Consider the following 72089-nt stretch of genomic DNA (forward strand, 5'->3'; position numbering starts at 1 on the left):
ATAAATTTGTGACTATTTTTGCATTTTTCTCAAAAACTAATAAAACACTGGTAACAAAAGTTATTTTATAAGGGCAAGGAATCCATTTACTACACTGAAATTTCAAGACAAGTAGTTATTGATTTATTGATCAAATATTGGTTTTCCCTAATTTTGACTGTAACTCTACAAGTGTTGTCTGTGCAGAAATAAAATTTTCAGTGCAGTAGTTGTAGTCCTTGCCCCTATAATATACATATCTTGTCACCAATGCGCTATAATTTTTGAGAAAAATGCAAAAATAGGTACAGAATTGGCCAGTGTAGTACCTACCACCTTAAGGGCTTGCCTAAATCTTAAACAGACAATCAGAGTTTTTGTAAACCAGAACACCTAAAAGTCTAAGCATGCAAAGGATATATACCAGGCACAAAAAGAAACTCGTCAGCTATAGTTATCCTTGCTGTTCAACAACCTGATAATTAATAGATTGTTCTGAAATATACATTTTGTTAACTGGGCTTTCTCATTTGACACCCTGTTCATGAAAATCGATAAAGAACTGACCAAGATATGTGCCTCCAAAGCCTAAAACCCCAAAAGCAAAAGTCGCAATTTTAACGATTCAACTGTGCCTGTTACATGAGGCTCACGAAATGCCATATTATGTTGACTTAAAGTGTGAAGTGAAGACTGGTACTTTCGTGTCCAACATTTTCCGGTCGCGCTCTACATACATCAATGAACATCAAAAGATGAGTTAATCTGTTCTCCGTCTCAAATAATGATACGGAATTTCTGCCGCACATGTGTATAAATAATTTCGCAATGTCCAGAAAATACAGCCATTTATTAAATTTGATGCAGAAACAAGTTGCATTTTTACATAGGGATTTCAAGTACTCACATCTATGCATTATTTTCTCTTAAATAACTTTAATTGTGATTTTACATTATTCGCGGAAATTAAATGAGACGCAGTGCGGCACGTCTCGGATTGGATATTGGCTTATTCCTCTAAGGAAACTTTACAGAGGACTTATTGTGAAATTTTGTTCATAACTACATCAAATGTTGCTAGTAATATTTTGGAGGGAATTAGAGCTTCATTGTTGATATCTTGACGCCCACATTTAACAAGATAGAAAACCTGTTAAAAATTTCGTGGCAGCTTTCTAACAATCTAAACTCCTCAACAAAAGTTTGGAAAGTTTTTTCAAGTATATATATCTTAGATTAGTTGTGACATGTTCATATCGTTTTGCATATCAATGGACAGCTAATTTATTCCCCTTTACAATGACACCACTCTTGAAACAATCAACCTTTTCAAGGCTGACAAATATTATTGACCATTATCCCATATCTTCGCAATCTGGGTCCTAATGCAATCCTACAAGCTGACAAGCTGTATGTGCCAAAAGAAGCTGATGCAACCACATTCAATGACCTGCAACGAATCTTGGTTGAAGAATGAAATGCCATTCCACAGCAACGTGTGACCAAGCTGGTGAGCAGCATATGGAGGAGGTGCCGGGTTGTTGTGGCTGCGTATTGTTTTTTCCATCCTCTATTGAGGTCAGTGACGAGTGTTGTTTGAGCACAGAATAATGGCCAATTTGGCACATTCTGTTTGAGACCCCGCTACACCAACAAGATGTGTACTCAGCCATTTCCCTGATCTTTCGAAGTTCAAAAGTTATCCTGAAACGTCAAGGCACTGCCGGAAAAGCTAACCAACCTCTTCAACGCATATGTCACAAACCGGTCAATACCATTAGGTCATTCCCATCAGTCCATAAATCTCGGACCAAAACAGATGTGGTGTAATAATACAAATTCAGCTGCCCTGAATGCACGAACACACCAGATCACAATAACATCGTTTGGACAATGTGGAAGTTATCGACAGGGAAAGTCACTTCTGGAAACGGTTGATCGGGGAAGACACCTGTACTGTACTTAACAGGAATGCCAGATACGACATGTCCGCTATCTATGACGATCTACAATAACTGGACAACCCATCGGATGGTAATGTGACCGGAGGAATGTAAGCACACAGTACGCTAAATGGTGACACCGTGATGGTGTCGCAAGCTGCGTCGTACTCTGGAAAGGTAACTTGACCACCTAATCTAGACCTGACTCGATCATACATCATCATCGTGAACATCGTAGGCCTATACTAATGTTAGCAGATGACTATACATCCCTTTGGGTCACACGCCCTGGTTAAAAACAAGTACAAAAAAAGTACTGTACTTTTTATGTACTTTTAAAAAATGTACTTTTTTGGAACGCGAAATAAGTACATTTAAAGTATAAAAAAAGTATAAGAAAAGAAAAGTACACTAAAAGTATAAACAGACCAAAAGTACATAAAAAGTATACTTTTTAGACATAGGAAAAGTATACTTTATTTGGCAGTGTGAAAAGTATACTTTTTAATACTTTAAATGTACTTATTTCGCGTTCCAAAAAGTACATTTTTAAAAGTACATAAAAAGTACAGTATACTTTTTTGGTCTTGTGAAAAGTATACTTTTCACATGGCCAAATAAAGTATACTTTTCACATGGCCAAATAAAGTATACTTTTCAAATGGCCAAATAAAGTATACTTTTCACATGGCCAAATAAAGTATACCATGCTCTACATATATGGCTTAATAAATTATACTTAACATATGATTAAATTTGAAAATTTTCTTGTTGTAAGAAATTAGAAAAAGAATTTTTTTTAACTACCATGGTTGCTTTCTTGTCCAGGTAACACCACACATGTCAAGTTCAAATGCCTTGTCCCTCCCTCCGGGGCACATTATTGCAACACATCAACAACAAATGTACAATAATACAAACAATATTATAATATAAATCAATACAAAATCAGATTTGGAGCAAATGTGTTTACAAGTTATTTGCTTTGAAATTACACAATTATGTTCTTGGTGGAGCGAACTGAAAATCACAGGTTGTTCGAAATTTGTGCAGCTGAAACATGAAATGATCTGTTGCCCCACTGGTTTCTGGCAACTACATGTAGCTGTTTCTTGAAGAAGTCTTTGTGTAGCAGAACGGAGATTACAAGCTGGTGATACAGTTCTGGACCTGATATATACGAAGTCTTGTAGACAACAAATTTCTTTGTTCAAAAGTAGCTAATGCAGATCATGTAAAAACAGGTGTAATGTGGTTTCATATGTAGACCTATATGTTCATGCATGCCACTGTACTGGTAGCCCTTTATACAATGTTTCGAGTTATCTGTATAGTCTGTGCAGTTGAGTCTTGTGATGCCATGCAACAGAGTTGCCAATGTCTATCGTTGAGGTTATTGAATTCCTCAAACATAGCACATTATAGGCCTACCATTGACCATATGGGTACGGAGAATTCAGCAGTGTTGTATGTTGACTGCATGGGCACTCATGAATGAAGCTGAATGAGCGTGTAAGCTTACCCAATTATCAGCATTATATGGCATTTCTTGGTGTACAAAATATTTTAAACAATAACAAATACATGGTACCTTCTTTTGTGTCCATTGAATGCAATCAGAAATCCAAATCATAGCATAATTATATCCATGTAAAATCCACAAAAGGAGAGCTCCCATCTTAATATGTCATGTCAAAAACAGCTCCAAACTGAATGACAGTTATTTTTCAAATCCACAACAATATTGTCATGTGACAATTTGCATATCAGGTCAAATGCTAATCCAAGAAAAGTACAAATTAAGTACACTAAAAAGTATATTAAAAGTACAGTTGGTGACCTCCTAAATGTTTAAGTCCCATAAAAGTACAAATTAAGTACAATGGTGCTTTTGAAAAAATGTCTGAGTCTGAAAAAGTATATTTTAAGTACATTTCATGAGGTCCAAAAAAGTTTAAGTCCAAGAAAAGTACAAATTAAGTACAGAAAAGTACAAATAAAGTACTTGATGAGGGAAAAATCTTTGGAGTCAAAGAAAAGTACAAATAAAGTATAGAAAAAGTATAATAAAAGTACACAAAATTTTAACAAAGGGGAGAAAAAGTACATTCAAAGTATACTTTAATTGTACTTTTAACTCAAAAAGTACAATAAAAGTACTTAAAAGTACACATAAAGTATACTTTATTTGTACTTATTTTTAACCAGGGCGATATAGTTAACTACAGAAGAGTGAAGACGACATTATCATTTTTTTGTGGGGCAAGTTGTTTCAGTTGATGACTATTTAAACCGTTTTTACCTTGGTCACTACCCGCGCTCGGCGAATTACGTAACGCGCTTTACGGGATTTCTGTTCTAATTCCAGTGACACCTCCTATGCATATTGTCTTGGGTAGGATTAGCCCAATGTTCACCGGAGGGGCGTAACAACTACGTACAGCCCTGTTTGATTTTTCAAAATAAAACGCTATTATCTATTACGATACATCCAACGGTCTAGAGAAACTAATGAGGTGTCACTGGAGTTGGCTTATGGTAATCTGATATTTGGCATTATGTGGTGTGATCAAGCAAAAACAGTCTGAAGTCGGGAATATTCAATTTTAAAGCATAAACAATTGGACAATTCGTTCCAAAGATCAATTAACAGTTAACGGATTTCCACGCCAATAGCAAGCAGAAGAAATTATTTCCATTGTTTGGTTATATTTCAAAATCAATTTCCGACTAATTTTGCTTGATCAAACATCATATTTATGCGATATCACTACGATTATTTAGAATCTACAAAAGTCGCTGCTATTCATGGCAATAGTCTCAGGTGGTGATCCATCTAAACAGGTTTGACTGGTTTACCATCCGTCGGTGGCGGCTGATATCCTGGTGGAGGTGGAGGGCCCGCCCCGTATGATGACGGGTATATAGTAGTTGTAGTATAAGCCTGTGTAGGCTCGGCAATCACTACGTATTCTCGACGTTTTGGTTTACAACATGTTATGCAAGCGTTACACAACCCACAGCAACACAAAATGAAAGCGATGATGATTCCAAGTACTACCAGTATTCCAATTACTAGTAACGCAATTGCCCATGCTCTGAAAAAAACCAATCAAAACAATTTTGTTACGAGTCGTAAGTGACTCAAGGCCAAAAACACAACAAAACACAAAAACTCACAGTTTGTATAAGTTAACAAAATCTGAATATTTAATGAAAAGTATAATATGATTGATAATGATTTTGCACATAAACATAAAATAAGGCAGTCTTCTTCTTGTTGATTACAAAGTACTATTGCTTACAATGTTCCGAACGACTGATGTATAATACTGATTCAAACTTAACCTGCAAAGATCACTATTGAGCGAAGTCCACGGAAGATTTGAATTTATATATCCCTTGTGTATAAAATCCTCGCACAGATGACAATTTCCAAAATAGTGCTGCTTTCACCAATCATTCACTTTCTCTAGGAAACAATCTCTTTCCGTATGGTTCCACTTTATACAATGACAGACGTGTTGTTTCATAAACCAGACATCAGCAAGTCGACAGAAGAATATGTTCCCCCTTTGGGAAGAGAAGAGTACTTTGTTGCACTCGATATCTCCTTCTCATATAGTGCTGGAATAGTAGCACATTATTGGCTATTCAAATTGACTTGCTTACAGCTACCGTGCTTTGAAGGCACACACATTAGAAAGCCTACCACAACTTCGCTTCCTTGGCAGGAGTCACGAAAACATTTTGCTTTTACGTTTTATACGAAAGTAGTAAAACTGAAAATTTCCAGCTATGATTTCCCTACATTCCCTACATGATGCCATACAATGGTCATTTTGAGACATACGTGGATTTCCAAGATCCAAAAATATGATTGAATTTGTTTTTCTGATCAAAACGGGATTCCCCTAAAATGTCCTTATAATTATACACTAAGAAAAAAAAGAAACTTATAATTTTTCACAAGGTCATAACTTAAAATCTGTCTATCAAAATTAACCAAAATTACACACAAGATTGCCTCAATACTCTACTCTAAACACATGTCAGTAACTATGCAGTTGTCCAACTGACACAACAGCAAAATGCACTGACATGCAAGACCTTATTGGACCACATTCACAGCGCAACAGATTTCTTTGGCTGGGTTCCAATTATTCGCCTGTGAATGTGATCCCGGAAGCTGTTCCGTGTCAGTGCATTTTACTGTTGTGTCAGTTGGACAACTGCTTGGTTACTGACATGTGTTTAGAATAGAGTATTGAAGTAATCCTGTGTGTAATTTTTGTTCATGTACAGGCGAATAATTGGAACCAAGCCAAAGAAATCTGTTGCGCTGTGAATGTGGTCCAGGAAGGTGTTGCATGTCATTGCATTTTGCTGTTGTGTCAGTTGGATAACTGTTTGGTTACTGACCAGTGTTTAGAGTAGAGTATTGAAGTAGGCCTAATCCTGTGTGCAATTTTTGTTCATTTTTATGGAGAGGATTTTAAGATATGACCTTGTGAAAAATTATAAGTTTCTTTTTTGGCTTAGTGTACAAACTCTTGCATGGTTACTTGAAAGGGATTCCCATCTCACGTATCTCTCATGAAACAGCTTCAAATTGTAAACAAAGATAAAGAATCAAATTAAATTACTCAGATCATATAAACAATGTGATAGATTGTTTTCGTAAGCGTGTTAATTAGGCATATCAAACTGTAAATTAGGTGTTATGAGTTTTTCATGAGTGCCTCCCTTTCAAAAACCTGGATTCGCCCTGGGTTGGATCTATATGCATGTACTGGATCGTCCAAGTCTATGGTGGCTCTAAAAAATAGCGGTTGTTCAAAGTGCAGCCTGGTCTTCCAAGAACTGCAACTATTTTTTACTGAAGAAACGGCTGAATCATTCTTGTTGTTAAGGGGGCACGCAGGATCACTCAAGGAACTGTCGACATTGTTTTGTATTGTATCTTTAAAAGTAATGATTATTAGGTTTATAGGTACATAAAAGTATACATTTTCAGAAAAGAGATGATACAAGGAATCGCATTAGGACCTTATACTGTTTTTATACCTTATACCCCAAATTTTGGTCAAAATTGAAAAAAGTCAAAGCATAAATATGCAGTTGTCATTGATTTGGAAAAAAAACACACCAAAAAATGGCATAGCAAAATCAATTGTGGCGCTTTTATCAAATTTACTAATTTTTTTTAGAAATCCGCCACCCTAGTTGTATTCCTTGCATCATTTCATTTCTCAAAATGTATACTTTTATTTACTTATATTTAATTCAACTTTGTTTGCAAGCTAAAGGTATTTCATGAGAGACAAGGGAAAGGGGGAAAACCAAGAGTTTGTGTATTACAACATGTTTTAGGGGAAACCTCTTACAGTAAACAAATTCAATCAGAGTTATTAATGTCATAGGGGATTTTCCATATTGCACCATCAAGGGAAAACCCTGATAATAGATTGTGAAATTACATCATTGGGAATCACCCACAGGAAGTGTTGTAATATAATAGAATGGTCTATTAATAGATGATGAGTTTTTGGACGTGTATAAAATGTGAGAGCTGTAGTTTAGCTTAGTTTGCACTTTACAGAATATGATAAGAGATTGTAAACTCTACATGTATGTGTTGGTCGTCATTGTGCTTCAAAAGGAGGTAGGCCTACATTTTAACCAGTTTATATAGCCAATACGGTGACATCCCGCTATCTCTAAAGGTCCGCTATCTCTAAGGTTCGCTATCTCTTCGCTATCACTAACGTGTGAAGTCTATGGAGATCAGAATCCCGCTATCTCTAATAGAGAAAAGGGTTCGCTATACCTAAAAAAGGTCCGCTACTTCTAAGGTTCGATATCACTAATTATAAATAAGGTTCGCTATCACTAATTTAAAATAAGGTTCGCTATCACTAATTTTGAATAAGGTCCGCTATCACTAATTTATTGAAGGTTCGCTATCTCTAAGGTTCGTTATCACTAATTCCAATAAAGGTCCGCTATACCTAAGGTTCGCTATCACTAATTTTGTTTCAGGTTCGCTATCCCTAATTAATTAAGGTTCGCTATCTCTAATTTTAACAATCCCGTTCGTTATCCTAATCTTAAATAAGGTCCACTATCTCTAATTTTAAATAAGGTCGCTATCTCTAATTTCAAATAAGGTCCGCTATCTCTAATTTTAAATAAGGACCGCTATAGCGAACCTTATTTGAAATTAGAGATAGCGAACCTTATTTAAAATTAGAGATAGCGAACCTTATTTAAAATTAGAGATAGCGAACCTTATTTGAAATTAGTGATAGCGAACCTTAGAGATAGTGAACCTTAGAGATAGCGAACCCTATAGATAGCGGACCTTATTCAAAATTAGAGATAGCGAACCTTAGGGACACCGGGATTGTTAAAATTAGAGATAGCGGACCTTATTTTAAATTAGTGATATAGCGAACCTTAGTGATAGCGAACCTTCAAAAAATTAGTGATAGCGGACCTTATTTAAAATTAGAGATAGCGAACCTTATTTAAAATTAGTGATATCGAACCTTAGAAATACCGAACCTTTGTCAAAATTAGTGATATCGAACCTTAGGTATAGCGAACCTTTTTCGTAATTAGTGATAACGAACCTATAGCGAACCTTAGAGATAGCGAACCTTAGAGATAGCGAACCGTAACCATATTTTTAATACAGCAACGAACATGACGAAGGAGATTTTTGAGTACACAAATGTGCTCCTCCTCATCAAAGGATTAAAGTTCTTCTGTCGACTTGCTGGAGTCTAGTTTATAAAACAGCACATCTGTCAAATACAGTGGAGCAGTGCCAAAGGAAGCCTGTTTCCTGGAGAAAGAGAGATTAGTGAAAGAAGCACCATTTTTGGATAAAGCAGCGCAAGGCAGCGGCGTAGCTGGGATTTTTTCCAGGGGGGGGGGCAAGCCTGTATGGGGCGGGCGCCCCATCCACCAAATTTTCCTGCACTTGGGGGGGGGGGGAGGGGGGCGGGGGCCCAAATAGACAATTTTTGCGAGGCTTATTGATAATAATCGTATGGTATTTCATATCGTATATGGATTCCCCATCTCTCAGCCCCTCCTCTCCCTCTCTCTCCTCTCTTTTTTCCTCTTTCTCCCTCCTTTTTCCTCTTTTTTCCTTGCACTAGGGGGGGGTAGGGGGCGGGGCCCAAATAGGCAATTTTGCCCCCCCGGCAGCTACGCCACTGGCGCAAGGAGATAAGTGTTTGGAGAAAGCAGCGAAAGGGGATAAGCATTTGGAGAAAGCAGCGCAAGGAGATAAGTGTTTGGAGAAAGCAACACCATTTTTGAGGATTTTATTCGCAAGGATATTTATAAATGCAAGTGTACAATGGACTTTTTTTCGCAGGACAAGTGAACAAGGATACATCAGCCGTCCAGAACATTGCAAGAACTCTATGTTACCATCAAGAAGAAGAATGCTGGCTAAGTACTGATTAGTTTAAGAGTAAATATATTTGATTATTTTGTATATGTGCATTTGTTGTCATATATTGTACCAATCATATCTTACTTTCAATTAAAGACTCAGATTTTGTTAGCTTAATCAAACAGTGTATTTGTGTTGTGCATTTGTGTGAATTTGGGTAAAAGGTGATTTTGTTAAAATTTAAAATTATAAAATTTCCGTTAGAGTGATCATGCGTATATACCCCCAAGACGATGTGCCCCCTCAGACACCCCTACGTTGCGAAGGCGCGACGTGCGCCGAAGTATCAATGACTAATAATTCGGTGTCATTGTGCCCCCCCCCCACTTTCAAAAACGTATTTACGCCCCGCCCCTGACGGTACAGACATTAATATAAATGAAGAAAATACCAATTTCAGTTGTAGTTGTATTGTAAATAAAGATTTTTGGGAAATATAAGAGAGCCAAATTAACAACCTTTCCACAGAAAGAGTCCTCCAGGTTGGAGGTACCGTTATTTGGATGTAATGGTGTCACCGCTCATTTCCTTCCCGCCGGCCCATGTCAGTGGTCCAGGAGTACGAGTATTATAAAACTGTGATGGTATAATATCCCACCCGTGATAGCCCACCTATATAGGAGAGTTTCGTTACTTACGTAAGTGTATCTTCGCTGCAGCATTGTTGTATGCCATTAATTGTGCAGCATATGGTGTCCTCTGGTCTGTCTTCTGCTCGTGGACAGGACCGGAAAGAATAATCTGGCTGTGGACAATCGTAAGCATTGACTACTGCAAAAGATAACAAAAATATTTGTGCAGTTTGACCTATTTCAGCGCTATTTACCAGGGGAGCAAGCACCTGTTTTGCACCACCGTGCACCCAGAACCAAGAACTTTTTGTTCACGCCAGTGAACGTTAATAGCACTTGCACCCACATCTCATATGCACAGTTTATCCCTTACATACCCTGTGTACGTGTCTCGAATAGCTATTGTAACCCACCATCCCTGTGGTTAAGAGGCTAGGAAATAATTCCTAATATCTCATACCCTCGTTTGTGTGCCTTTATCTAATCCTGCTACCCCGGCCTGCTACCCATTTCAATTACTATATTTAGCACATTTAATCCTGAGTGAGACTGCTTAGTGTAGGAATTTTTTTGCCTTTTTATTAAACATGTTTGCAATTGGCTTTAAGTCATCACATGCTGATAATACACATAACTGATTGGTCTGTATAATTAGCTATAATTTATTTACTTAGTGATTAGGCATATCTGTATAGAAACCTATTCATAGGCGATTTACCACTACACTGCACAAAATTAAGTCCATTCTCTATAGTTAATTGAATGTTTATTGACTCTTGTAATAACCAAGCAATGTGTATATAAACACATCCAATGTATATTATATTTTACAAACTAATTAAATTGGTGTTCATAAAGCTGGGATATGAGACAAATATCCGTGACAAAATCTAGCAAGACCACAATGTATTGTAATTTGTTTACTTTAGTGATGATAAGGCTAGATGCCTGTATAGAAAACAAAATAATTTGACATGCAGTGTTCCTGAAACACATCAGGCGATTTGCTTCCAAATAAAACTTCTTTCTTTTAAAAGGAATGGGGCATCCAACGGGAAATAGCATTTGATGCATGATGGGCTGATACAGTAGACATTTTCATAATTTTCTTCGTATAATAGCCAAATTTGTTTCTTGCAGGTAGCTTAAAAACCTAAATGCAAAATGAGGTTTTCTGAAAATTATTTTCCAGAGTCAAGATGCAAGTATCATTTATACCTCAAATCACTTATTTATTGTCAAATCAGTGCAGAGTAGGTTAGTAATGAATATTGAAAGTTAGACCAAAGTAGCTCAAAGTACTATACACCTGTTCCGTGAACTTTGTCTTTTTAAAGACAAATTCTTGTTTAGGTTACTGAGATGACCCCAAAACAAAATCAGGATGTTCCTAAAAATATAAACTGGCCCCTAGAGGGGGGAGGGGTCCAAGATGGCGTCCACAATGGCCGCCAAATGCATGGTAATCATGTAAAATGAACATAATTATATAAATACTCATTCTGAACCAAACTAACATTTTTAGCTTAATTAAAGAGCCCAGGATAAACTCAAGTTGATATAAAGAAAAAAAGTCAGTGTATTTTCAAAATGGCGCCCAAAATGGCCGCCAAATACTGAAACAAAACTATAAGTTATCATAATATCGTGACTTTTCTGAACCAAACTATAACTTTTTGGCTTAATTTAGGGCCTAATATACTTCTAAGATAAGGTAAAGGTAAAAAAAACATCCCAGCCATCAGTGTACCTCTGTAATGACACCTAAAATGGCCGCCAAAATTAGCACCAATACTAAAAATGACTAAAAATTCTCAAATATTATATGCTTATTCAGTCAAATATAAAGTCAAATTTGAGACATCTTTGACCCTATATATGACAAACATAATTAAAATATATAGTTTTACATTGGTAATGATATTTAAATATTAAAATAAATAGAAATTTTCTATAGCGGGTGTCCGCCGCTTTCTACGTTAAACTGTTAAAAATAAATATAAAGTATTCTGTTTTCACTATTGAACAGGTTAACATCAGCCCTTACTTACCTGTATAGCCTACACCATGACTAGGGCATGCAATCACTATGTTATTTTACCTGTTGTAGCAGGCCTATACGCACCAAGTTTGGGTAAATATCAAAGATAAGTGGGAAATTACAAAATAATCTTTGAACTTACCTCCACAGATACAAACTGTAATCAAAATAAGAAGTGAAAAGTGATTCTGAAGGCACATTTTGTCAAATTTAATACCAAATCGTTCAAGTGTTATACATATAAAGAGACTGAATGTGCACCCAGAAATGAACCATATCAAAAATAAAGCATGAACTGAATTGACCTTTGGTTGTGTAAACAGTTGCAATAATCACGAGAAAACTGATCATGCATGCACCCTCTTCCGTGCTGCACCAGTCAGTGTTGATATCCAAAGTATTTTGCCCGCTGCATACTCTTTTTTTTTTTCCCATAAGGCCTAAAATTGCTTGATTATTGGCGTAACATAAAAAAAAATAGGGTAGGTAGGTCGGGAATTTTTTCTTCTTTTTAATAAAATCTAATTAATCTATTTTTTTTTATTTTTTTTTATTATTATTATTTTTTTAAAAAAAAAAAACCAAAACAAAACAAAAAGTCAGGGTCGGGCCTAACTTTAGGGTCGGTTGGGTTACGTCAATCAAACATTTTTAGGCCTAATACTTTTCAGCGCGACGTAGAGTACACAACGTGACTTCCGTCGTTATTAATGCCATGGTTAGCAACTAGGCCTATTCAACTGATGGGATTTGGTAGTTCACAACATCTTGCAAATTGTAGTGAGCTTTGGCAAAATTGCATTTGATCATTTCAAAGCGAGCGTGTATTGAATTCGACAAATTTACTTTTGTATAGGTCCTGTGGATCTTGAATTATGTTGTAGGCCTAAAGTGGGCTGAAACAACAACACTTTTGTAAAACGTACATAACTCATTAACGACAATAAATCTTGAACTTGAAGCAAAGTATATGATTTGTATACTGAACGTCTACAAAACATCTAAGTGTTATTTTTCAGTAAATCAATATATTATTATAGATTTAGATAATCAAAATCGATTTTTTTTTGTTACGGTTACTTCGACCAACAACACCTAGTCTACCCTTAATCTATTCCAGTTAAATATTTCCCTATCATGTTTAAAATTTAACCTTTTTTTAAAAACATTCGCTAGCCTACTTGCATGCGGGGATACTTCCGGGGGATACTTGAACAAAACAGACATAAATTGGTAAAATTATTCCTTCTGCCTGAGCTAAGTTAGGGAAACAAGCTGCTTCCCGCTTTAATTATAAAAATAAAAATAAAATATCAGTTTCAGGTTCAGTTTTATTTCATTATGCAAATACATGAAAGCACTTAAAATTTTAAATGTTACTTAGGTCCAGAGCCTGAAATTCCCATTTTTTATTTCATATAGGGAAATGGGACTGCGAGAATTTATGTATGACGAAGGGAGGAGTGGTCTATCTTAGACATGAACATTGCTCTCGCAGTGCTCCAGTCTAAAAGAGGAATAACGCATAAAATAAAAAATGCCTAAGTATTTACGCCCTCACTCAGATCACCATGATATCACCGTATCGGATGAAATATTTTGCAGGAAACATTTAGCGGAAAAGGGATTTAGTTGTTTCAAAATGGCAGCCGCCACAGACGATCAAAAGAGTGTTCTCATCCTGGGTGGTAAGCCGTTTTTCTCTTACTTCTTACTGTTACAACATTTTTGGAACGTTGATGCTAATTATTAAGCTTTTGTTATTTGAAACAATTTAAAATTTCCTTCGCAGACAACGTGGGATGTGATGTTTACGCTAAATAACATGCATAACATAACAGTCATCTTACTATAAATAGGGGAATGTTGTGACTATGTATGTGAGATAATCAAAGGCTCCGTCAGTTTCGATCCAAATATTGCCAAATTCATACGGGAGATCGGGGAATATACGGGAACGTGTTTATACTTTATTTGGTTGAAAACGGTCAAGAATTGGCTGCAAAAACAGTGAAAATATGGGTAAAAACGGGGTTTTTGTTATGAAAATCAGTTGTCAGCCTACGCGTCACTGCAGCTGGCCGGCAGCGCGTCGGCGCGCGGCGTAATGCGCGACTACGCCAATGCGCGAGTAAACGGCGAGAGCCACGCGACTTCCGAGCCAGAGACCAGTGGACATGATAATATGGAAAGAAGGAAAATAAAGGACAAAAAGGTACATGGACGGGTCATGGGATTATGCGGGTGAACACATCCGCAGACACGCTATGAGAGGACGTAATAAATACGGGAAAAAGATGTTTGTTGTATAAACAACATGAAGCGGTACTATAAAGGAAAATAAGGACAAAAAAGGTACGAGTAATCCCGGGTTAAAGTAACTTAATGAAACGGAAAGAAGGAAAGAAACTAATCAGGAAATGTAAGAAAAAAAGAAGCTAAAATAATGAGATCAGAAATAAAAAACATGGAAACGGGAAATCACAAGCAGCAAATAAAAAACAGATAAAAGGAAAATGTAAGAAAGAACAGATTTAGAAAATAATCGGAACAGGGTTAAATAAATAAATAACATGGAAACGGAAAATCACAAGCTAAGCAGAAGAAACTAAAAAAGAAAATGTAAGAAGAGACAGATTGAGATAAATAAAATGTACCTTTTCAATGATTTTACCTGTTCAGTAAATCTTCCTGTTAGCCTATATAGTGAACGCTCCCATTTACTCATCTAGCGGGGACCCGCGCGAAGCGCGGGTATCCCGCTAGTGATAATAATATGATGTAGTTCCAGTAACTCATAAATTCAAATTGTAACTCGGTTCAGGTCCGTATAGATGTCATTCATGCATAACCAATTACTCAAAGAAACAAGATTGACTTCAAAATTGATCATTTCATATTCCATATTAGTTTCTCATTACATTTTGTACCACGAGTTGCCTCTAAATGCACAGAAGTCAATGCAATCACGTGCAAAAACTGCAAAGGGCCATATCTCCTTTAATATTCACTGTATCATAAATGTATACATTTTCTAAAAGGAAATTGCACAAGGAAACTAATTTTTGCATTTTGAAAATGGTAGGAAGTAAGTGTTGGGAAAATATGAATGATTAATTAAATTTTAATTCAAAAATATCAACTTTTTTTGGTGCACCCTGTATATCATGAACGCGATTACATAAATTTTTTTTGAAGGGTGAGATTGATGCATCACTATGTTGTGAACATATCCTAGCACATTGGATAAAATCCAACTTAAGACATTTGTTGTGGGCAGTGTCCGAAATAAGGAAAATATGGAGGTTGTCCGGAGGACAACTAAAGCATAAATTCTGCTTGTCCTCAAAACATTTGGTCACAAATGTGTCATATTTTAGAGGTAAGATATAGTGATTGTCCAGGGGATAAGTGCATAGCTCAATGTGGTTGTCCCCAGTGATTTTTGGACTAGAGGACAAGAGGATCAGTGCTTATTTCGAACACTGGTTGTGGGGTATTTTATGTGAATAAGGTTCAATTTGAGAAAAACGCATTTGAAAATTTTGATTTACATTGCGGCCTATGGGCTAATTAGTTATTAATTAGGCAATTACGCCAAAACGATAAACATTTGTGAGGTAAAAATGGTATGAGATGTTGTAGATTTACAATATCTATAACATATTAAAAAATTATTTTTTTGACCATTTTGACCATGTAACACAAAATGGACCACCTCATGACATGCGACCAAGTGCAATTTCATACCCTAAATAAGTATTTTTGCCCCATAATTAGAAGCAAGTAAATCAGTCATAGTTTGACTCTAAAACCCTTCATGATAACTGGGAAAACACAAATTCAAAAGTTCATAACTTTTAACCTTTATTACGTACTACATTTGTCTCAAAGGACTAGTTCGCAACGCAAACTTAAAAAACCGGGCAAAACAGACACGTCATTTATTGGTATGACATTTTCGTATTGGTGCTGCTCTATTTAGTACTAGCAGAGCTATGTACGGTATGGGTTCCTCGTACTATCAAAGGACCCTAAACACTGATTTATTGTACAAGGTGTAGGCCTACCCTTTTTCTCAAATTTCCTTTTTTTAGATACCCTATTCAGTATTCACGATACGTAAACTGCCTGATCATGAAAAAGGACCCTTTTTACTTGAATCTTTGGCCATGCATTACACCCCCTGGTCAATGACCAGTGGCCCCCCTGGGGTAATTGATGCATAGATTTCCATTTTTGAAAGTTATACATAAAATGTAAACTTGCAAACGATCTTTAAATTTCAAAGGTATATGAAGATAATCATAGGTAGTAGGCCTACCTGTTCAAGAAATTTGAGCGATTTACAAAAACAGTTTGATTTTGGCAGCTATTTGAATATTTCTTAGAACGCTGCCATTCAACTGTACAGGGTCAATGCACTTTAAAATATATACGTTTCAATGGAAGGCTTCCTAAGAATACGAAAATTGTGCCATGGTCAAACTTGTAAAAAGAAATATAATGCCCAAATTTCTTGAGGATGTGCCACATGTGATTATCTTCAATGATTCTTCATACTGACATCATTAAAATTTCATGTGAAAAGAATGTGTGCAAAGCGCCCTCACATCCTTATTTGGACGTAAAACAGTCATTTAAGAAAACGAAAACTCCCAATTTTTATGCAACTTTCAAAAATGGAATTCTAGACATCAATTACCTGCAAACCAACACCAACTTTAACAGAATTAGGCATAAAATAATGATTGTTGATGAAAATATTGATTTTCAGACTACCCAACAGACCCCCCTGTCCAAATACATGTTTTTGGCCAGCACCTTCTAATTTTTTGGCCGATTTGGATGAAAAAGGTGTCAAATTGCTCAGGAAATCATACTTCATCAAATAAGCTGTTTCCCTAAGAAATTTGTAACATCACCCTTTTTAAAAGGCCGCTGTTTAACCTACCCCTAATTTCACATGGGGATTACACACATAATACATGTAATTAAGGCAAATTATATATTGTGTAGGCCTATTTCAAACTACAATGCAAACGCACGACCTTGGATACAATACTAACCAATCACAAGTGCGTTGGCATGGATGGGTTCATTTCCATATTATGCATGTAGTCCAGTCGTGCAATTGCCAGGGAGGGTGTGCCAATAAGCATGAATAAGATTTGTGTTATTTACATTTAAGGTGAGTTTGTTTTGACACAAACATGTGTAAATTACAGCTTTGTGTACAAAATAGAGGCCTTGTAGGCAAATACTTGGTGTATAGAGGTAAAAAGGTTGTGCATAAAATATGACGTATAACACTGGAAATATGGCAGACTTATGCCTTTAACAAAAGCATGATTGCAATCTACCGCGCCGGTTCGTCTCACACACATAACAAAATGGTCTACGATCAAATAGGTTGATGACAACATTTGATTGAATGGACTGCATTGCGCTATGATTACGGTGAAGGACACCGGTTCAAATCCTTTGTTTGGAGCCAATCGCTAAACGCATGCAGGGCCTCTATTTATAAATTTAGGTGTGTAAAACACTCCCCACAAGGCTTGCTGCTTAAGCCCTTGCCAACATTATCAAGCTGAACATTCAAAACAGACTGTAGATTTTCTGAATCGTTTGAGGCATAAAACAAAGCTATATCATCGGCATATAAAACAACTTTACATTTATCATCACTTGTCATATCATTAATATGCAAAATGAATAAGAATGGCCCCAGTATAAAGTAAATTTTGGATTTATAAAGCGCCTTTCTCCAGATCTTAGAGGAATCAAAGCGCTGTAATTTCGCTGCAATGGTAAATCATCACAATCAGATCGCATCAACTAGGTTGCTGCCGAACGGCGCACACCTATCCGCATTTAGATTGTAACATCCACCAATTATCTGTGCAGCTCCCCAAATTCCATTGGGTGAAGGAAGTTTTGATAACCAAACAACTAATCACCGATTTTTTGCGATACAGGAGGAAACCGGAGATCCCGGAGAAAACCTGCGAGAGCGAGCATGGAATCGGGACAAACCAAGTGCACATGAGTCCTTGGGCGCACCGGGCTTGAACCCGGGACCTCAGTGGTGCAAAGCGAGGGAATTACCGCTGCGCTAACTCGCCCTCAGTATAGAGCCCTGTGGTACACAGAGTCTGAGCCAGAAATCAGAAACCACCCGTCCAAGCAGATACCAAAATTTGACCTTCAAATATATACAAAACAAGTTGTCTGTACCCATGGAAGGGTCACTGGGGTCAAATATGTCCTTTACATGTCACTCTGAATTAGTCTGAAAGTTCATAACCTTAAAATCATCTGTTTTAGAGCTATCACATCTGTAAAATCCATTAAAAATCCACCCGCCTAAAATTAGATTAGGCCGTCTTAAAGACGGGTGGACGATGGCTATAGCTAAGACTTTGGTGGTACACCCATATCAATTTTCAAAGAATCAGATAAAGGACTAAATCAATAACAACAGACTGGTATCTGGAAGTTTAGTAATTTGTGAACCATTTATGCTCAGTACCTTTTAAAATTCCTAAATTCCAGTAGCAGCCAAGTAGCCTTTTGTAATTATTGGAAGTTGATTTTCCTGATCAATGGCCTGTAAAGAAATAAAACTCTATAAATGGAATTATATCACCAATATTTATTTTACATGTTACCAGGGGTATATCAAATTTGATTGATTTCCCATTGATGCAACAGTAAGCCGGGAAGTAAGCCTCCCTTCATGTTGGGAGTTTGAGAAAAAATATAAAATGAATGAATAAATGGTAGGGCCTAACTTCAAATAGATTTAAAAAAGATAATAATCTCATTATTCTTTCCTTTTTCTATCAGGTTGTGGTTTTATAGGAAGAAACCTTGTGAATCATCTATTAAAAGCTAACATTAACTGCAAGGTATGTATAGTATATTACCTCCTGTTACTTATTTTGTAACCCATCCCCAGTCCCATTGTACCGGTACATTAAATCAAACTTTGCTATTTTGCATTGACAATAATCATCTAAGAAGTCTAGGTTCAAATTTGCTCACAGAAAACTTCACATCTGAGGCTAAAGTCCCGAGCTATCAAAATCATTGCTAAAATGTTAAACTCTGATCTACTGAAAAAGTATGTTTACAAATAATTACATACTGGGAGTTAAAAATAGTGTGCATTACATGTACAAGTGGGTCAAAAAAAAAATTTCCCCTGTGTCCTAGAATTTCAGGGAGAATCCACAAATTGATTCTAGCAAGGCTGCTAATAAAATATGAATCAATGATGATTGCTGTAAATGTGTAAAGTGCACCGTACATACTTTTATGAGTATCTACTGAGAGTGACAGAAATATTTTGCAAGAATCAAGATTGATGTTAAATATGAGATCTTGTTTGTCGAATGTGAATGATATGATTAATCTGCATATTTGGATTTTGAATATAAATCCAAACAGTACCCAGAAGAATTGTTACAGTCAGAGATCAACATCCAAACTGATTTAAAACCTTAAATGGGACCGCAGCATAATGACTTCACCAGCATGAAAGATTTTATATTTAGTTCTCGGGGTTGATAGGTTAAACAAATTTTAATCTTTCCCCAAAGCAGCTAGTGTACATATAAAATGTTTATGTGCCCTGGCTGTTCTGGGGAAAGATTAAAATGTGTTCAACTTCACCGGTAGACCACCTTTAAATAAATGAAATACCTGCAATATTTTCATTTATGTAATGAATGATAATAATCCACAAAGATGCAAGTGCAATAAATAATCATTTATGTTTACAGATTCGTGTCGCAGATAAAACACCACCTCAAATTGCCTGGTTGAATGCTAACCACAAAGTAAGTACTTGTAATTTTGTCTTATTTGTGTATTGTTTATCAAATTTGTATGAGATTCATAGGCATTTGTCTACATTGCATTGGTTGGATGCTGGGCTTTATCATTACATTTTCAATGGAGGAGCGCAGCAATTCGTAGATGGCTGGCAGTGCCGTCCAACCATTAGTCAGATATGGGAAGGGCTCCCGAAGGGATGGACCGAGCTCGCAAAAATAGAAAGTCAGGATATACTAGTAACCATAATTTTGACAAATGTTGATGTTTTTAAAATATGGAATGGTGTTGGAGAGGAAGCTGTGGTTAAATAATGGGGACAAGTGAGGTGAAGAGTGGTAGTGGTCAAAATTTTGACCACATCCCTCTCATACATTGTGTGTTAAGTTAAGAGTAAGTAAAAATAATTGTACTTTTAACAGCATCCCACATTATTGTTTGTGTAATTATTGTTTTGTGTCCTTGTTTGATCTTACAGGATGACTTCAAGAGAATTGAATTCTTATCTGCTAACCTGATTAGTGAAGGTATGTGAAATACAAGTTACATCGTGAAATGTTCTTAAAATTCCACTGGTAATTAATAGATTATAAAATGAAATGTTGCTTCAATACCTGTAATTAAAACAAGATATTATTATGATCAGGGCTGTATTCAGTGTTTGTAATACAATCTTCACTTTTTGTTTTCTATTTTGTATATATTTTCCTTTATGTTTCTAAGGTCAATTCGTCGGTCGCAACACATAGTGGCGTAGAGTGATTTTTCCAAATATTCCATTTCATATAGTGGCATAAAGGTTTGGAGCTAGCTATATCCTACAATAGTTATCCCCTTTTAACTATTAAAGATATAATTTAATAATTTGAATCTTATACTTCAATTTGAAATGGAATCAGGCCACTGAGAGATAACAGTGGAAGAGTATCGACTCTGTTATCAGTAACATAATCCTTCAAACACATTTTTTCTCCGAATAGTATTTTTTCCTTCACATACACTACTATGTGTTGTGACCGATGAATTGATCAATAATTATGCGCTTTGCAGGTCATGGTTCTAGTGTGAGCCCCACAGTTTCAATTTCTGTTTCCGAGAAAAATTGAGCTAGCTTGAAATTCCTCCGGACAAGAAATGTACTGCAAAGTGTCCCAGTCTACCCATATGAAACTGAAGGAGCTGATCCTGATTGTGATGGTTATTTTTTATATGTGACACGATCTGGTCCATGGGTGCCAAAGACGGCAAATTTGAAACTGAGATAAATGTGGAGTAAAAAACAATAAAATATGTAAGAAAATAGACATCAAAAATCTTTGTAACTTTAGAACCAAGCATGCTGTTTTCAGTAAATAATAGCCTATTGTATGCATAGTGTGTAATAATTACAGTAACTCAATTTTCCTTTTGGCCCCCATGGACCAGATCGTGTCACATAGGCTGATTAGGGTTCTGCAACCGCATAGAGCTGTGTCCCTGTGTATGATGTTAAAATAGTGTATAAGGTATTTCTTGGGCCATAGTGTTCACTGGCTTTAAAAAAGCACAATGATATTTATTACACAATTGTTCTATATTAATCTAAGCATTTTTTACTATTTGCAGCTTCAGTGACCAAGGCATTCAGCCAGGAAGATGGCAAGCCGTTTGATATCGTGGTTAACTTGGCTGCTGAGACAAACTATGGCCGAACAGATGCAGTAAGTTTTTATAAACCAACTTTTGATTTCAATAGAGGCCGTCAGCGTGACGTCATATGCCGCCATCTTGTGGGTACACGCTGCGACGGTCGTTCGATCTCCATGTGTGAACAGCAAAATCACTGCATCGACGCGTGATAACAGCTGCGTGGCAAGCTGCGCCCTGCGCGTAGTGTCCGATGCATGAACACGCAGATCGTTTGTACCCACAAGATGGCGAAAGGCTGACGGCCTCTATATAGTGTGCCAGGGCTTAATTAAGTACTTCTCTGTTTGAAATCGAGAGTTGTAATCATGAATGGTAAGTTGTAACATGGATGTTACATGCCAGCAGAATGTCCAGTTGTATTTTTGAGCGTATGAAGTGAAATCATACCTAAGTTTGTGTGCTTATGATACCTAAAGCCATAATGTACAATCTTATAATATGTGACATGATCTGCTCCATGGGGGCCAAAGGAGGCATTTTTGAAAATTGAGTTACTATAATTATTTCCTTGTAGTAACATTAGGCTATCATATACTGAAACCCCCAAAGGTCTAGCATACTTGGTTCTAAAGTTACGAGGTTTTATGATGTGTATTTTAATTTTATGTATTTTATAGTTTTTTACTCTTATGTTTTTGCCTGTCTCAATTTCAAATTTGCGGCCTTTGGCCCAGATCGTGTCACATAATTATTTTTTTTTTGGCAAATTTGTAATACTTATATATGAAGAGCTTTGTTTCAAAACCCCTTACATCCACTTGCCCAATTTTGAGAACACATCAAAAAAAAATTTTCAATGTTCTTCAAAAAGGTGTTTTTCAAAAAAAAAAACCCTGCTTTTGTTGCAAACCCCCATATATCAGTGATTTTTTGGATGATTTGTTGATGTGTTCTCAAAAATGGGCAAGTGGATGTAAGGGGGTTTGAAACAAAGCTCTTCATATGTCTCAACTTACCTTTAAATGGAAACAAATCAACTTTGTTGTGCATGTTTGTTATGTCAACAGAGCAAGTTTAAATAATGGTGTAATCGCTTTAAGTCCCCCCATAGAACTCCATATTAAACAGGCAAAATAGCTAGTGGGGTTTCTTTCACTGTACCTTGTTATGTCTGTTTAAAATTGGCAGAAACCTTTCCTGACAGTTATTCTAATATTATTTCATAATTTTGAATAAAGAAGAACAAAATTAAAATTTGATGGAAATCGTAAATTATGGCTTGAACATACACACTTACTTAAAGGAGTATTTCGTGATCCTAGCATCCTCTTTTTATGACATTTTTCAGTACATATCCACGAAAAAAGCATATTCCCAAAATTTCAGTTGATTCCGATTTTATGCGTTTATGAGTTATGCATGATTATGTGTATTACACTGCTCCATAGACAATACGTTGTAATTTCGTTCTGGTGCACCAGAACGAAATTCAAATTTCAGCGATATCTTTGCTAAACTAATTAATCTGCAAGAAATATTTTGTACATAAACATTATGTAGCCAGAGTATTCCAGTGATATAAAAATCTCAACTTTTTTTGAGAAAAGTGGGGGATGAGGCTGTGGATCACTTAAATGCCCTTTAAGTCAATATATTGCATATTAAAAAGGAAACTTGCTAAAGTGCATTTGTATTATTTTAAATAATATGATGTGATTTGATATCAAACATGTATATAAAATAAAATGTCAAATCCTTATTAGGCATAGTCCTCAAGTATTACTCGCCCAACATCTGACAGAGATGCCAGTCTTCCGGAAATTTCTGGGATAAAAGAAATTAGGAATTGTTACCTTTTTGGAATTGGATGATGCAATTTTCTACAAAGGCAAGGTATTTCAGCATTAAAAAAACATTTTAAAGGGTTCATACCCCTTTAACCCCTGTCATAGCACATTCCCTGATTTTGTGCTTTATTTTGTCACAATTTCTACAGTTCACAAAATGTTCAATCATATGACAGACTCGGGTGGCATCTATGTTATGATCATGTTAAAAAGAGTAGAAGGAGGCTAGGAGGTATGAACATGTTTGAAAAGGGATTGTGCATTTTACTTTGCGAATCATATTGTGTTAATCTAGAAAAGATATCTTACCCTTCACAGAATCCTTTGCAACATGATACATCCCCTTATTTCATCAAGTGACACTCCCATTAATTTGTACAGGTTCCGTTTGTTTTCATTTTGAGAATAAACTGGCTAAACATGAGTCGATAGTCAAGGAATAAACACATTTTGCAAGATTTGGATGTGATCTGTTGTTTTCAATCCTGACAATGTACATTGTATGCTTTCTAAAAATGTATACTATTGCATAGTTTGGGTGAAAACTTTTAGAAATATAATTTCGTCACTATCGACCCATGTTGCACTAGATAGCAATTCAGTACAGAAAATTGAAATGGGAGAAATGCATTATGCATCATGGGATGTGTAAGATACCCTCTCTGGTATTTATCTGAATGTTGTATATTATTGTGTTCCCTTCATGTAGATATACAAGGAAGGCACTCGACATGTTAGTCTTAACTGTGCCAATGAGGCTGCTAGGACTGGAGTGAAGAGATTTATAGAGATGTCCACAGGGCAGGTGTATCAACCACACAAGAATGCAAGCACAGAAGATTCCAAGCTGGATCCATGGACTGGCATTGCTAAATACAAACTCATGGTGGAAGAATTACTACCAACAGTGGAAGGGTAAGGGTTGGTGTACCCTGGGGGAACACATAATTATTGCACTGCCTCTAAGTTAGAGATTTTAAATTGTTAGTTTCCACATATTTGCCATTGACTAGACAATAATAACTGCACACCATCTATTTTGAGGTCATTGTGTGAAATCGGAGGATTTTGTTTTGGGCCGAGGAAGAATACCCAGGCCCAAAACAAAACCCAACAATTTCACACAATTAACTCAAAATAGGTGTGGAAAGTTATTATTGTCATTCATTACCGTCGTATCTGATATTTTGAACAAATCAAAATGGCATTTTATGTTCTTTTACGTCATAAAACGCTGTTGAATACAACCAGTTTTAATTATTGTTATTACCTACCCTACAAAAAAATTGGATCAGGTGAATTTGACATTAGCGCCGACAACAAGAGCTACCAATCACAGAAGCACGATGGCATCACATGAGCATATGCATTGCCATAACACTTAGCGTATCACCTGTTGCGTGGGCAGACGTCATTGTAGTGCGTCTTGGTGTATTCCAGGAGTCATTGTGAGTTATTAATGACTTCGCAGTGAGTGGGCGCTCAGGCAATCAATTTCTTTTGATTGGATTACAGGCTTCGCGTATATTAATGAGGTTATGAATGGACATTAGACACTGTATACTCTTATTAGTTCATTTGGAAAAAAATTGTGATTAAATCTGGCCAACCATGCCAGATGTTTTGTTTATATGGAAACACTAATGTTATAACCAAAACTTTTGGTATCAGTTGGGTGGATGACTTTAGGGTTGTCCAAGGTCAGCTGATGAGAAAGCTGCTTGATGACCCAATCCCAACCATGTGATTGTTTAACAGAGAGCAGTGATCAGAAGATCTGGATTGCCAGGAACATATAACATTGGTCACACCTACAGAGTCACATGTCACAACACAGACGTTCAAGTTCAAGCGGCAAAAATTCACCTGTCTATACCCACCTGAAAGCCACTTAAAGCAACTTCCTCATCAGCTGACCTCTGTCAACCTTAGGTCACCCATTAGTAGACCATATTTTGATAGTAATGTCAGTGTTTCCATCTAACAAAACCGAGTTTTCTGGTTAACCATGCAGATTTAGTACATCTCAGTTTCAATCGGATATAAAAACTACAATTGGTCTCTTGAATTTGTTACTATTGAATGGCAGCAATTTCAAATTAATCTATGTTTGTTTGTTTTTGATATCTTTAATTTCAGATTGGATTATGTGATTCTTAGACCAGCCATATCATACGGCATTGGAGATACCATTGGTCTTAGTAAGTCATTGTTTTATGTTTTGTTATTCAAAAGAGATAATACATTCAGGGATTTGTCACAGGCAGGCCAACCATTTCCTTGTATTTTGCATGCTTTAAACTGTCCAGTTAAAAAAGTTGATCAAGTTGATCTAATATAATTGATCAGAGCATTTGAATTGAGCAGTTGAAAAAGGATAATTGCATATATTCCTTTAAGGATTTTCTGCTGTTGATTATGCCATGCAGATATATTTTTCCAATCTTTTTTCTCTGCATGGGCCTTTTTCCTAAATCAATTCCACTGACAAGCAAAAGAGTGGACTTACCCCGCCCTCACCTAAACTAGACATTTGTGGGCTAATTTGAATGGTTTAACATGAAAAAGTGATTCCTTTGGTAAGTTTACTTAATAAGTTGGAACTTCTTGGGTGCATTTCTCCATTTCTACCCAAAAAGTGATCCTTTTTTTTTCATTCTTAAACACTTAGAATGTTCTTGCAATCTTATTGGTTCTTACCCGATGATATAACACGATATCACACACCTTAGCGTGTGCGTGTCCACCTTGATACTGTGACGCCGCTTATTTGAACCAATCGGAATGTGCATAGCAACAACAGGACTGATCGATTCTAAGCCCTAGGTAATTCCTTGTAAAATGTAGGATTTAATTTGGTATACTTATGATTAATATATTTATTTTAATTGAAATGTTTAAGAATGAAAATAAAGGTATTGTTTTTAGCCGCTGTCATGCATTTATCGTCTCATATAACACGCGACATCATTATTTTTGGTGTAAAACAACTCGGCTTCGCCTCGTTGTTTTACTTAAAATAATGATGTCGTCCGTGTTATATGAGATGATATAGATGCACTCCAGCAGCTAAAAACAATACCTTTATTCTCTAAATATTGAACCCTTTAATCATGTCCTTTAAGAGATTCACTCGATTTGTAGTAGATTTGTACCAGATTACAATCATAAAATAAAAGCTTACCTGACAGTCATCATTCTTATAGATGTTTTATTTTGCATCATGTGTTTTGATTGGTCTGGATTGTCACTCAGCCTTTTAACATTCAACTTTTACCACTTTCATTTCAGCTCCTAGACTAGTAGTTGGTGCAATATATAGACATCTTGGAGAAAAGATGAAGGTTGGTGGAATTTCATTTTCATTTAATTTTTGCTATGTCAATTGTTAAGTAGTTGCATGTTTTCACTATGGCCTCTGGAGCTATATATATATAGCCATCCCTTTCGCAAGATCTGTCTTCAAGAGGATGATTGAGCAAGTCACTCTCATATACAGCTAGATTTGCTCCAAAGTCGACCTTAGTTTTTCTATCCAATAGAAAGAAGAAAAAACTGACGAAAACCCATATAGCATATCCCCTCTGACACTATTCGCCATCGAAGTGACGTAACAAATCCGATTAACTACCACACCAATGGGGTAAAACAATTTTTGAAATACTGCGCTGCACTGGTACGTTCATACGGTACCTCTGCATTGAACCATATCAAGCTGATCACTCGCACCTGTAAGATTAGTATATTTGAAAGGAGCGGTATTGTATTCAATCTATGATTGCAGACATCACAGGTGATGAGTACAACCTGCTTGTAGTGCAGCACGATACATTCAAAAATTGTTTTTCCCCATTGCTATGGTAGTTAATCCGATTATTATGTCACTTCGATTTCTAGACAGTGGTCTTATTTAATATGTTTATTTTGTGGCCATTGTGATAAGTACTTAAGGCTTCGTAAGCCATTGGTGGCTTTCCTAGAAAGTGGTCTACCTGGCTCACTGTCTACTGACATTGGCCTTATTAGGGATACTTGGGATTCATTTTACTCAGGGTCATCTCAGATATAGCGAGGGCTCTGATCAACTGCTAGTATACAAGTTGTTCAAGTTAAATACTATATCACATCAGTTATGTGTGTGTGTGGGGGGGGGGGTTAAATTCTTACCTGAATGCTTACTAGAATGTCCAGAGTTTGTATGAATGATTTTTGAATGTACAAATTGATTGTTTTAATAATGTAATTTATTCTGATTTAACTTCCCAGCTCCTATGGACATCAGAACTACGCATGAGTACTGTGCATGTAGTAGATGTATGCAGAGCAATATGGCATGTAGCACTCCATGGTGAAAAAGGAGATGTCTTCAATGTGGTAGATAAGTCTGAAACAAGTGAGTAACAATTGGTGTATTGTACACAATCAAGTAAGCTCAATTGGTAAGGTGCTGGTGTGTGATGGTACAATACAATTGCCCATTGTTCTTGTGTAAAAATTGAGCTATAGTCCATTTTGTGATGCAAGTGAGGGTACAGCACCCCTACAGATACACCACCTTTGATCGTGTGTGTAACTGTGTATCACCACATACGCTACTGGATGTCTCAAGAAAACAATGAACTAAAGCCTGGAATTCTCCTGAGCAAATTACTTGTTGATAATTGAACTTCGATGACTGGTAATGGCTAATCTAGCAGTAGCCTGATAAGGGTACCGTCCTTTTATACAGATACATGCTGTTAAAATCAGTACCCATCAGTTTTGATATTTTCCAAAAAGCCTCTAATATTAAATAGAGGTTTATTTCTGTTGGGGTCCTTTATCTAGGTATACTGCTATTTAGAGAATAAATGAGTGGAATGTTTTGTTTTTCGCCTACTATTGTGTTATTGATAGGGAGGTCCAATATTTTTAGCTTTGGATGCATGGTGGCACATACATGCACAATCACTTATTAAGAATGATAGATGGGGATAGTGTGGGGAAGGATGGATACAGGGCAGAGTCTGCAAGGACAATTTTGCCCGCTTCTTTTTTTCTTTCTTTCGTATTTTATTCCCTGTACTTGGGTTTGATGGGGGAAAAACATACAAAATAAACCATCAAACCCTACACACATAAACAAGCAAGATACATACATGTAATCAGTAAAGCACTTTATAATATAAAGGAAACAAACTTTAACTATAGACTGTATTCATAAAATGTAATTACAAATCAAGAGTTTCATAATTCATACAACATACAATGTACATGTACCTTGCAACAAAATAACACAACACATGACAAAAAGCCCAAAAAATAAATAAAAAAAAAAAATGAACAGTTCCTGAATTAATAAAATAAAGGGTTACAGCTCCAAAATCAAATTATCAAAGGCTCCCATTTTTTTTGTGTGCTTAGCAAACTTATTATTTCTAACAGCAATAAACCTCTCTGACTTCTCAAAAGTTTTGACCCACGATGTAAACACAAAAATGCTCAAAGGCTTTTCCTTGACCCGGCACCTATAAATGTAGCGCTTGGCCAAAAGAATAATTAAATTTTTGAAACAATCAAATTCCTCGTTAAGCAAACCAAAACAAACTATTTTAAAAGTAAGGTTTATGAAAAGATGAAGATCATTTTTTATCCAGGAAATAATTTCCTTCCAGAAAAGGTTGGAGAAATTGCAATCCCACATCAGATGTTTAGTGGTTTCAATACTTGTCTTGCAAAAACTGCACACATTTGTTTCTTTTAATCCTATCTTGTAAAGAAAATTGTTTGTCGCTAAAATATTATGAATAAATCTAAATTGAAAATATCTTGTGTATGTGTCGATACTGCTAGTAAAAGCCATAGTATATATCTCATTCCAATTTTCAATAGGTACTGGTACAACAAAATCATTTACCCTGGCATTCCAGTATGCCTGTGATGTGGGGCATGCCTGCTGTCTTAGCTTTTCATATGCAAATTTGCAAACTCTTTGTGTATTCCAAATTCAGTCAACAGACAGTCACTCATCTCATTATCATTCATTGAAAAAACCTTGCACTGTGCATTCTGGATGCTCCTAATTATACCATAATACTGAATAAAGTTACACTTCACATTGGGATGCTTTTTTTTAAAACCCTCAAAAGTCATAAATTGATTATTTTCAATTAAATCTGATAACAAGTTCACACCATCTAAACTCCAACTACGGTAATAAACACACTTCCGGTTCACCTTAATTTTAGAATTAAACCAAATAACTTTGTTTGTAACATCATATTCTGCACGCAATTTAAACCAGCCTTCCAAAATATTTTTCAAAAAGTCATTACTTGTGTGACATTTAAAATCAGAAATCTTAGATGGCTCGCACTGCCATAACCAGTTACTTGTTCCGGACCCACCAATTTTGTCAAGTTCTCTAGCAAAAAGTAATTTCCACTTGCCATTATTATCTGGGTTCATGAACCTTTTAACCCAAGATATTTTAACTGCCTCTTTAAAAAGAAATATATTAGTCATGTTCAAACCACCATCTTCAATTTTATTATACATTGTTTCTCTTTTAATCTTATCTTGTTTACCATTCCAAATAAATTTAAAAAATAGTTTCTCAACTCTCTTAAGAAAAGCATCAGGGGGGTTAGATAACACTGAAAGAAGGTAAGTAAGCTGGGACATTGCAAGCGACTTAATAATGGCAACTTTGCCAATTGGGGTGAGACCCTTTGTGACCAAATATTCAAAACTGTGTTCATTTTATGCAATTGACTTTCATAGTTTAAATTAAACATCTCTTGTTTATCCAAAGAAATATTCACACCAAGAAATTTTATTGGGCCTTTGGTCCAAGTAAATTTTGTGCCAGGAATCAAGATATCGTCTTCATTCTTTGAAGAACCAATTTTAAAATGGACGATTTTGAATAATTAACAACCAAACCGGAAATTTTGCCAAATTTTTGATGGTCTCCACTGAACTCAGAAGGAGTTTTCAGATCCGTCCAAAATTAAGGTAGTATCATCTGCGAATTGGGTTAATTTGACAGAAATAGAATCCTTAACTTCAATCCCTTTTATATTATCATTTTTACGAATGGCAATTGCAAGAATTTCTGCACAAAGAATAAAAACATAACAACTCAAGGGACATCCTTGACGCAGACCACGTGTTAATTCAAAATATGGTGAAACAAAACCCTTATTAATAACACAGCTTTGAATATTTTTATAAAAAAGAGAAATCCATTTTTTCAAACTCTCACCAAACCCAAACATGTTAATACATTTTTCAACAAAATTCCACTCCAACTTATCATATGCCTTTTCAAAATCTAAAAATAAGAGTAGGCCTGGAATATTTTTAATATCAGCATAATCAATAATATCTAACACCAGCCTGATATTCTCACCTATGTACCTATTTGCTAAAAAACCTGTCTGATCATTAGAGATTACAGAAGGAAGCACTTTCTTCAACCTATTTGCAATTGTTTTGGTTGCTATTTTATAGTCTACATTGAGAAGACTAATCGGCCTCCAATTTTTCAACTGATCATGATTTTTACCCTCTTTAGGAATTAATGAGATGACTCCTCTACACTGCTCATCAGTCATACATCCCTTTTCAAAACAGTAATTGAAACAGTTAACGACAATTTGGCCGATGTCATTCCAAAAATACTTAAAGAATTCAATTGAAAACCATCAGAGCCTGGGCTCTTACCATTCTGCATATCATTCAACACTTCAGAACATTCATGCAGAGAAAGAATACCTTCACATAAATTACACTGGTCATCACTGATTTTAGGAATGTCCTCAGGCTGTATTCCCAACTCTAAGATACCTGTATCAATATAGTTTTCATCCTCACACTCTGTCGAGAACAGGTTTGAATAAAAATTTTTAATTCATCAAGAATGTTTTTATCATCCATAATAATGGAACCATCATCCAACACAATTTTTTCGACAGATTTCCTCTTAACACGTGATTTTTCAAGATTGAAAAAGAACTTGAACTTTTCTCACCATATTCAATACAATCTGCTTTACTTCTGACCATTGCACCTTTAACTCTTTCTTCGTAGATGAATTCCAGGTTATGTTTCTTGGTCTCAATTTTATTTCTAAGATCAACACTTGGATTATTAACATATGCATGCTCAAGATCATTTATTTCACCTTCAAGACTTTTTTCAGCTTGATTCATATTTTTGTACTTCTGACTTGCATATTTAATTGTTTCACCTCTAATAACACATTTCATAGTTTCCCATAGAATATCAGGACATGCCTCTGAATTGTTTGAACAAATATCCTTAATTACGTCATGTATCAAATTAGTATACTCAGTGTCCTGTAAGAGGGAGGTGTTAAACTTCCACATTCCTTTACCATGATTGCTTTCGTTACCATATAAAGAAAGCGTAACCAAAGAATGATCTGATCTTAGACCATGTTGAATCCCAGAATCTTTAACTTTATTCTTTAAACCTGTACTAATCAGGAAAAAATCCAATCTACACATGATAGGTGGTTGGTGATTTGATTTCCAAGTAAACATCATCTTACCAGGGTTATTTAAACGCCAGATATCAACCAGATCCCTTTTGGCCATACACTTGTGAATCTCTTCTTGAGATTTAAAATTTGTTTGTTTGCGACCACCTTTCTTATCAAAAGCCACATTTAAAACAAGATTAAAATCACCGGCATAAATTATATTGTCACAACAAAAATTATCAAGTTCATTGTCCACTTCTCTGTAAAAAAGCGGCAAGTCTCTATTTGGCCCATAAACAGTGACCAATGTATATATAACATCAAAAATTTTAACATCCACAATTATATAACGCCTATCTTGGTCGACAAGTTTTTTTATAATGTCACAGTCATAATTTTCATCAAATAAAATGGCAGTACCTCTGCTATTTGAAGTTCCATGACTCCATATTGATGTGCCTTTCCATTGTGCACTCCACGCATTAACATCAAAACGAAAGTGCTATGCGTTTCTTGCAAAAAGTAAACATTAAGTTTTTTGTTCTTCAGCCACGAAAACACAGTGGAACGTTTCTTACCATCTCTTAAGCCTTTGGCATTGTATGTACAAAATCTTAGATTAATCATTAAAAAAATTCAGAAAATATTTTTAAATAAACATATATCAGGTAACGATTTTTAATCTTGAAATTTTTGGGTTGACAAAAAACAAAAACACACAGATAAGGATTCTTAAACAGAAGTTTGCAAAACATACCAAACAAAAAAACAAATTAATGCAGGCTTAAGATGGTAAAAACACCTTGAAACCACAGTTAACTGTTTGTAAACAAAGTCAAATCCTGTGTTTTCCTAAAGTTTACCTTTCTGCATGCATGCAGTATTTATCCGGATAGTCCGAATCATATTGGAAACAATTACTCAATGTTCTTTGCATTTATCCGCCTTACGGATCCATCTGGTTCTATTACTTTGAGCGACGATGGGTAATTTACAAAGGCCTTTCTAGCTGGATTCTCCTCCAAAAGTTTTCATGAAGTTTCCACAACTTGGCACGCTCAATTTGCAGCTTGGGGGTGACGTCTTCCGTAATCACAAGTTTACGCTGAGCCTCGCCATCGGGATAAGGATTAGTTTTTAACAGATTAGCAGCCTTAATCACTTTCTGTCTCACAGTAAAGGCGTGGAATGCCACATGAATTGGCCTGGGATTGGCTCTGGGGCCGTAAGATGCGTTGGGGTTCTATGAGCTCTTTCTATATCATTATCATCCAGGTCAAGTTCAAGGTGCGTAGCAATAATCGTCTTAATAAGTTCAGCACATTTATTATTACCTTGTTCAACGCCTTCAGGCACATTTATGAATACCAGATTGTTCCTCCTTGCTCTGTTAGCCAAATCCTCGAGTTGTGATTCCAGCTTGTCATAGTCTTTCTTGTCTACCTTCCCATCAGTCAAGTCCTTAATAGAAGCATCAGCTTCTTCTAATCCTTCTACTAATTCCGCCACCTTGGACTTAACTTCGTGAATATCCTTCTCCATATCCATTAGCCGCTTATTGATTGTGTCAAGTATCTCGAGCTTCTCAAGTTTTTTCATAATTATATCGAGTTGTTCTTTCGTAGTCGCCATGCCGTATCTTTCACTGCACACCGGAGACTCGTTACTGTTACGGTTTCCGAATTCGGCAAACTCTTCACCTGTGCTGGATCGACTTGATGAATGTCTTTTGTGTTTCTTTCCGGATTTTCGCCCGTTCGACATGTTTTATAGTTTCTTTAGAAGCTCGAGACACTTATGCAGATATATATCCAACAATTAGACTACATTTCCACCGTATTCCATTAAAAAAGACGAAAAATAAGACCGGACGTCTCCAGAACACGTCTTGCTACCGCTGATGCATGCTGGGACTTCATTTTGCCCGCTTCTACCCCTAATGTTTGTTCAGCTTATATAAGAAGGAAATTATTCGGCTTTTGTTACGTCAATAAAGTCCCAACTCACGCTCGCGTAAATTCACATAAGTATGCACCAGTCATGCATTACGAAACGCACAACTAGCGTAAGCATTGCGCTCAACTGTGTGCATGCCATTCTATATCAATACACAGTGTTATGAGTCTTATTTTTTCCGCCTTACATGTATATAAGCCGAACAAACTTAAGGAGTGCATAGCATTTTGAGGCTGAAGAGGCAAAAATTTGCAAACCTACAATGGGAAGGGGCAAACAAATACGGCCATGTGTCTGAAGTCAAGTACAGAGTAGATTGTAGATTGGAGGTGTGAGATTTTACTTGAGAAAATTAAATATTCTGTTTTGTTTGTTTAGGAAGATGACTAGGTTTACAACTTATTTTGGTCATAATGTAAAGCCTGGTTCTTCCTCATTTGATGCCAAATTTAGGTCTATACATTGCTGCTTATTACTTTTATGATTCATTAAGCTGACATGTTCCTTGGTTGGTGGAAGTTTGGACACGGAGGCGTGGACACGGAGCTATACAAACTGTATGGAAAGGGTCCAGCACAGTTTGATGATATGCTTGTTTTCCCATTTATGTTGATTTACAAACTAAAATCCATGATTATTTAGTACTAAGGTGATAGCTAATCATATAGCAATTAAATAATTATGTAGTTTGTGTAAATTCAATTCATTAATTAGACAAGCTTGTTTATGGGTCACTCCAGGTCTTTTTCCATAGACTTCTATGTAGAAGAATCGGAAAGTGTCAAATGAAGATATAAGTTGAACTCTTGGGTTGTTATGATTATTTGTGACTTAAACAAGTTACTAAATGTATTTTAAGTAGCTAATTAGCATTAATTAAAAGTTTTGAATAATTTATTTGGTATAATAATGAAGAAAATTTTGATCACCCTTGATACATGTAAGCAAGTATGGCACCCTATACAAACTATATATTTTTCAAGCCCTGTTTGATTTGACCTCCTCAGGTTGTGAAAATGCTCCTGAAAAGAAATAGACTATTCTAAACTATACAACATGTTTATTAGAAAGTGGTACACCCTGTATATCTTCTTGCACACCCTGAATATTGATTTCAAGTTTAGGTCATTGTAATCTGTGTTCTTTATGCTTTCCAGTGATGTATACTTTTACAAACCTGTAATTGGTAGTTACGCATAAAAAGTTAATAACCATTCATCTCAAAACGGATGTTTTCCTCTATGAAAATAGCATGTCAAAAAAGAGGGTCCCAACTTGCGACACATGACCATACAGACGTTTTGGACAATTCAAGCTATTTGAAAAAGAAAGAAGGAAATAAAGATAAAATACCCAAAATTACCAAAACAGAACAAACAATTAAAAATAAATTATCCTCCTCTCTTTTCACAGCTCAGGGATCCATTGCTGAGTTAGTGTGTCGAATATTTAATATTCAACATGACTACTTTGGAACCATTGTATCCAACTTTGCAAAGGTATGTTCATAAAAAATATATTAAATATATTTGACCATTCACCACAAATGGGCTATAATGGTGGCACCGGTCAGGGATATCCGGCACAGAGTCTTCCTGACCGGTACTAAGCTTAAATATATTGGTCTTTGATCAGCACAAAAAATCTTTGAAATCACAGAAAATGCACAAGTTACAACAGAGATTTTGTGTTTTTGTACCTGAAAGAACAGTAAGAGATGCCTGTGTAGAGAGATTAAGAGATGAATTTGTGTGTGGTGTAGCTGTGTGTAAGGAGAGAGAACAGCTACACCACTGATACATTCATCTCTAAATCTCCTTACACGGACAAATTCATCTCTAAATCTCCCTCCTTACAAACACTCAGCTACTAATATTAGCTGGCACTAAAATTGTGCTGGCTATAACTCTGTTGGCAGAACTATATCTGAGATATCTTCCTAACAGGCAATATGATTAACATAATGCAATATATCATTGTAAAGTTCATGTTGAGGAGAATTTGCCTGTTCAATTCATCTCAACAAGTGAAAGTGCTAACTTTGCAGCCCATTTAGGTGGATGGTCCCATATTCATTATACTTTGATAAGCTTGAAAATCGGCAGCAATTATTAGGCTTTTACTACTGCTCCGTAAAGTAGACCCATGTTAGGAAGGATAATTGATCTGCCTGCTCTATATTTTGCGTGTTAAAGAAAGTAGACAAATAAGTATAGGACTTCAAATAATAATTTGTAATACTTATGGCGAGATTTCACAAGACAATTCTCCAAATAAAATATATTGATATTAATCCACGATGTTATAAGGCTGGCCGATTATGAGCTGATCAAACAATAGATATATGTATTGAAGTATCAATAAATTCATCTTGCCAAACCAGTATGTTCATGTAGTGAACAGCTTCATCTGTAGCATCATGACCCATATACATGTAGGTTTGTTTTGGACTTGCAAATTCAAAATCCATACCTTCACCAATCGGAGTGTGATGAAACTTTGATAACAAAATGTAAAAATGTCACAAATGAAATCGAAGTTGTAAATGCATTAATAAATTGTTTGTTTCAGTTGAATATGTCGGATGTTGTTGAAGATTCTAATGACAAACATATGGGTCCATGGTCAGAAGTCTGCCAGAGGAGGGACTCCAGTATACCCCACTCACCCCATATCTTCATCAGGTAAGCAGGGGAATAATAGCAGTTGGCAGAGTCATAAAGTTGAAACTGATCTAGTTATGAAAAAGATTAGGTGAAGCGGAGGTATGGTACAGGAAATTATCGTGTGCGAAGTGTCATACTGGGTGAAGCCGAAGGCTGAACCCAGTATGACACTGAGCGCACGATAATTTCCCGCCTATACCGACGCTGAATCTAATAACAATTTATCATACCACTAAGTCATTCTAACTATTAAAATAATTACGTTTTTAAACATTTTAATTGCTGCTAAATAGGAAAAATATTGCAAGAAATTACTAAAAAATAGATGACTGTTCCGCGTTTTACAGATTTCGTGCATTTTACGCGCCCGGTTTACGCGAATCGCCTTTATACGCGTACCTCGCCGTACACGCGTATCGGGCTTGCGAAATATGCTCTCACTGACTAGATATAAAGCGTAAATTACGCACTCACTGACTAGATACGAAAATATATCAGGTTAGCGGTGTTCTTTGATGTTTCCCTTAGTGGTATGATAAAGTATTATCTTGAGCATGCCATCATTTAGTAAAACATGAAAATAATATGGTCATACAAGACACCACATTTAGCTTTGTTATATAACTATATTGGTACCCCAAATAGCACCAATTAGAGGTTAATAGCTGTGCATCAGTTGTTTGAAGGGCATTTTGAAAATTCTAAACATTTTGCCTTTGGAATGCACTTCTTGATTTCTGAAGTCAACAGCAAAATGACATAACAATAATGCAAAGTTAAAGGCTACAAATTCACCTGAGAAGTCGTCACTTAAAAGGGCATTTCGTGATCCACAGCGTCATCCCCCCACTTTTCTCAAAAAAAGTTGAGATTTTTATATCAATGGAAACCTCTGGCTACATAATGTTTATGTACAAAATATTTCTTGCAGATTAATTCGTTTGGTAAAGATATCGTGAAATTTTAATTTTGTTCGGGTGCACCAGAACGAAATTACAACACATTGTCTATGGAGCAGTGTAATACACATAATCATGCATAACTCGCAAATGCAAAATCGGAATCAACTGAAATTTTGGGAATAAGCTTTTTTCGTGGATATCTACTGAAAAATGCCATAAAAAGAGGATGCTAGGATCACGAAATACTCCTTTAACCTCACACTGAATGTGTACATCATGTAGTGAACATCGTTACTGCGCATTTGAAAGCAATGAAATGCGCAGTAATGATGTGTGCTTTTATGATGTGACGTCAAATGACAACATCTAAAGTTTACCCGCAAAGGCTCAGGGGATTTACCGAAAAGGTGAAAAGCTCTTTTTATTGTTCGCTGGAGAGGAAATAAATAAATGTTGAGCATGATGAATTAGCTGATTGAACATCATGTTTCATTTAAATAAAACATGATAGCACTATGCAAGTGTTCAAGGTACTGTAGGAAGAGCCATTAGTACAGAAAGCACTGTAGGTCTAAACTAAACATGGTGCCTTTATAATGACTTTGGAACACCCTGTACAGACCGTAAAATGATAAAGGTACCAGTTATGTTTACCCCTGATATATCCTAAACAAAATGTGTCAAAATTAAAACCAGCAGCAAATACCTGTACCCTTTAGCTCTGGATTTAGACCTCATTTGTTAAAATCAGTTGAGAATTAAAGAAACTGTGATCGAAAACCCAAGGAAGGAACAAAATCAAAAGTTGCATTTTAATGTTATCAATGGAAAGCATGTCGCTAACAAGTGGTTCTATTGTTTGAGAATGTTTTGTATACAATCAATAGGGCATCCAATAGAGCAATCTGCAACTTTGAATTTGCATCTTCCTTGGGATTTTGGATCAACAAGTGAAATCAAAAATCTAAAAGATACAGCTATTGGCCGCTGGTTCTGATTATGATATGTCTTTGATTAGGATATACAGGGTGGAAATAACTGGTACCTTAAGGGGGTACTACACCCCTGGCCAATTTTGTGCCTATTTTTTTCATTTTTCTCAAAAATTATAGCACATTGGTGAAGTAAGACATGTATATTATAGGGGCAAGGACTACAACTACTGTTCTGAAAATTCAGCAACTCAAAGCAAGTACGGTAGTTATTGATTTATTGATCAAATATTGGTTTTCACTCATTTTTGACTGTAACTCCACAACTGTTGTCTGTGCTGAAATAAAATTTCCAGTGCAGTAGTTGTAGTCCTTGCCCCTATAATATACATATCTTTGTCCCCAATGCGCTGTAGTTTTTGAGAAAAATATAAAAATAGACACAAAATTGGGCAGGGGTGTAGTACCCCCTTAATTAAATTGCTGTCTGTAATTCATACATGAAAAACGCTCATGTACTTAAAGGCACATTCACAAATTTCATGGGGTTGGTTGACTTGGAAATTTTAGCATTTTCTTTAAATATTGTAACAAAGTTTTTGGGAAAAAAAAGTAAAATCAGTATCTGTGAATGTTTAAAAATATATGAATGTCAATCTGGGATTTTTCTTTATTTGTAATCTCAGTAAATCCCTTTAAGGGATGGGGTATGAATGTTTGGCCAGTATTTATTGTGGGACATTAGAGCACATCAGACATATCGAATTGCATTCTGAATACGAAGAATGTCTTTTTGATATCAAATAATTTTGATTTTTTGAAATTTGCAATGTAATACACATTTTATGGCAAATCATTAAAAATTGATATTTTTGATATTTAACAGTACTCAAAGTAAACTTTATAAATCTGATGATTTATACTTGAAGTGTATGTAGGTGGGATGAAAAGCCGACGATCAATTGAAAATTTTTACCTTTCGTATTGAAGATATGGATTTTTTCTCCCAAAACACACAAAAAAATTAGGTCTTTTTTGGGAAAAAATCCATATCTTCAATATAGAAGGTCAAAATTGTCAATTGATCGTCAGCTTTTCCTCCCAGCTACATACACTTTAAGAATATATCATTAGATTTATAAAAATTTACTTCGAGGACTGTTATATATCAAAAATGTGAAAAATATCAAATTTTAATAATTTGTCATAAAATTGGTATTATATTGTGAATTTCAAAAAATGAAAATTATTTGATATCAGAAAGACATTCTGCGTATTCAGAATGCAATTCGATGTCTGATGTACTCTCATGTCCCACAAAAAATACTGTCGAAACGCTTAAAACGCTAATTCCAGATCCCTTAAGGTTACAGGATGAAGTTAAAGTTTTAGTACCATTACTGTTAAAATTTGGAATATATACCATTCTAAGTGTCATATTTGAAGATATTCCCTCAAGAAGTACACAACATTTTTTTGTATCATGCAGGAATTGCTTTACAACAACCACCTGTACATGGATGGCAGTAAATTGGAGAAGACAGGGTTCCAATACATTTACCCAAGGATAACACAGGAATTACTTCAAGAGGTTGGTGAAAATTGATCCTTATCATTTTGTTTATAAGTAAAAGATTACAAAACTTAGCATAATGTAATAAAGCACAGTGATATCTGCACCAGCATACAATGTAGCTCAAGTATAGAGCCTGAATGAGACATCAATCAAGTTGACTTACTCATCTCAGGTCTTCATAAGACGCCATTAGCAAGATATATCAAGAGCCCATGACCCCCAGCCTGTGCGCTTGCATGGTCCCATTAGAGTGTACATAACTCTGATAGGAGCTGTACCAGCTGACATACTGTAAAACAACTTAATTTTGCGAGGTATTGAATTTCGCGAGGCCTATAAATTTGCGAAATTAAATACTCAGGAAATTGATCCTTGAAAAAACACAGAAAGCTTAAAAGAAGCTTTATGTATTATAAGCTTATTCTGTCTGCACATACCTTCGTATTTATATCCATTTACATCGCTCAGAATACTGCATGAAATTGCTTTTTACTGATGCATGGAGGTAAAGTACAGGCCGCGACAAATCGCCTGTCCGATAGCCCCGGGCAATCAAATTTTTTGTCGAGCAACTAAAACTCTGAAGAGCTGTGCCCGATCGGGCAAGACTAAAATAAAACCAATTAAAGCTTGATGATGCAAAAAGGAGTATTTCTGTCAAACCTGGCGTGTTCACAGAAGTAAAAAACAGTCAAAACCAAGTAGAAAACTTCTTGAAACGGCCCTCAAATTTTTCCGATGCTACATGTACGACTACGAAGTTACATGCACTGCATGATGCGATTTTGCTGACAATTGTTGCCGGGAATATGGGTAATTTTCGGGCAATTTCGGGCAACCAATTTTTGACTATTGCCTGCCCGATCGGGCAAGCTAAAAAATAAAATTTGTCGCGGCCTGGTAAAGTAATATTTTAATTTTATTAGTACACATCCATTTTGTTAATTTTTCAGTCCTGGACTTGTTTGGACGTTCTTTTTTGTTATAATTTCAGTATTTTGTCATCTTTGTTGTCAGAGGCCATCTTTAATTTGTTTGTTTGTGCCACTGAACTCCAGTAATGCACCAATACTTCCTTATTATGTGTAATGGCCTATATCCATATGTCTATAAAAAGCTATACACGGTCTTCAATCTTTAGGAAGAGTAGAGGAACTTAGGCTAATTTTGTTTGTTGGTTTGTAACACAGCATTGTGGGTAATAGCCATGGGGCATTGGGAATAATAAGGTAATCAAATATGGCCCAACATGGAAGTGGTAAAATACAGGGTGTCCCAGAATGATTTATACCGGGAAAGATGGAATTTTTTATGTATGAACGGCATTTCTATTGGTCATATTATTTTGCATTTTAAGTTCTACATATATTTAGCTTTCTTAGATTTTTTAGATTTTAAAAATTGGACGTTTCTGGTAGAAGTTAGAGAGATTTGCGTAAAAATGGTGAATTCCAAGTTTTGACAAAGCAACCTGGTTTGAAAATCTGTAAAATTACTAACTGTTCAGCACAAAGTTATTTGGAAAATGTTATGCATTATATTTTGCTGTGTCCTGTTCTTACTTCTACTAAATAGTCGATATCTATCGTTTATTTATGATGTTACAAAGCATTCCTTGTATGGAATAAAGGATTTGCTACGCTTGAGTGACCTTAAACTATTCTTTCTTTTTGGCGGCAGTTTTGAAGACAATTATTGCGGTGTGTGAGTTTCATCATTTGAAATGCTGCAGAGATGGATTTTTCATAAAAGTATAGAGAAGGTTCGTCCTTAGTGTCACAGTATGCATTTATGTCCACCGTATATGGGCAAACCCACAGCTACGTAATGAAGCAGATTAAAATTTACTGCGGAGGATCCTTGAGGAAGTTATATCCTCTGTAATAATGACATTTTTGTGTAAAAATTGTGGTAAAAAGTATGTTTTTCAACCTAAATATCTGATGTCATATTGAAATGTTTCACTTAATCCCATATCAAGAATTATTTAGCATTGTAAGCTCTACATCTGTGCCAAATTTGGTGCATTTCCTATCAAAGAATGTAGGATTTCTCCAATATATTGCACAGTGCAGCTGGACGGTGGTGATAAAGGATCCATGTATTATGATGCCTTTGCACTGCGAATCACACATGCAGTTTTCGTCCATTTTCAGTAATAGCAATGTCACGCCAAAACGAATCAAGCTATTTCCATGAGAGTCACAGGATAAGTAGGAGACATGTGTGGCATTGTATTGCACTTATTATGATTAGATACAGTGTTGACTATATATTTTTAATATTTTGTTCAAACACGGTATGAATCATTCTGGGACACCCTGTACTGCAACAATATCATCAAAATAGCCAGTCAAAATGACAAAATATATAAAAAATTAAGGTTAAATAGGAAATACTAGATATTCCTTGTACATGTACACTAGATGCCAAGAAAAGGGAAATTTATCCAGTGTTTAGAGCGATGTAAACGGATAGAAATATATGAAGGTTCATGCAGACTTTTTAGTGTAACTGTAAGCTTATAACAATGTTTTTAATTCGTGAAATTAAATACTCGCGAAAATGTCGATCATCGCAAATTTGCGAAATAAAGTACCCGCGAAATTAAAGTGTTTTACAGTATATTTGGGGAGACTTTTACAAATAAATGTTATGTTTCATGAGGCTATGGTCCACTGACTTGAATCCTTTATCAGAGATGTTTATGAGGTTATGGCTCACTGATTTGGATCCTTTATCAGAAATGTTTTATGGGGTTACAGCATACTGACTTGAATCATATGTCTTAGATGTTTTAGGGGTTATGGCCCACTGACTTGAATCATTCATGTTGTATCAAGGATTCTTGAGTAACAATATAATATAGGATAAGCCACTCGTTTGCGCATATTATTTTTGTGCATCTCGTGCCCCTCATGTCACACAAATTTCTTGTCCCTAGTATCAAAACATGCCATTGGTCAAAATATTACTCCATACCAAATTTAAAATGATTCTGAAGTCGTTTAGTGGGGCCTCTGTGACATTGAAATTGTTGGTTAATGGCCATACCATATGCATAAGGCAGCTATTTTGTTATGCATGGTTAACATTAGAAATGACTGCTGCCTTATGCATTTTGTTCATGTAGTTTGTACTATTAATGAATCAAGATGTTGAAATAGTAAATCAAAAAAATAAAACATAAGTGAGCTATCTACAAAAGGCCAAGTTTTGTAAACATAAATGGCTGCCCTTTGCTGTCTTTACTGTGTAATTGCGAATTTGCTTAAATATACATAACTTTCCTATTTTCATGCCAACTTTGACCTGTTAGGCTGTTACTATACTATAGAGTGATCTCACACTTGCACATCTTGTTCAATTTGATGATAGTATAGTATATTTATTAAAAATACATTGCAGCCAAGTGGCTGAATTACTTGAATTTTACAATTTGATTTAAATAGTATAAAAACATCAAATAACATTTTAAAGACACATTTAGAAATTGTAAAAACATCAAATTACATAGAGAATAATTGCACATGAGAAACATTTAAATATCATAAAACATCAAATATTGCACATTAGAAATAATTAATAATACCTAACAAAAATTCGACCATGGGGGATTACACAGAACAGACATGGGGGAATACATAATGAGCAGACCAGCTGCTTACAAGAAGATTGGATTTAAATATTTGAAAATGAAATAGCTATCACAGAAAAAATTGTACTGAGCAGACCAGCTGCTAAAAAAGTTTGAAATAACTGATAACAGGGGGGGGGGGGACAACCAAATTAACACAAGATAATATTCGAAAAGCTGGCAGCAAAATGAATTGAAAAAATACAATTGCACTCAAAAACACCAATTTATTTGTTTAAAAGGTCAGCCATGTATGGCATGGGGCTATCCTGGAACCTTTTTGTTTTGCACTTGAAGTTCTTGAATTTTCTCATATTTCTAAGGGTCATGACAGAACTATACTCAGCTGGCAGAAACCAGGTGGCAAAATCTCTGCATATTATTTCCCTCTGGCTGTGGAGTGGATCCAGCTCAAGATCTGCTAGAGATTTGGAGTAAGACATGTACTTCCTGCCTTGGATGTGCTTACAAACACACTTCTGGATGTTCTACATCTGGTTCACTTGACTTTGAGTAAGGCCAGCATGCCAAAGAGGGGCAGCATATTCCAATACTGGTCTCATGTATCCCTTATATACTGTGAGTAGCTCACTGGGGCTGAATCCTGCTTCTTTCAATTTGCGCATCATAAGCATTTTGCGGTTTGCTTTTGTGCACATGCGAAGTTGGTGATTTGAAATATGCAGGTCAACCTCGAGAACTTCCCTCCTGCCAAAATACACTTGCATAGCCTGACACTTAGCTGGGTTCAGCCTCAATTTGTTTTCATCAGCCCAAGTACACAGAGAATCCAGACTGTCTTGCACGGTGCTGGCTTCAGCATAGGCCCTGTTCTCACCAATGGTAAGATCATCAACATACTTCCACACTTTGTGGTTTGGAACGTCCAAGGCGTCATTGATCGTGCCGAGGAAGGAGAGAGGGCCAATGACGGTGCCTTGAGGGACACCACCATTAAGCAAGACCCAGTCTGAATATGTATCTTTGTACTTGACTCTTTGTTTTCTATTTGTAAGAAAATCAACCACCCATTGAACCAAAATGGAAGGAGCACCTATCTGATCTAGCTGCGCATGATCCTTGGATCACACTTCATATTCCAGAGATCAACAATGTGTTCCTGACTTCCCCCCCCCCTCAGAATGTTGAAGAGTGGACACTCTGAATCATAGCAAATCATCACTCGATAACATTGATGCCCTCAATGGTATGATGGTGTTGAGTGTGGAGTGAAACCCAGCTCTGATTTCCTGAGAGTGCCAGTTGGAGATATCCAATCTCAAAATCCCTTATATACTGTGAGTAGCTCACTGGGGCTGAACCCTGCTTCTTTCAATTTGCGCATCATAAGCATTTTGCGGTTTGCTTTTGTGCACATGCGAAGTTGGTGATTTGAAATATGCAGGTCAACCTCGAGAACTTCCCTCCTGCCAAAATACACTTGCATAGCCTGACACTTAGCTGGGTTCAGCCTCAATTTGTTTTCATCAGCCCAAGTACACAGAGAATCCAGACTGTCTTGCACGGTGCTGGCTTCAGCATAGGCCCTGTTCTCACCAATGGTAAGATCATCAACATACTTCCACACTTTGTGGTTTGGAACATCCAAGGCGTCATTGATTATGCCGAGGAAGGAGAGAGGGCCAATGACGGTGCCTTGAGGGACACCACCATTAAGCAAGACCCAGTCTGAATATGTATCTTTGTACTTGACTCTTTGTTTTCTATTTGTAAGAAAATCAACCACCCATTGAACCAAAATGGAAGGAGCACCTATCTGATCTAGCTGCGCATGATCCTTGGATCACACTTCATATTCCAGAGATCAACAATGTGTTCCTGACTTCCCCCCCCCCCCCTCAGAATGTTGAAGAGTGGACACTCTGAATCATAGCAAATCATCACTCGATAACATTGATGCCCTCAATGGTATGATGGTGTTGAGTGTGGAGTGAAACCCAGCTCTGATTTCCTGAGAGTGCCAGTTGGAGATATCCAATCTCAAGATTGGAAGGACCTCAGCCCTGTGTGTGTTGTCTGTCTCATCAAATTGAGCAAGGTCTAGATACAGGTGTGTCATCACTTGTCTGTAGTAGCCTAACAGGTCAAAGTTCGCACGTAAACAGGAAAGTTATGAATATTTAAGTAATTTCACAAACACACAGTAAAGACAGCACAGGGCAGCCCTTTATATAGCTACCTTATGTTTAATTTTGAGGCTTAGACTTTTTTAACATCTTAATTTGATTAGTCCATTATTACTACATGAACAAAAAGGCAGCAGTAATTTTTAATGTTAACCACTATGCATAACAAAATAGCTGCCTTATGCATATGGTATGGCCATTGACCAACACTTTGAACGTCAATGAGGCCCCCTAAACGACTTCTGAATAATTTTAGATTTGGTATGGGGTAATGTATTGACCAATGGCATGTTTTGAGACTAGGGACAAGAAATTTGTGTGACATGAAGGGCACGAGATGCACCCTAGCGCATATGAAGTATATGATCCTTTATCTTAGATGTTTGATGGGGTTATGGCCCACTGACTTGGATCCTTTATCTTAGATGTTTGATGGGGTTATGGCCCACTGACTTGGATCCTTTATCTTAGATGTTTGATGGGGTTATGGCCCACTGACTTGGATCCTTTATCTTAGATGTTTGATGGGGTTATGGCCCACTGACTTGGATCCTTTATCTTAGATGTTTGATGGGGTTATGGCCCACTGACTTGGATCCTTTATCTTAGATGTTTGATGGGGTTATGGCCCACTGACTCGGATCCTTTATCTTAGATGTTTTATGTGGTTATGGCCCACTGACTTGGATCCTTTATCTTAGATGTTTGATAGCCCACTGACTTGGATCCTTTGTCTTAGATGTTTGATGGGGTTATGGCCCACTGACTTGGATCCTTTATCTTAGATGTTTGATGGGGTTATGGCCCACTGACTTGAATCCTTTATCTTAGATGTTTGATGGGGTTATGGCCCACTGACTTGGATCCTTTATCTTAGATGTTTTATGTGGTTATGGCCCACTGACTTGGATCCTTTATCTTAGATGTTTTATGTGGTTATGGCCCACTGACTTGGATCCTTTATCTTAGATGTTTGATAGCCCACTGACTTGGGATCCTTTGTCTTAGATGTTTGATGGGGTTATGCCCTACTGACTCGGATCCTTTATCTTAGATGTTTGATGGGGTTATGGCCCACTGACTTGGATCCTTTATCTTAGACGTTTGATGGGGTTATGGCCCACTGACTCGGATCCTTTATCTTAGATGTTTGATGGGGTTATGGCCCACTGACTTGGATCCTTTATCTTAGATGTTTTATGGGGTTATGGCCCACTGACTCGGATCCTTTATCGTAGATCTTTGATGGGGTTATGGCCCACTGACTCGGATCCTTTATCGTAGATCTTTGATGGGGTTATGGCCCACTGACTCTGATCCTTTATCTTAGATGTTTGATGGGGTTATGCCCTACTGACTCTGATCCGTTATCTTAGATGTTTGATGGGGTTATGGCCCACTGACTTGGATCCTTTATCTTAGATGTTTGATGGGGTTATGGCCCACTGACTTGGATCCTTTATCTTGGATGTTTAATGGGGTTATGACTTGAATTGGATCCTTTATGTTTTATGGAGTTCTGGCTACTCACTCAGATTCTAAATCTTAGATATTTTATTTTTCCTTCTCTCCACAGGTGCTCGATGACTATGTTTCCATGGGCCTCTTTCCCAAATCGTTGTTGCCAAGTTAATTGAAGATATAGCCAGCATATAAAAAGGAAAGTATGAAAAATCAAGGTACACTAGTAATCAAGAGTTTAAATCTTAATCCAAGAAGTGCTTTGTGTGAACTTTGGTGGAATTCTGTGTGATTGTTGATGTCTAACATAACTACTCCATATAGCAAGCATTTTGCATGCACAAAATTGTTCAACTTTCAAGATATGCATAATTTGCAATTCGGCTATAGCTAGCAATAAAAAAGTGCAATATTTGGATATACTGTGATTAAGGGAGGAAACGGTAAATGTATACCTCCTTCAAATTGTCCAGTTAAGTTCACACCCAATTATGTACAAGCTATATATAATCTGAAACTGTTGTATTAGGGTATTCTTGTTGAAATCTCTACACCCTATGGAAGACATGACCTTAATCTCCTACACAGGTAGTCTGAATTTCAAATGGGGTTACCTGAATCAATGACTCCATTAAATATATAACCCCTGCGACCTGCTTGTAATGTCTTCCATAGCCCATTCAGAAAAACACTGTCAAAAACGAAAAACAAACAATTAAGTTGGGATCCTTACTAAAGGTTCACAACCCCCCCCCGACTTTACAACAAATCATTTTTTAATACAAAAAATAAAAAATTATTAAAGTTATTGGTAGCACATTTTGTGTGACACAACTGGTCTAGTTTCCAATGTCACATGTTGTTGCATTCAGTCACATTGGCTCATTATTATGTAAGAAAAGATGCAGTGTGTTTCTGCATGCTTTGTGTGAGTTGAAAGGACCAAGGTGCAACTTTCAAAATTGTATATTGCTTGCATAATGAGTCATTGTGACCAAACGTAACAATGTGTGACATTTTGTATAGCTCCAGGTGTGTAGAACAAAATAATAATAAAGAAAAAGCGCAGTGATTTATAGTGCGCTACGCACAGGCACAATGCCTAGACGTTGATCCACAAGCCTCAGCACACTTTACAGGTTATCGCTGATAACTATGGCCCCACATCATTCCATAAACCATTTAACAACAATACAGGGACTTTGCTGCTTCATGAGTGCACACCCTAGTCATTCCACAAATAACCATCGCAACCAGGATCAGCTCCCTGAGTTTCGTACGGGTTACAAGGAGACAATTAGCCAGGGTTCGAACCCGCAACCTCTCACACCATAGTCAAACTCATTATCGATTGAGCTTGACTGCTGAAGGCTACCAATAAATTTAAGAATTTTTTAATTTTGTATAGAACTTACTGATACAACTTATATATCATGTATAAACTTGTATCATGTTGAATTCAATGTGAGCATAACTAGTGTGATGATATTTGATAATTTGAACAACCTCCTCCTCACTATGTGAAATGTGGGCCAAATTTTATTATTAGAAATTTTATCATTAGAAACCGTATTTCTATACTAGCTTTTGTATATCAGGATGTGCAAAGTTTTATTTTTCCACATCCCAGCAAATGTATTTCTGTTTATCAGGGTACTGCACCCTACTGCGTGGACCAAATCAGTGCTTTATGTTCTTATTAATACATATCATGCATTGCAATCTGTGTAATTTTCGTAACATTGACGTAGCCTTGTTTTTATGGGAAGATGTCTGTAGATTTAAGTGAAATACTTGCATAAAAAGGAAATACAACGAAACTGTATATTTAGAATCGCTTGTCTACCCACACCTAAATGTAAATGTGATCTCCATCAAGCTGATGCTTGCTTAATTATGTCTAACACGGTATATATAATGTATAAGTGTGGGCTTTTTATTACTATTTAACCAGTCATTCCGTTCAAAAACGGGTATGGGCCCTGATAGGAGTTTCCTGTGTTGAAGCTACTCCCGATTCCAGAGAAATACAGCACTAATTTTTTGGAAATAAAAAAATATTATCTTGTTTTGCCAAATGAAACATAGCTAAATCCTAACCCTTTAGTGAGTAGTAACTGGCAATAAAATTCAAAGTTAAATATTTTTTGTTCATTTATGAAGGACATTGACACATGTCTAAGCATTCAAATCTTGAAGCTAAGAGTTAGCTCATAACTTTAATATTTTACGTCACTTTTGATAATTGGTTATGAATAAGATTTAGTGTTTTCCAAAAATAAGAATGCATATAATTTATAAAATATTTGAGCTTGATTGTCACAGCATACAAAAATCGCCCTAAAAATGCACATTTTATACCTGTATTTCCAAGAACTGACTAAATATTAATATTAGACTTAAATTGCCAGTTACAACTTAAGGATTAGGATTTAGCTCTGTTTCATTTGGCAAAACAGGATAATATTTTTTCAATCGAAAGAGTTTAGTGCTGTGTGTTTATGGAATCGGCAGTAGGATTTAAGCTGTGTAAAAAACAGAATAAATGGAGATAATAATTTAGATCAAAGAAAAGAGGGCAACTCCTATAACAAAAAAGACTGAAATAAAAACAAATCGTTTTGCCTGTGATTAGTTAGAATAGTGTAATTAGGGATTTACCTACCCTAGTTATGATGATAACCAATCATGGACCACACAAAATTTAATTGACAAAGACGTCAGGAGCGAACTAGTTTTTCTATTTCCGGTTTTGATTACAACAATGTTTTTGCATGCATTCTACCGTTGCAACAAAATGCTGTGGCAAAATAGCAGCCCTGAAGTAATCGACTATATTGTTTCTAATTGTCCCCATCCTAATTAATGCCCCATAATTTTTCAATGATGCAGTGATGGAAATGCAGAAATTTCCGTGCCATACCATGTGACTAACTTAGTCACATGGTATGGCACGGAAATTTCTGCATTTCCATCACTGCATCATTGAAAAATTAGTCAGACTAAGTTCACAATTTGCTGCTTGTCCAAAATCGCATGGACAGAACTGCATTGTAAACTGTAACTTCCATCCAGTTCATTGGAAAAAGTAAGTCCCATTATTGTATAAAAAACACAGGTACAGGTACAGATGTTTGTGTGTAGTATTTACAGATAGCACGCTGTTTGTTGTGAGCACCGCTATCTGGGATTTGAATCCTGAAGTGAGTGGCATTTTGAGATTTTCACTCAGATTTGAGACATTTTTATTAAAAATTTGTCTCTAATTAATGCCCCTTTATATTGAAAAATATCACCTCCTGGCATTAATTTATTTAAGAAATCACAGTGCAGCAGGACAAATTTGGTGTTTGTTGCATCAAAAACAAAATTCTTCATTAAATTAGACTGAAGATTTGGGACAGATAGTGTAGGAGAGGGAGCAAGTGAAAGAGAGAGAGAGAATGAGAGATTCAGAATTGAACTATTCCAGTTGAAATACATAACCCCTATGGAAGACATGACCGTATATAATCTAGTCCCACACATGGAGTGTAAATTTCAAATGAGGTTACCTGAATTGGTGACTGAGTTTGAAATCTATACCCCCTGTGTATGAGATTAAGGCCATGCATGTCTTCCATATCATGACCTTAATCTCCCGTACATGGAATATGAATTTCAAATGAGGTTACCGGAATTGGTGACTCTATTTGAAATCTCCACCCCCTGTGTAGGAGATAAAGGTAATGTCTTCCATATAGTGGATGTGTATGGATTTCTGGAATAGCTCATTTTGGCCAGAAATTATTTGTTCTTCCAGTATGATATTATTTTTATGAAATTTACGAAGGTCAAAACAAAAGGATGCAGTATTGAATTGATGAATACAGTATTATGATATTATATAGAAATCAGTAATTAGTTAGTCATTTCAGTTGATGTAATATAATATAAGAAAGTTTTGCTGTGCAATAAGAATTATTTTCAATAGAGGTGTTTAATCGGAAATGGGCGATAAATTGATGTCTGCAATGTTTTCTCTGTTTTTAAAACATTATTTAGGGGAGGGCGTAAAAAACAGACGGTGCTTTGATGTTTTAATTAAAGCAATTATTTGTGTCTCGCATTATCTTACACCCTGCTATAAGTTAAGCATTCAAGTCACTTTCCTAATTTAAAGCAATGTTGTAACATTTGCATAAGAAAAATATATTTTTTGCCCCACTCTTAGTTTTCACTCTTGGATATAATGTGTCCTTTTAATTTTCAGCTGAACAAATGAGATAAAACAAAGAAAACTGCAATTTTATTGCAGCTATATCGTCCATGTCTGTATCAGTCCATTGATTATTAAGAGGTCGATGGGCTCAATGTGTTAGTCCCATAGATTCATTTCGGCTATATATACAAGTTTGATGTATATTTAGATTCAATCTTGTGTTTTGTGATTTTATTCAAAATGTTTGATTTTTTCACAAATACAGCACCTAAGGCCTTTGTTTAGGGCATATTAGTTCATTAAAGCACATTACAATCATGTAAAATAAGAATTTTGAAGAAAAAAAGTGGCGTCCTCAGGAAATATTACAATATTGCTTTAATCAGTCAGTGAGTGTTTGATTTTGGTATAAATTTATGTACCAAAACCAACATAAACTTGCTGAAGAATTGAGGTAAATGAATTGATAAATACTGATAAATACTACTCACAACAAGTGTAATATGTTATCCTTTGTTTTATAGCAGAAGTTCATGAGGGTAAAATTGAAATAAACTAAAAAAACAAAACACTTTGAGGTAATTTAAATCAAGTCAGTTACATAATTAATAATGATGATTTGTAGAAAACTTTTTAACATGGAAGCCTATGGAAATAAAATTAAGCAATACTACAACTAGATGCCCCTAAAATTAGTAAATGTTCTGTAATAGTAAAGTTTTTCAAAAATAATTTGTTTACCAAGGGTAGTGTGCAATATATATGTATTCAAATGTTTCAATATTTATCATTTACCCCTTATTTGATAGAAGAATTATATTTATCAAAATGTTTTAACTGTTTCGTCCATATAGTATATATTATCCACCAACTAATATTTTAGTAAGATAATTTGTGTTTTAATTATGGTAAGCAAAATATTGCATATTCAATTAGATGCCTAATCTGGGCTCAATTATAGAGTGACTAGCAAGAATGGGCCTGTCATAATCATGGACACAAATAAGCTGGGCGGGCCTACGGTTCAGTGTCTACAGATTAGGCAAAAAAAAAAAAAAAAAGTTTTGCTTTTACAAACATTTGCTGTGGGGCTACTTTAATGAAGAACCCTGTATCGGACATTTGTTTTTACAAACATTTGCTGTGGGGCTACTTTATATAAGAGCCCTGTATCGGTAATTCTATTTTTTAATATTTTTTGGAAGTCATGATTTATGGTACATATATCTCAAATCATAAATATTTATTGTCAAATCAGTGCAGAGTAAGTCAGATGTGAAAGTTTTAAGAAAATTATCTTCATCTGAATTTATTGCTTGTAAACAATATATGTAAGGGAAAACATATTTTGAAATATGTTGCCATTTTGTCTTTTTTTTTTTTTTTTGCTTTATAAAAATATCATTTTTTCTGGATTTTTCAAATAAAATAGTGAAATGCAGTAAATATTAATCCCAAAAACAAAATGTGTATACTCTGCAGGAAACAAGCTTGTTTTTTTTCAGTCTTACGCATGGCCCATCAAATTTATTTCATTTTCAGGCTTATATGGTCCAGAAATATTTCCATCACATAAAACCAAATCAGTATTATTTTTTCTCTTACTGCCTAAATATGGTTCAATATTGCTACTTGATTTTATAGTCTTGCGAGACAATTGTCAAAATTAATAAATACAAATAAGAATAAGTCTTTGATTTTGTGTTCACAAAATACATGTTTAAACATGTGCCATTATGATAGGTCACATGAGTTTGAGGGCTGTTCCAGTTGAAATATACAATCCTTATGGAAGACCTGACCTTAATCTTCCACACATGTAGTGAATTTCATATTGGGTTACCCAAATGGGTGACTCTATTTGAAATATACATCCACCTGTGTGCGAGATTAAAGGTCATGTCTTCCATAGGGAGTGTGTGGATTCAACTGAAATAGCCCATATTGTCTTTGGGTCTGCCATTGGAATTGTTTGACAACACACGTACAGCAGGCTCAAATAGCTCGATGTGAGTTTAGACTTACATTATGAAATTTACTATTACTCATTTTTTAGTTTTATTTTGGGTGTACATCATGATCTTGCTGAATTTAGATTTTGATCATAGAACTGCTATCTATTTATTGTATACACCCACCAGTTCCACTTAAGTAAGAGGAGTGCTTAGTCATCAACACACACAATTTCAATAGGGTAAAGCCTAACATCCCTCTCGCACAAGTGGAACAGGTGAGTGTATTCAGTAAATAGATGATAATAGTATGATAATTCTCAAGGGACATAATGAGTCATACATTGTGGATATTAGTTCCCCGTATAGGTGACTATACAGGTGATAAAGTCTTACGTTTTACTTATAGTGTTTGCAATTGAAGAATTGCTCATAACTTTGTAACCATATGTCTGATTTAAATGGGGTTTAGATCAAAATGAAGCTTTTTTATAGTGATGTGGCAAAGTAAAAATGGCAACATGCAACTCATTTCCATTGAATGTCACAATGTTGAAAGTGTTTAATGCCCATTGCTACTAAGCACTATAATGGTAAATGAACAGTTACCTGTTAAAGCCATAACATACAATTCTTGTTAATACATTTGGTAATTTGTCTTTTCAAACCTGATTTTTATTTTTTATTTTGCCTGTTGAATGTGTGCACATGTCCCATCTAACACTTACATGTATTGGAATAAGCCACATCTGTCCTGTTTATTGGACAACAGAGCAATTTTGAATTAATTGCTTTCATAGGCATTAAATCCAACATAGAACTCCATAGTTAAGTGACAAAATAGTAAGGGAATTTCTTTCGTTATTTTAGTCTAAAATTACCAGAAAACCTTCCTGACAGATGTCAGTAATATTATTTCATAATTTTTGGGAAAAAAAAACAACAACCAAAAAATAAATAAAATTTGACAGAAATTGTATATTGTGGCTTTAATAATAGTGAATTTACTTTACCTGGATTTATTTATATAATAAATAATTTATAAACATGTTATTTCTTTACATAACAAGTCAAGTTTATGAATAGAAGTAGGAATAAAATATTAGACGCTATTTTTCAAATTTTGTAATGACAAATAATTAAGACCAAAGGTCTTTTTCTGTATTCTGCAAATTATTCAACAATATTTAGTCTGTGCTTGTGCTTTGCAAACTCCATCTTAACCATGATGGATGCAGAACAGCATCTTTTTCTAGTCTATATATTTCAAAATGTGTGTTAAATGTGTGCAAGTGTGTTTATAAAAAATCTTCATTAAGTGCCTTTTCTTTCTACGTTGTCATGCCTAATTATGTAATGAATCATATTTTAGTAGTGAGTCATGATAGTATTGACTTCACTACAAGTCACGATATTGACTTGCTTTCAATTGGTGCTAGCGTATATGGATTCCGTACGTATCATGCATTGAATATGTATAAGGCTATTATTAAGCATCATTTATTTGAATGGGGGTATTTAATAGAAAATGCTTTCCTCTTCACACTGCTATTTTGTTTCTTCATTTATATCCAAACTCTCTTGACACATTTTAAAGCAACCCTCCTTTTTTGCTTTCTTCACATTTTCAACAGACCCATCTTGAAAATCATATAAAAATGATGCAGGATGATAATCTTATACAATATTCTAGTGAACGTGCCATATTTTTTTGTTGAAAATAATTATATGCAGCTAAAGCTCAAGACAAAATTTTCTGTGTTTGTGCATGCTGACAGGTTGTATTAACATGCACTGTGTCTGGGTTTAATGCTTGTGAAGCACAGTTCAGATGCAAAATACAATATACACCATTTTCAGAGATAAGATCACTGTCATGTGCCCTATAAAGCTGGATTTAAATTGCAATGCTACTTTAAAATTCTAAGGTACATTTTTGAAAATAAAGTATGGTCAGAAGAAGCACATAATTATTTTATTTTTATTTTTATTTCAGTCATATTTGTCTACATCTCAAATTAAGAAAAATGGATATATCGGTTTTTGCAACTGAACTGTTCAATCTTTCCTGGAAGAAAATGCATTCTAATATTGTATCAAATTCAGTATTTGTACGTGTTCAAACTAGAATAGATTTATAAAAGAAATGTTATAATATGCAAGTGTATTGTGAATTCAGTGGTCAATAAACTAGCCAAATAATTGATGCTCTGCAAATGTGAGTGGACGCGGCGAATCAGCCGTAAACTCGGCAAATAGTAATCTGAGAAAAAGAGTAACACGCATGTGAAGGTCGTATTCATAGGTGTATTAATTGTTGCGATAAGTATCTTATCAAACGATGTTTAAATCAATCAATAATACTACTGCTGAAGAGGATAATAAGCTTCTACCTATTTCTATAGAGTAGTTCTTGTCTTTGTTTGCTTTGGCTATATCCTGTTCAAGTGGTAGATAACAAAGCATTGTATTTTGTCTAGGTATGTATAATCAACAATGAACAATGAGACGATATTTCTGAACCTCGTTGACTTGGGGATTATTTGAAATGACCGCCAATTATGACTGTTGGATATTTATTACCAGAAATGTAGAAAAGAGACACATGTAGAACCGATAAAAATACAATTTTGTCAAGGAACAGAGTTCAACAAATCATAACCCCGCTTTTGGATATCGCTTGAAGTCAAATGATATACCATTTTAAAGCTTATGGTATATATTTTCTAAACACGAAATAAAACAAAATTGACCGGGGCCGACATTACGGCTGATTCGCCGCGTCCAGTCACAAATGTGAAAAAAGGCATGTGATGTAAAAATAACTTTAATGATTGCATATTGATTAATAATTGGGAAATTGTTGGTGTTAAAATACAACAATTTCTTAATAAGTACCAAGTGTTTTATACATATATATGTGTACACCAACAAAAATATATTAAAGGTTGGTTGAAAAACAGTGGAAAAGTGTTAATGCTTATGTAAGTTATTGCAAAAACAATGTGGTGCAACAGTGTTAATGGTATATTTATAGTGTTCAACTAATGCTTGCTGAGCAGCCTTTACATGACGTACTGATTGAAGGCTCCATATTGAAGATAATTTGTCCATAATGTATTGCATGTAAAGAGCATTATTATACGTCGTAATGGACAATGAATGGTCGATTTCAATGCCAAAATGCTTAAAGCATGTTTATAATGGCAATACAGAGGATGTGGTAGTGTACTTGTTACAAAATCTGATATGCAAGCTGAAAATCTTTATAAAAAAATTGTTATAATTCAAAGATATCATTGCTAATGATTTGACCAAGTAATATTTGTATCTTTGAAATTGAAATATTAAAGGAGAATGGTCGGATCAAAACATCTTTACCACATCATGCATCACACCTTTTTCTCCATTAAAATGGATATTTTGGTATTGGTAAAAAGCCCATATTTTATGGTGAATGATGTTTTTGGATTTTTGGAAGCCAGAATATGAGGTGTAAGTAGGCAAATTGTTAACCCATTTATTTATCACACAGTATTATAATTAAAAATACAATTTTTGGCACTCATGTCAAAGTGGATTGATATTCCAAACATAAAAAGCTAGGCGGGGAATTAGGGTCATTAAAACAAGGGTATATAGCATGTGATTTAATGAGACCATCTTCCTTTAAGTGATGTTTATTTAAGTGTGAATATATATCTCTGCTCAACTCATTAGCATAATGGTTAAGTTGTATCATGGAAGTGGGTGTATCATACTAGCATGCAGTGCAATATTGCTGGGAAATTACTCTATTGCTTGCATGACAGACTAACTGGTTGTAGGCCTCCCCAAAGGCAATAAATAAATGAAATGAGATATATTAAAAATATTGAGATGATCAAAGGACTGGTTGTACAGTGTAATATACACCATCATAAAATACGCCTATGCATGGGTGAAAAGGCGTGGAATTACCGATAATAGTATTTTTGAGCGGCTTCATAATCATTGTGTGAGTGTAAGTGCATTATTATGCGCACAGGCAAGCAATGGCTTCCATTTGCATTATTACAATGAATCAATTTCCTAAATATGGGAGTTCAAAGTACAAAATGACTTAGATTCAGCAATTTATCATTAGGAATGCAATATAGAGAAAACTAATATCAGACAATGTACTGGTTGTGCTATATACAAATGAAGCAGGGGCTATTCCAGTTGAAATCCATACACCCTATGGAAGACATGACCTTAATCTCTCACACAGGGGGTGTAGATTTCAAATGGAGTCACCCATTCAGGTAAACCCATTTGAAATGCACACTCCCTATGTGTAAGATAAGGTCATGTCTTCCATAGAGGGTGTACGGATTTCAACTGGAATAAACCCATGCATATAACATGAAGCAGATTTTTAATTCTGTTTCACATATAATATGTTATTGCACTCACATGACGACATGAATGGTAGAGACGGTTAGTTAACGAATCAATTTAATATTTATGAGATATTGATAAAAGCACACCGAGGCCTTTGTACGCTCTAATCAAGTCAGACTACTATGTGTATTGCATAAATGTTTTGCTAAATCTGTTTTTTGAAAGTGATATTTTTACTTTATATTAATCAGAAAAAAAATGTTACTACGTTTTCAAATTGTAGACCAGAGGCATGACAAGACTGTATAAAGCTAAAAGCTATTTTTATTTTGTTTAGTGCATGATGGATTTTCAGCAAAGCTTGAAGTAAATAAATTTGTGATATTCAGATATATATATGAAAAGTGATGAATTAAATATTCTAGATGTGTATAAAATATGTCTTGCCAGCCAGTTGACTTCCAATAATTATGTGTATGTGTTATGGTTATGGGAACAAGTGCATATGAGATTTATTTTCTCTGTTAAAATTTTATGTTACAATTTAATGGATCGGATAACAACATTTGGACAGTATTTCTTCAGTCCAAGAGAACGCCAAATATGGATCAGGAGTATTACATAATAATACCCTGCTATGACAATAGCTGCACTAGGTTAATCGTATAATCTCCTTATGTGGTTAGCATGGCTGGGCCAGGAAATCCACAAGGTCAGCCAATGTATGTACATGTATTCGGTACATGTGCTATATCTTTTACAATGGGTGATAAATTTCTGGTTTGTTTTATTTCAAAACGCAACATTCGATATTCTAAAGCTTGGTCCAAATCCAAGAGAAGAACCAACTCTAGTAATTTATGTGGTTTCAAATTATATCGGCCGTTGCCTTTTTGATATAAATGGTGTTTGTTGATGTGCACAGTTTCCCATTAGATCATAACATGCTGTTGTACATCAAAGGTCAAAGGTCTTTTAATCCATATTTGGCGTTGTTCTGGGACTGTTCTTGTGGGACATGAGAGCACATCAGACATATCAAATTACATTTTGAGTACGACAAATGTCCTTCTGATATCAATAATATTTTTTGCGATATAAAAGACATTTTATGGGAAATTATTTAAAAATTGATTTTTTTTATTTTTCATTTTTAACAGTCCTAGAAGTAAAATTTATAAATCTACTGATATGTACTTAAAGTGTATGTAGCTGGGAGGAAAAGCCGATGATCATTTGACAATTTTGACCTTTAGTATTGAAGATACATATTTTTTCCCAAAAAGAAAAAGTGTATATATCTTTAAAATACTGTGCAAACGTTGCTATTTGAGCCATTAAGGATTTTAACAACCTATTTGCTTCTTTTGATATATTGGTGATGTTATGTTTACTTATTACAAATCAGCATTTATAAATCTATAATAAGTCTTGTAATTATGAGTCTAATTAATTTTTGTTTAAAATTACCTCTCATAGGTGACACCATTCTTAAAATCTATTTAGCCAATGTGACGTCACAATGGCCTACTTAGCTGTCTGTATCACAGAATACAATGAAGACTCATTATGAGAAAGGTTTTTAATTAAGACTCATGTTTCACATAGTCAACTGTCCATTCATGGCAATGCATAATCAGGTGAATGCTTAGTCATTCAGTCATTCAATTGGATGTACAGCTATTCCATTCCAAGAAATAGCCGATTCCATGCGTAATGTAAGGCACCACATCCAATTTGGTCCTGTAGCAATATCGGTACCCAGTTAGGTAACAATGACTCTTCTATCATACCCCGGTGATGTAATAAATATATCAATCATAATAATTAACATTTGCACAGTGTTATCGTTTTCATTTAAATAAAAAAATGAAAGCACTATGCATAATGTTCAGGGTATGATAGAAAGAGCCGTCAGTACATATTGGGGCTATCTCGCGCAAGGACCAAATTAGATGTTATGTTTAAAGCATGGCCATGATGATGTCAAATTTACTTGACAGTGTTTAAAAATGGTGCTTCCCAGAAGTAAATTTGTTAATACAATTTTCATTAAAACAAGACTTGCCAGATGTTTATGGTGAATTTTAACATATAAACACATCGTTAACAATATGCGGGAGATGAAATTATGTTTTTGTTTTGCTTAAATATGTTATTACTGCAAAGGAACAGGATTGTCAGCCTGCTACAATAATTGCATAAGTTACTTTTTGTAATTTTGAGAACAAAGTACAAATATGGTACGTATTAATTCACCAATCTTTGCTCAAGAACAAATGATAATGAATCAAATGGAAGGGAATAATCAGAATAATTAGGGTGGTTATATAACTGATGCATGCTTGAATCATATTTTGTACTTTATCCTCAAAATCACAAACAAAAATGACTAGGCACCTATCATAGCTGGGTGACAAAAATTAAAACCTATTGTGTACCCAAATACTGTAAGCCAGTTCCTTGCCCTTTGGTCGGATTAGGTGGAGAAAAGAGACAAGGGTTTTTCAAGTGGGGCTATCAATAGACCATTTTCAATACAGTACAGAAATGCTATTCCAAAAATTATTGCAACAAAATTGCATTCTTTTTTAAGTAATAGAAAAAGGCAAATGAATCACACACACAAAAAAAGAAAGATAATAATATTTGTGATGTGATTGAGCAAAATCAGCTGGAAGTTGGATATATTGATTTTCAGATATAGCCAAACAAAGACAATATCTTGTGTTGCATATTGTTTTTGAAACAATTCAACTAGTTATATCTTTGTAACTCAATTTCAATGGTGTTTTCTGCAAAATGTAGCTTTGCAAATGCTTTATACAAATCATGTAAAAAACTGCAAATTGAATATGCCCAGCTTCAAACTGATTTTCATAACACCACATTTTTCAATCAAATTCTAGCTTGGGAGTTTCCGAATTGTTTTGTACAAAAATTGCTTGTCTCCATTGACGGGTGGTTGCATTAATTTATTGGAATTGCACAATGCCACTGTTTATGTTGCAAGCATGTGCATTGATGGTTTTGATAATGGAAATGGCCTAAAGCAGTTTGGGAGTGCAAAATGATCAAAAGATCTTGAGGTCTTTTTTGTGTATTGGGTCGTAATGAGACAATCACTTAAAATATTCAAGATCTACCTTCTGAAGTGGGCATGTTGACTGCTCAGTGCCAGAAGTGGGTAAGTGCAATAGCTACCATGTGTAGATGAGTACAATATGTGTGTAAATTGCCAAATGATCACAGGGCAGCTGTTGCACTTACCCACTTCTGGCACTGAGCAGTTGATGATTGAGTTGCCTCTGGTGCTGGGTGAGAATGTTCTTGCAATAATACGTAAATATGCATAGCATTATAACTGTGTTGTTAAATAGGACATATGGCGAAGTCGTAATATCCTTTATTTTTGTTGATATTTGTTGATATTTAATGTCATCTTAAGGGGGTACTACACCCCTGTCCAATTTTGTGCCTATTTTTGCATTTTTCTCAAAAATTATAGCACGTTATTGACAAGTAAGATATGTATATTATAGGGGCAAGGACTACAACTACTGCACTGGAAATTCAGCAACTCAAGGCAAGTAGTTATTGATTTATTGATCAAATATTGGTTTTCCTCATTTTTGACTGTAACTCCACAACTGTTGTCTGTGCTGAAATAAAATTTCCAGTGCAGTAGTTGTAGTCCTTGCCCCTATAATATACATATTTACTTGTCCCTAATGCGCTATAATTTTTGAGAAAAATGCAAAATGTGCACAAAATTGGGCAGGTGTAGTACCCCTTAAAGGGTGCTTTAATATACCATGGAAGAATGTGGTATTGCTGGAAAACGCTTTTCAATTGGATATGAATTGTGTCTGTTGATTGATTTACAACTTGTGCTTAAACCATATTGAAAATCGTTATCTAACAATTACAACCCTTAAGTCCGTATCAAAATATGTATCTGGAGAAAGTACATAACATATTTACTCATTATATATTTCAAGGTGCACAACTGTGCCTGATGGTTCTATTATTATTTTTTCTTTTTCTTTTTAAAATAAAGGACAAATTGTGTACTGGCAAAGTGTAATATAGGTCGCAATCATGGCAAGAGCAGTATTAAAAGTATATTCATGTTTGTGCAATATAACAGTTTCTCAGTGTTGTTGAATTTCTCAGTGAGTAGTCAGACCCTTTAATAATTGAAATTTGCAATCTGGTTGCGTGTGTGCGTAATTGCTTGGGCCATCCTTGACTAAGCCATACCAATCAGGCAATGGCCTTGAACAAATTGCTTGAGCTTTATATGTGGCCTGCTCCCACAACATAAGTGTAAAGTCACAAATTGGTAGTTTCGAGATCTCCTGACTGCCGAGTTGATGTTCTTTAGTTGATGCTCGCATGTATACTGCGCCAATGAAGTATCCTTACACTTGGAAAAATAATCACAATTTCCAAACTGAACAATATTGGGGTAAATTTGTTTTTTTAATAGATGCACTAATCCTGTACATTATGACACCACATTGAATCCAATGTGACTTCAAGAAGCAAAGTTACAAGCATTTGATTAGACGAAGGTAGTTTTAAAAGTGACAAACTGGCCTATTCAAAACTCCACAGACTAGACATCTGGTTTGAGAGTGGTGAATGGCTAATTTATGCGTTTGGCTTTAATTTAAAACAAAAGGAACAAAAGAAAACTGAAACAAAAGAATTGACAAATAAAATGAAAGTTATGAAAAGTACAGAGAAGTAAAAACTGAAATAAAAACTGCTTTAAATAACACTTCATTGAAGAAACTGTGTTGTCTCTTTGTTGCGCTTGTTGTAATCTTTTTTGCTTGTAACTTTACTTCTTGAGGTCATATTGGATTCAATATGGTGTCATAATATGCAGGAATAGATAGTGCATCTATTAGAAAAACAAATTTACCCCAATATTGCTCAGTTTTGAAATTGTGATTATTTTTCCAAGTGTAAGGATACTTTATTGGCGCAGTATGTCCTTTGTGAATGCCCTATTGTGTATGAGATGTACCCCATTAACAAAGGACTACCGGCATACAGAATGCCTCCATTCACAAAGACATACTACTGGCATGTACTAGTCCTTCGAGAAAGACCTCGGCTATTGGGGGGGCTCGGCGAAGCCGAGCGTGTATCGGCGAAGCCGATCAACGAGGCCGAAGGCCGAGAAGCGAGGCCGTAGATTTTGTCCTAAGCCGATAGTCATTCTTGAAGGACTAGCATGTACAGGTGCAAGTCAAAGAACATCAGTTCAGCAGCCATGGGTTTTGAAACTACTAAGTTGCTTGTGACTTTATGATCATTTTGTGGGAGCAGGTGACTTTATGTGTAGGGTGGGAGGGGAGGTCGGGTTAGGGAGTGTGTAATGGAGATTGGAGTTGAATTCCATACAAACACAATTGCAGAAACAAAATGGCGGAAAACGTCCTCAGTATGTCGATTGAATACGAATTCAGACGACCACGTTTGCATGGTCCTAAACAGCGTCCACATTTGGAGGTGATTACACGTAGGGGTGAATTGGGGTTGGTGTGATTGTGTATAATAGCTTTTATTGTGTTGGGGTTGTTTTTGCATACCTGAACTATCATCAACAATAACATCAACTATTTTGAAAAGTGAAAGATCTCCGTTTTAATTGCACATAAGTACGCACAACGTTTTATATTAAAAGACATACATATAAAGACATATTTCACAATTAATTTGATATTTCACAATTAATTAGATATTCCAATTAATTCTACACATTAATTCTACACACTCAATTTAACATCTGAAATTCCCTTTAAAATTGTGTACTAGTAATTGCAATACACCAGATACTCCAAAGCACGTCGATTACATTAAGATAATTATTTTCTGGAAACATTCTGGATACTTCAGAAGAAATGTACACTTTGCGAAAGTTGTAGCTTCGGATATATATGTTTGACATTGACAGCGAATGAATAATCTTTTGATTTACAATCTGTACAAAGATTTACAAGACATCAGTTCTTCCATTCTAGATCACTGCAGATCTGTTCCTGGTTAATAATATTGAATGTTTAAAAAGTGATCCGATCCTGAATCATTACTTTCGTGATGCACCCTTCTTCAGACTGAGTGATCTGTAAAACTCCTCAAATGCCTCCTTGGGCATTATCACTTTATTCCCAGGATTACTGGGATCTTCAATGGTCATATAAGAAGAATAGGTTGAACTTCTGTCAGGTTTTGATGTTTCCCTTTTAAGACTTAGCGAATTGTAGAACTCATCAAATACCTCTTTAGGCATCATCACTTTATTCCCAGGATTACTCGGATCTTCAAGTGCCATATAAGAAGAATGTGAAGAATAGGTTGAACTTCTGTCAGGTTCTGGACCCGCTACAAACGTAGTATATGTTGAGCTGTCTGGTTCTGGACGTGCTGCGAATGTAGAATATGTTGAGCTTTTGTCTGGTTCTGAACGCACCACGAATGTGGAATATGTTGAGCTGTCAGGTTCGGGACGTGGCTTATAAGAGGAGTATGTTGAGGTTCTGTCAGCTGCAGGACGCGTCTGTAGTGACACATAAATGGGATCAACCCCATCTCCAGCAGTATAGTTAACACTCCTTCTTTGCGGAGGTGCACGTATACGATGTATTACCTCATTCGGTATCGTGAACGTGTGATATTTGTAGCAATAAATAATGGTAGTTGTTAGAAAGATCAACATTAATAAAGTAGTACCTACTGCAGCAACAGTCCAATATAGATGGGTAACTTGATTTTCAGGGGAACATGAAATATTGCAGTCGTCAGTGTTTGTAGATCCCAGATGATTAGTAGATTTAACAACACCTGCAACCATTGTATCAACAGAATCATGGATGATATTAATAGGTCCGATCGTACATGATCTTTCCTTGTAAGGAAATCCTGGACTTGTCATTGTACACACGAATAAGGCTCCATTGTGCGATGATTGTAGTATCAATGATGCATCAAATGCCACCACGCTATGAGTAGTAATATTCCGACTACTGAGAGAAATTCGCGAGTCGCTACAACTCCATGTTAATCTTACCATTGGGAAGGTTCTTTCAGAAGAACATTTCAATACCAATCTATCGCCTACAGTCACAGAAGCTATGTTTGGTGTACTTTGACATGATGGATATATTTTTGTAGGAAATGAAGAAATGCGTATTTCTTTGGAATCTTCTGCAATATCATTAAAGCTTCCATCTAAAGAGTATACTTTACATATATAGTTACCTTCATCGCTGTGTTGAAAATTCACAACAGTCAAAAATAATACAAGAGATCCGTCAGGGAATGTCCTTTTAGCCAAATACGACCGGTCTCCTAATGATGATTGAATGTATGAATTGTCAAATGTTATTTGCTTTGTGCGTCCATCAATTGCGCTAAAGAAATTCACCTCATATATTTCTTGCATTTTCCACACTTGGCATTGAAGCGCCAGAACTCCTCCAAATGTTACTGGTTGAACATATGTCATTTCTACCCTTGTTTCTCGTAATGCTTCAGTCGATACAGGGAAGAAACTGATGAGAAATAGTACGTCAAGGAAAGCATGATAAGGTTCCATCTTGGTAACAATATAGTCAGACACACCTTCATCAACAGCACCAATATGAAGCTTCTACACGCACTACCAATAGCGTAAAATTTCTCCTTGACTGCTATCAGAGAGATATCCTCGTTTAAAATTTACGTAGTAATTTATTCCTGTCCACGTAAGAATGACTCATATTGAATAAAATTATTACGTTTTTGGCATATAGCATCGCATTAAGGCAGAATACATTATCATCCTAGCATATTTATAATATTAGTCTGGTCAACGACCCGCTTTTTCTGGATACATTACATATATTATGCGTTTATTATAATTATCGTTCACTTTAGTTTTATCGCTAGATGGCGTGTATGAATTCTCTTGCACTGCTTATAAATCATAGTAAAAACTAATGTTCATAGTTAAAAACACACTGCTTATTTGTTGATGAGATACATTAAAACACACCGCTTATATTTGCTCATGAAATATAAGAACTTGTTAAACATAATAACTATCACATATTAATGTCAGTACCTAAATAAATAATAATGGTACACATTTCCCAAATTAAAAGAGATCAACACAGTATACCAGATCACAAGAATATACAAGCTGTATCAGAATTATTGGTACCCATCAGTTTAGGTGTTTATTGACAGATTTGCTTCTTCCATATACAACCATGGATCTTCTTGAAATGCCCAGGATTTATAGCTTTATGATCGTATATAAATAAGGTAGCTCCTCTGTTTTATTTTGATATGACGGTCTTGTCCACAATCCCTGGAAACCGGTGGGTACCAATTATTTTGATGCAGCCTGTATTATGACGTATAGAAAATGTGGCAACATATTATTCGTATTTTGTCTTATTGATAATATTAAGTTGCTTATGAGTAACTATTATTTTTCTTTTAATTTTACTATACTGTGCATCGTTGAGAGTGCTTCACTATGTTGACCGTAATTAAATACTAGGTAACTGTGGAAGTTCATTACATGATTGTTACTCCGAAAAAAAATATTCAAGGTAATCAACTGTGCCAGTTGGTTGGATGTATTATTACGTATATTTCGTTATTCATGTAACAGTAAAAAACATTATGTATTTGCAAAGTTTAAGTGCATATATTGCAATCACGGCTAAGGTCTCATGTCTTTTTTTCTGCTGTGCGTTTTCAATGTAGTATAATTTATCAGTGTGCAAAATGGTGGTTTATAAATATATTTAGCTTGTGCTATCCTTATCTTGATTCCAACAAAATACAACACTGATTTTGGGATTAAAAAATATCAGAGTCAAATTTTAATATTTGGCAAATTTTGGAACTACTGGCCAAATACCTGGGTTTGTAGGCAAGTTATTTTGTATGCTATGACAATCAAACCTAAAGACTTATATCAATTTATGCACTCTAACTCTATGCAAATACATTTTTTATTCTCTTTTATATCCACCAATAAGAGTAATATCTTAGCCTATACTCACAATTCTGTACAAAGTGTGAATCTGATGATTTCAATTTTATGCAAATGGATATAACTGAGCATTTGATGTTCCCTCAAACATCGAGGAATTTCAATACATAAGAATTAATAAAGCATATCGATTACATCAAGATAAAAAATTATCTTTTGGAAAAATTCTGGACACCTTAGACTAACGCGTGCACTTTTTACGGAAATTGTATAGGTTGGGTATATAGTTTTGACAACAAATAAACAATATTTTGATTAATTACAATATTCACAAAGATTTACAGGACACAAATTCTTCCATGTTATATCAATGCAGATATCACAGCAAACACAAAAGTGTTTTAAAAGTTATATTTTGGGTTTTGGTTTAGGTAAAAACGCATTAAATGTCGGGTTATATAAAGGTCATGAAAATGCTTTTTAACGTTTTGTATGAAAACACACTGCAACAATATTTTCAATATGTTTTCAAAATGTTATTGTAAACTATTTTTGCAAACATTTTTTGCCAAATATTTTGTCAACACTAAAATAACATTATGTTAAAATGTTTGCAGTAGCTTATCAAAAAGTGTGTGTTAATGTTATGAAAACGTTTTATACCCTTTACATACCCTTTACATAACCCGACATTTAAACGTTTTCTGACAACCTTTTATAACCTTTTGCGAATAATGTCGAAAACGTTTTGTGTTTGCTGGGATATTCCTGGTTTATTGATTGTTTAAGGATGTTAAAGATGGACATGATTCTGAATCTTTACTTTTTTGATGTGCCCTTTTTTAAACTCAGCGATTTGTAGAACTCATCAAATACCTCTTTAGGCATCATAACTTTATTTCCAGGATTATTAGGATCTTCAACGGCCATATAAGAAGAATATGAAGAATAGGTTGAACTTCTGTCGGGTTTTGATTCACCCCTTTTCAGACTCAGCGATTTGTAGAACTCATCAAATACCTCCTTAGGCATAATCACTTTATTCCCAGGGTTACCAGGATCTTCAACGGTCATATAACATGAAGAATGTGAAGAATAGGTTGAACTTCTGTCAGGTTCTGGATCCGCCACAAACGTAGTATACGTTGAGCTCCTGTCTGGTTCTGGACGTGCCACGAATGTAGAATATGTTGAGCTTTTGTCTGGTTCTGAACGGACCACGAATGTAGAACATGTTGAGCTATCAGGTTCGGGACGTGGCTTATAAGAGGAGTATGTTGAGGTTCTGTCAGCGACAGGACGCGTCTGTAGTGACACATAAATGGGATCAACCCCATCTCCAGTAGTATAATTAACATTCCTTCTTTGCGGAGGTGCACGTACACGATGTATTACCTCACTTGGCATCGTGAAAGTGTGATATTTGTAGCAATAAATAACGGTAGTAGTTAGAAAAATCAACATTAATAAAGTAGTACCTACTGCAGCAACAGTCCAATATAGATGGGTAACTTGATTTTCAGGGGAGCAAGAAATATTGCAGTCTTCAATTTTTGCAGATCCCAGATGGTTAGTAGATTTGACAACCCCTGCAACCATTGTATCAGCAGAATCATGGATGACATCTATAGGTCCGACCGTACATGATCTTTCCTTGTAAGGAAATCCTGCACTTATCATTGTACACACGAATAAGACTCCATTGTGCGATGATTGTAGTATCAATGATGCATCAAATGCCACCACGCTATGAGTAGTAGTATTCCGACTACTGACAGAAATTTGTGAGTCACTACAACTCCATGTTAATCTTACCATTGGAAAGGTTCTTTCAGATGTACATTTTAAAACCAATCTATCTCCTATATTCCCAGAAGCAATGTTGGGTGTACTTTGACATAATGGATATCTCTTCGCAGGAAATGAGGAAATCCTTATATGTTTTGAATCTGACGCAATGTCATTAAACTGTCTACCTAAAGAGTATACTTTACATAAATATTCACCTTCATCGCTGTATCCAGCATTCACAACAGTCAAAAATAATACAAGAGATCCATCAGGGAATGTTCTTTTAGCTAAATACGATCTCCCACCAAGTGAGGTTTGTAGATACTGGTTATCACCTAATGTCAATTGCTTTGTGCGTCCGTCAATAACGCTAAAGAAATTCACCTCGTATATTTCCTGCATTTTCCATACTTGGCATTGAAGCGCTATAATTCCTCCAACGGTTACAGGTTGAACAGATGTCATTTCTACTCTTGTTTCTCGTGCTGCTTCAGTCGATATTGGTAAGAAAATGATGGTAAATAGTACGTCAAGGAAAGCATGATAAGGCTCCATCTTGTTCAAAAATATCCAGACACACCTTCACCAATAGCACCGATATGAAGCTTCTACACGCACTACCAACAGCGTAAAATGTCTCCTTGACTGTTATCAGAGAGATATCCTCGTTTAAAATTCACGTAGTTATTTATTCCTGTCCACGTAAGAATGACTCATTTTGAATAAAATTATTACGTTTTTTGGCATATAGCATCGCATTAAGGCAGAATACATTATCATCCTAGCATATTTATAATATTATTCTGGTCAACGACCCGCTTTTTCTGGATACATTACATATATTATGCGTTTATTATAATTATCATTCACTCAGTTTTATCGATAGATGGCGTGTATGAATTCGCTTTCACTGCTTATAAATCATAGTAAAACTGTAATTTGCATACTTAAAAACACACTGCTTATTTGGTGATGAAATACATTAAAACACAATACTTATATTTGCTCATGAAATAAAATAACTTGATAAACATCATAACTATCACATATTAATGTCAGCACCTAAATAAATAATATTGAATAGTGATACTTCGGCGAACACATTTGCCCAAATTAATAAAGGTCAACACAGTCTACCAAACCACAATAATATACACAGACTATATCAGAATTATTGGTACCCATCAGTTTAGGTGTTTATTGACAAGCCTGCTTCTTCCATATGCAACTATGGATCCTCTTGAAATACCCAGGATTTATAGTTTTATGATCGTATATAACATTCATCTATAAATAAGAGAGCTTCTCTGTTTTATTTTGATATGGCGGTCTTGTCCACAATCACTGGAAACTGATGGGCACCATTCATTTTGATACAGCCTGTATTATGATGTATAGAAAATGTGGCAACATATTATTCGCAATTTGTCTTATTGATAATATTAAGTTGCTTATGAGTAACTTTTATTTTCATTTTCCTTTTCCTTTTCTGTGCATCGTTGAGAGTGCTTCACCGCCGTAAAACCCCGTATACAAGCATATAGAGTGCTTCTGATGAAAGCTACATTAATCCAGGCGCCATTATGGAGTTTGAGCAAATAAATTACGGGTCCAAGCATATACAAACAAGTATTATTTTAAGACCAATCTATTGTATTGGTATATTTACGCTTCCTTCGAATTAATTTAGCTTTCATTAAAAACACTCTATATGCTTGTAGACGGGGTTTTACGGTATGTTGACTGTAACCAAGTACTAAGTTCACTACACGATTGTTACTCAGAAAAAAAAGTCAAGGTTAATCAACTATGCCTGTTGGATGTATTATTATATTTCGTTTTTCATGTAACAGTTAAAAAACATTGTGTAATTGCAAAGTTTAAGTGCATCTATCGCAATCACGGCTAAGGTGTCATGTCTATTTTCTGCTATATTTGCGTTTTCAACGTAGTATAATTTATCAGTGAGCAGCAGATAGGCTCTAGTATTATATATAGAAGTGTGCAAAATCGTTGTATATATATATTCAGCTTGTGCTATCCTAATTCCAACAAAATACAACACTGATTTTTGGGATTAAAAAATATCCTCTTTTGTCAAATAAATTATAGCTCAATCCTAATCCATTAGTTGGAACTGGGAATAAAAGTAAAAGCCAAATTATAATTGGCAAATTTTTGGAACTCCTGGCCAAATACCTGGCAAGTTATTTTGTATGCTATGACAATCAAGCCTAAAGACTTGTACAGTCTTATATCAATTCATGCACTCATACATTTTTTTCTCTTTTATATACATCATAAGAGTAATATCTTGGCCTATACTCAAAATTCTGAATCCATACTGTACAAAGTGTGAATTTGATGATTTCAATTCTATGCAAATTGATATAACTGAGCATCTGCTATTCCCTCAAACATCGAGGAATTTCAATAAGAATTAATAAAGCACATGGATTACATCAAGATAAACAATTTTCTTTTGGAAAAATTCTGGACACCTTAGACGAAAACGTGCATTTTTTACGAAAATTGTATAGCTTGGGTATATAGTTTTTGACAACGAATAAACAATGTTTTGATTAATTACAATATTCACAAAGATTGGGGGACACCAATTCTTCCAGTTTATATCATGGCAGATATATTCCTGGTTTATTGATTGTTTAAAGATGTTTAAGATGGACATGATTCCGAATCCTTACTTTCTTGATGTGCCCTTTTTTAAACTCAGCGATTTGTAGAACTCATCAAATACCTCTTTAGGCATCATAACTTTATTTCCAGGATTATTAGGATCTTCAACGGCCATATAAGAAGAATATGAAGAATAGGTTGAACTTCTGTCGGGTTTTGGTTCACCCCTTTTCAGACTCAGCGATTTGTAGAACTCATCAAATACCTCCTTAGGCATAATCACTTTATTCCCAGGGTTACCAGGATCTTCAACGGTCATATAACATGAAGAATGTGAAGAATAGGTTGAACTTCTGTCAGGTTCTGGATCCGCCACAAACGTAGTATACGTTGAGCTCCTGTCTGGTTCTGGACGTGCCACGAATGTAGAATATGTTGAGCTTTTGTCTGGTTCTGAACGGACCACGAATGTAGAACATGTTGAGCTATCAGGTTCGGGACGTGGCTTATAAGAGGAGTATGTTGAGGTTCTGTCAGCTGCAGGACGCGTCTGTAGTGACACATAAATGGGATCAACCCCATCTCCAGTAGTATAATTAACACTCCTTCTTTGTGGGGGTGCACGTACACGATGTATTACCTCATTCGGTATCGTGAACGTGTGATATTTGTAGCAATAAATAATGGTAGTTGTTAGAAATATCAACATTAATAAAGTAGTACCTACTGCAGCAACAGTCCAATATAGATGGCTAACCTGATTTTCAGGGGAACAAGAAATATTGCAGTCTTCAGTTTTTGCGGATCCCAGATGGTTAGTAGATTTGACAACACCTGCAACCATAGTATCAACAGAATCATGGATGATATTTATAGGTCCGATCGTACATGATCTTTCCTTGTAAGGAAATCCAGGACTTGTCATTGTACACATGAATAAGACTCCATTGTGTGATGATTGTAGTATCAATGATGCATCAAATGCCACCAAGTTATTAGTAGTAGTATTCCGACTACTGACAGACATTTGCGAGTCGCTACAACTCCATG

The 72089-nt window shown here is 35.5% G+C and overlaps 2 protein-coding genes across 3 annotated transcripts; one reads left to right on the forward strand and one right to left on the reverse strand.

Annotated features, from left to right (window-relative positions):
- Nucleotides 1–4313: 4313 nt before the first annotated feature.
- On the reverse strand, nucleotides 4314–12281 carry LOC140142561 (uncharacterized). Of its 2 annotated transcripts, none has more exons than XM_072164553.1 (3): nucleotides 12149–12281; nucleotides 10032–10164; nucleotides 4314–5020 (listed from the first exon to the last, which is right to left on the reverse strand). In XM_072164553.1, exons 1-3 carry the CDS (start codon nucleotides 12204–12206, stop codon nucleotides 4759–4761), a joined length of 453 nt encoding a protein of 150 aa, XP_072020654.1. In that variant the 5' UTR covers nucleotides 12207–12281; the 3' UTR covers nucleotides 4314–4758. The 2 variants fall into 2 exon arrangements, with proteins under 2 accessions (XP_072020654.1, XP_072020656.1); XM_072164555.1 differs by having other exon boundaries at nucleotides 10032–10161; nucleotides 12149–12273.
- Nucleotides 12282–13608: 1327 nt separating this feature from the next.
- LOC140142565 (uncharacterized) lies at nucleotides 13609–49116 on the forward strand. Its single transcript, XM_072164559.1, is given in 14 exon segments — nucleotides 13609–13694; nucleotides 18859–18920; nucleotides 19797–19853; nucleotides 20327–20375; nucleotides 21454–21548; nucleotides 24034–24239; nucleotides 25464–25525; nucleotides 26616–26668; nucleotides 27591–27717; nucleotides 35182–35267; nucleotides 36340–36403; nucleotides 36406–36452; nucleotides 39758–39859; nucleotides 47205–49116. Coding segments are annotated over 14 exon segments (1113 nt in total). The 5' UTR covers nucleotides 13609–13648; the 3' UTR covers nucleotides 47262–49116.
- Nucleotides 49117–72089: the final 22973 nt, after the last annotated feature.

This window comes from Amphiura filiformis, chromosome 20 (assembly GCF_039555335.1).
Source record: "Amphiura filiformis chromosome 20, Afil_fr2py, whole genome shotgun sequence".
Classification (NCBI taxonomy): domain Eukaryota; kingdom Metazoa; phylum Echinodermata; class Ophiuroidea; order Amphilepidida; family Amphiuridae; genus Amphiura; species Amphiura filiformis.

Coding starts and splice junctions, on each gene's coding strand:
- LOC140142561 (XM_072164553.1), bottom strand. CDS start 12,206: ATGTGCCTTCAGAATCACTTTTCACTTCTTATTTTGATTACAGTTTGT. Junction 10,165..12,148: donor TACAGTTTGTATCTGTGGAG/GTAAGTTCAAAG, acceptor TATCTTTTGCAG/TAGTCAATGCTTACGATTGT. Junction 5,021..10,031: donor TGCAGCGAAGATACACTTAC/GTAAGTAACGAA, acceptor GGTTTTTTTCAG/AGCATGGGCAATTGCGTTAC.